The sequence below is a fragment of the Porites lutea genome, chromosome 10, assembly GCF_958299795.1.
Source record: "Porites lutea chromosome 10, jaPorLute2.1, whole genome shotgun sequence".
NCBI classification, from domain to species: Eukaryota; Metazoa; Cnidaria; class Anthozoa; order Scleractinia; family Poritidae; genus Porites; species Porites lutea.
The window spans coordinates 12057813-12126750 of record NC_133210.1 but is presented as its reverse complement, the minus strand read 5'-3'; the positions used below and the strand labels follow the sequence as shown (position 1 = coordinate 12126750).

The 68938-nt window shown below is 40.0% G+C and overlaps 9 protein-coding genes across 11 annotated transcripts in view; 8 read left to right on the top strand and 1 right to left on the bottom strand.

Annotated features, from left to right (window-relative positions):
• Positions 1-6031, top strand: part of LOC140951141 (uncharacterized) — a 6090-nt gene extending 59 nt beyond the window's left edge. Inside the window, exons 1-6 of the mRNA XM_073400357.1 lie at positions 1-289; positions 1963-2315; positions 2992-3039; positions 3214-3355; positions 3888-4345; positions 5200-6031. The exon at positions 1-289 is cut by the window's left edge and continues 59 nt beyond it. Of these exons, the coding sequence (XP_073256458.1) occupies positions 1-289; positions 1963-2315; positions 2992-3039; positions 3214-3355; positions 3888-4243 (1188 nt within the window). The 3' untranslated portion in view covers positions 4244-4345; positions 5200-6031. The remainder of the gene's footprint in view (positions 290-1962; positions 2316-2991; positions 3040-3213; positions 3356-3887; positions 4346-5199) is intronic.
• Positions 6032-10332: 4301 nt separating this feature from the next.
• Positions 10333-18924, top strand: LOC140951147 (uncharacterized). 2 transcript variants are annotated; one of them, XM_073400365.1, is made up of 4 exons: positions 10333-10717; positions 11760-12106; positions 15824-15869; positions 17721-18924. In XM_073400365.1, the coding sequence occupies exons 1-4, from the start codon at positions 10423-10425 to the stop codon at positions 17849-17851; spliced, it is 819 nt and encodes a 272-aa protein (XP_073256466.1). In that variant the 5' UTR covers positions 10333-10422; the 3' UTR covers positions 17852-18924. The 2 variants fall into 2 exon arrangements, with proteins under 2 accessions (XP_073256466.1, XP_073256465.1); XM_073400364.1 differs by having other exon boundaries at positions 15824-15908.
• A 2208-nt stretch (positions 18925-21132) lies between these two features.
• Positions 21133-26319, top strand: LOC140951148 (uncharacterized). The gene is made up of 4 exons (XM_073400366.1): positions 21133-21463; positions 23325-23677; positions 25454-25553; positions 26179-26319. Exons 1-3 carry the CDS (start codon positions 21172-21174, stop codon positions 25502-25504), a joined length of 696 nt encoding a protein of 231 aa, XP_073256467.1. The 5' UTR covers positions 21133-21171; the 3' UTR covers positions 25505-25553; positions 26179-26319.
• Positions 26320-30733: 4414 nt separating this feature from the next.
• On the top strand, positions 30734-36649 carry LOC140951144 (uncharacterized). The gene is made up of 4 exons (XM_073400360.1): positions 30734-31162; positions 32212-32564; positions 33430-33514; positions 35351-36649. The coding sequence occupies exons 1-4, from the start codon at positions 30868-30870 to the stop codon at positions 35656-35658; spliced, it is 1041 nt and encodes a 346-aa protein (XP_073256461.1). The 5' UTR covers positions 30734-30867; the 3' UTR covers positions 35659-36649.
• Positions 36650-37494: 845 nt separating this feature from the next.
• Positions 37495-42740, top strand: LOC140951143 (uncharacterized). The gene is made up of 3 exons (XM_073400359.1): positions 37495-38086; positions 39753-40109; positions 40731-42740. Exons 1-3 carry the CDS (start codon positions 37804-37806, stop codon positions 41264-41266), a joined length of 1176 nt encoding a protein of 391 aa, XP_073256460.1. The 5' UTR covers positions 37495-37803; the 3' UTR covers positions 41267-42740.
• A 4019-nt stretch (positions 42741-46759) lies between these two features.
• LOC140950710 (uncharacterized) lies at positions 46760-50586 on the top strand. Its single transcript, XM_073399952.1, has 4 exons — positions 46760-47147; positions 48502-48845; positions 49330-49393; positions 50078-50586. Exons 1-4 carry the CDS (start codon positions 46760-46762, stop codon positions 50584-50586), a joined length of 1305 nt encoding a protein of 434 aa, XP_073256053.1.
• Positions 50587-54179: 3593 nt separating this feature from the next.
• On the top strand, positions 54180-60456 carry LOC140951142 (uncharacterized). Its single transcript, XM_073400358.1, has 4 exons — positions 54180-54516; positions 55186-55568; positions 56106-56169; positions 57114-60456. The coding sequence occupies exons 1-4, from the start codon at positions 54183-54185 to the stop codon at positions 57512-57514; spliced, it is 1182 nt and encodes a 393-aa protein (XP_073256459.1). The 5' UTR covers positions 54180-54182; the 3' UTR covers positions 57515-60456.
• Positions 60457-60705: 249 nt separating this feature from the next.
• LOC140950744 (uncharacterized) lies at positions 60706-66014 on the bottom strand. The gene is made up of 5 exons (XM_073399981.1): positions 65862-66014; positions 63987-64180; positions 63073-63273; positions 62714-62816; positions 60706-61894 (listed from the first exon to the last, which is right to left on the bottom strand). The coding sequence occupies exons 1-5, from the start codon at positions 65938-65940 to the stop codon at positions 61749-61751; spliced, it is 723 nt and encodes a 240-aa protein (XP_073256082.1). The 5' UTR covers positions 65941-66014; the 3' UTR covers positions 60706-61748.
• Positions 66015-67708: 1694 nt separating this feature from the next.
• Positions 67709-68938, top strand: part of LOC140949845 (uncharacterized) — a 6015-nt gene continuing 4785 nt past the window's right edge. The window contains exons 1-2 of one of the 2 annotated variants that reach the window (XM_073398985.1): positions 67709-68119; positions 68595-68866. In XM_073398985.1, the coding sequence (XP_073255086.1) occupies positions 67801-68119; positions 68595-68866 (591 nt within the window). In that variant the 5' untranslated portion in view covers positions 67709-67800. The remainder of the gene's footprint in view (positions 68120-68594; positions 68867-68938) is intronic. The other variant, XM_073398986.1, reaches the window with a different exon arrangement.

Here is a 68938-nt window from a genome sequence, read left to right as displayed (position 1 = left end):
GCAAATCAGTTAAAATTTTACCTTTTTAACTCTGACAACACTTATAACTTAGAAGTAGTGGAGAAGTTTCTGCTTGACCTTGAGGAGAAATATGGCTTCAGATTCTCGATTGACCGTCTTGCTTTTGGATTGCAACGGATGGGTGAGGTGTGCGAGAAGATTTTACCCTCGCTGGTGATGGACGTCGCTGTTTTTGTGGTTCATGCAAACGAATCTCGTCTCTCCATCAACGAAGACAACGCTGGAATTGGTTACGCGAGAATCTACCGAGCTTTGCTTCAGAAAACAGGTGGGTTTCTGAATGTTGTCCCTTCGTTTGTCTGACTCTGTTAACGCCGTTGTTGTAAACTAACAACACACGTAGTTCGCAAGTTTTATGCTGTGGATCCCAAGTAGTAAAACGTAAGTCATGGCAATGCCCGCATTAAGAAATTTCCCAATAGTTAACGCATAAACATCAGGGGCACCCAGCGACAGTTTCTTCCTAAATGCTTTGAAAACACTTTTTAGGTTATCTAGAGTACTTTTAGATCGCTAGAAATGTATTTTAAGTGGAGCTAAAAAATTTATATCTGTTCGGTCATCCTAGAGCAACTTGAGTACAAGGGCTTCAGTATTATTTTCCCGAAAATTTTAGCTGCAATTTAAAGTTTTACTAAAGTGATAGTTTTTCTGATTCCTCTCTGCATCGCATTTTCGATTCCGAAAATTTTAGGTTTCCCTTTTTCTACGAAAAATGGGCTAACATGGGGAGTGAAATGGGAAAAATTAAACTTCAGAAAATCGTAGGGAATTAATTAATTAAGCCCCGAAAATTGTACATAAATGGAACGGTCATCTAGAAATTTTTAGCTTTCCTCAAGCTATAGAAAATTCTCAGGCAATTTTTGCTTCTCCGAACAGATATTTCACAGAAAACAGTCGTTGGGTGCCCCGGTGAATATCAGATCGTAAATAAAACCTAAACTTACTGAAGCGACATACCAGCTGAATAATTATGCATACACAGGAAAGGCGGAAGTACTATATAGCACCTTGTTTCTCTCAAAATCAATCAGACATTGCAGCCTGTTCTGTGTTCACACAGTTAAGGTTCTTATTGATTAAGTACTGCTTCAATCCGGCTTATGTACAAAAAAATTAGGATGGAAAACGGTGAATCAATGAAGAAGGCGTAAGAACAGAGCATACGTCATCAAGTACTTTCGATTTCGATCGTCACGAGTTCGCGTGTCACGGCATGTCACCGAAAAAGGCGGAAGTATTTCTTAGAAGATTGTCACGCGCGATATCAGTTCTTGGAAGATCTTGTACAGTCAATGAGAAAACCGGAAGCATTTCTTAGAAAGAAGAGACACATTGCTGTGATCACCAAAACCGGGAGCATCTCTAGAAAGAAAAAACTTTGATATGTACGAAGGATCAAGGTACGAAACAAAGCTAAACAAAGGTGCCTGATTCTGATGGATCTTGTCAGCAAAATGTTTCTACTAGTAAACAAAACTAAAGAAGCAATTTATATTTTCTTCCGGGGATGACTATCACCACAAGAAAATTAGTTACATTTTAGAAGGCCAAGAAACAAAAGAATACTTGATTTCCTGGCAATATTTGAACTAAAAGGAAATATGTCCTAATTAATCATCTTTGAAGCAGTCAGTGGGGGACGCTCCACGGTAATGTTGCGTTGAGCTAAAAAACTTAAGAGCTCAAAGTGTTGGTAAGGTCCGTGCGTACTAGCCATGAGTGCAATTTTTGAGGATATGTGGAAATGAAAGTCAGCCAGGCCTACAACTAGTAGAAAAGCTGGCTACGCCCCTGCTCGGCATAGAAATATCAGTATTGTCACTCTTCTTGACAGGAGTGATGAAGTACTAACCACGGAGCAGCTGCGCCTCCCTTACGGTGTATCAAAACGCTGAGAACTGTTTGTATACACTTTTCCGTGCCTATTTTTTTCAGATAGCAAAGTGTTGATCGTGATAGGCGGAGACAATAACTACCGGGATGAAGACGAACAAGGGCGGTCTGTCATCTCGCGCTGGGCAAAAAGGAAGGTGGCTTCGCAGTTCGGTGAAGAGTATCTGGATGGAAGGCAAAGCTTTATCTTCTCTTGGAATGAAAAACACCGACCGATTCACGAGGAAGCAATGCGACATTACCTCGATCCCGGGAAGAGGGGATCCAAGTTTGAATACACACCTCCCAAACTCTTGCAGAAAGCCATAGAACCTGAGGTCCCCCAACCCTCGCCGAAGCCCATACCGCCTGTGAATCCTCGACCAGCCAGTGCAGATACAAATCTGAGCAGAGAGGTAGGCGATAACCTCCTTCTTCCCTTAAATTTTTGGATTATTAATCCCTTCACTCTCCAAAGGCGAATTTGAAATCGAAATTCCATCTTAATTGCTGCCAAGGACATTTCATTTGAATTGTGACACCATAACATTTTCTTTACAGACTCACCACCTAACAGGACTCTATCATCCACTCTGGTAGTAAAAGGGTTTTTAAAAACTCCCTTTCTCTTAACTCCCGGATTATTCGTTGCTATGGTGGGAGATTTAGATAAATGAGGTTAAGTTGGTTACCACCAGGTTCACACCTTATTCACCTCTTTGTGGGTGGCCAGCAAACAGAACGGCGCGGTTTTACTTCTTTATGTGTCTGAACGGTGTGTTCTTACTTCTTTGTGTCTGAACGGCGCTTTCTTACTTCCTCAGTACTTGAGTCAGTTCCATCCATTTTCCAACTTTTGTGCCATGCTACTACCAGTATCTCATCTAAATATAACTTAAGTAAGCCCCCTCTCCACCCTCTATTCAACGTTGTTTTGGTCTAAAAACCAACATGTACAATTATCTTGTCATCCTAAGCAACACTGGAGAAGGGAAGGGGAGAAAACGGGCATCTTAATTCATTTGGCGGCGGTTTCTATTTTTGCTAGGATCACAGGAAAAAAATCGGTGTTTTTGCGATGTGTCTCAACAGGTTTTGCCCGAGGTTGTAGCTCTGGGGTCCTCTGGGGAAATATTCCAGGTATATAGTAGTTGTTGTTATTACATTTATCGGTGACATAGCTGATCCTTTTTAGCCAGAATATCTTACTAAAGTAATTACTAAAGTATGAGTTAGGAAAGGTGTTTGAAGAGAGCCCTCGGTATATAGAATTCATCAAAACATACCTCATAAGTAATCTTTTTCCTCGTATAGTCGTCTTTGTTAAGAAGTGACAAGGAAATCCTTATCCAGAAGGACGGTGAAGAAGATACTGGAATCCGTCGAAGATCCTTTAGCGATCGGGATCAGTCAAAAAGTGAGTTGAGACATGACTTGGACAAGGGCACTTACGGAGGTGAAAGTCTTTCTGTTAGGAAGTTATGTTATATCCGTTAATTCTTTAATTATCAAAAGCCACGTAGTACTACCTAGTCTTCTTCGCAGCCGTCTTTAGGCTCGTCACGCATGCTCCTCCTCTCGCCTTTCACTTCTCCTTTGTGAGGAGGAGCGTTGCGTGACGAGCCTGAAAACGGCTGCCAAGAGACTAATTACTAGTTCATGTCTTGAAAAACTCCGTGACCCCTCAATCAGGTACATGAAAGTTGCTCGTCCCAGGTTATGGGCGTTTGTACTCGCCTATTACTTCCCGCTTGCCCTTGCTATCCGTTTGGCTGTTTCAGATAACACCCCTTTCTAAGGTAACTGGAATCCTGCTAATAAATAGAATCCGGAATTTAAGTTCTACTGACAAGGAATTGGAAATCCAGTCCCTGGAATCCGGAATCCACGATTCACGGGGCAACAAATATCATCATTTATAAATGAAAATGATACTCGTAATGACTAACAAATAGATACTTAAGTTTGTGAACCTTCGACATTGGCAGCTATAGGTACTGGTGAAACACCGCCAGCAACTTACCAAGGGGACGTCATCCTACTGGAGACAATAGTGCGACATGGAAAGATTTCTTATGAAGATGGGGATGTCGTGCAGAGAGAAGCAGGATGGCAACCTACAGTGAGACAGGAAACAGCTGTCGAAAACGACCTTAAGTCCTATCCTGTCCACATGGTGACGTTTTACCGCACTGGTAATGGATCAGTCTCTTATAAGTATGACAACGTCGACCGCGGCTGTTTCAAAGCGTGCTGTTGCATGATTTGGAGATTTATGGCTGCTTGTTGGGGATGTATGGTTGCTTATTGGGGGATCGTTATTCACTGGTTACGGGGACGCTAATTAAAAAACGACGCACGGTGTGTGAGCTCATTTGTGGCCAGTTACAACAATAAGTACCCTGAGCAAAAGTGATAGGAAAAATAATTAGGATTAATAGCTATAAACAGAGAATACTTCATGGAAAGTGCTGGCCTACGGTATTTACGCACGAGTTGTTAACGTATCAGAAATCGAACGAGTGAGCGCAGCGAACGAGTAAGATTTCTGATACAAAAACAACAAGTGCGTAATTACCGTACAAAGCACTTTCCATGTGGTATTGTGTTTATTATATACATACTGAGACATTCATCATTTTGGCGGCCTTTTTATTTTAAATCTTTCAAAAACGCTAAAATTTGCCGCTACACACTTACCGCAAAATGACAACGAAAACGCAGTATCCGCTTTTTAGTAAAAACATTTGTTAAAAACATAAATGACGGTTAGGATATGAGGTAATCCAAGAACTATAAGTAATCTTAAATGTTTGTTCTCAATGCACAATTGAAAATGAGTGAATTTAAGTAAAATGGGCGGTTTCAATATAAGCTTAAGCTTAAATGAAAGGCAAAGTAGCTCCGACAAAAAGCACAACAAAAGCATACGTCTTGTTCTGTTTATCCCTTTCCGCTGTTGTTTCTCCGGCTCTCTACCGTTTTCTTTATCGACAGTGAAACAAACGAAACTATTCCACTCTATTTCCGAAATGTTTTTCACTTTTTTAGCGAGAAAAACTCTTTGAGTAAAACTTTTCTCGTTGAATGTGTGCGAAGCGGCGCTGCAGCAAGCTGCAATACAAGTCGGGAATTTTGGCGCGAAACTCACACACCTCTGTGGCTTCTGATTGGACGTATCACTTTTTTCACGTGTGAAAACCATCGTTCGCTCCTCTGACTGGCTAGAACTAATTTGCGTACGAAAATTTACGACATAGCTTTTTTGGTGAGTATTTCTCAGTATGTATATAATAAATATTTAATTTTCAATGAAAAATGTAGGCACTTCTAACCTTGACTAAAGTTTTCACTTCTTGATCCCCACGGGGTTTACATTGATATTTTTTTGTAATTTAATCATTGTTTATTTCAGTTTATTGCCTTACGATAATAGCGTTAAATTTTACATACATTACCGACATTACAAATTTTAAAGATAATACACAAATAACTCACACTCACGCGCACAGCACACACGACACACAACGACAGTATCAATACTACTAAACCTAACAAGTATTTATCGACAATTGTGTACCACCTTTCAAGAGTGCTTACCATTTCCGTAAATGAAAAGACATTATATTCTTTGATTTGACGATGATAGTTTCTAATTGATAAACGTTATTGCGTCTTGCCAAGAAAACCCGTAAACAAGGGTTTGTTTTCGTGCGTCTACAACTGAATTATACATATACTGCTTACCAACAAGCAAAATATGATTAATGAATAAATTTTCTTGATTTACCTTTTTAGCAAATAATATATCTTTAGTTGAGCGGTGATTAATAACCACTCCCCGATTGCTACACCATTTAATATCTTCCGCCCAAATACTCTGAGTATTCTCTGCCAAGAGACAAAAAGGTGTCCAAGGGATTCATCCGCCCCATCGCACAGAGAACATCGTGGTGATGAAGAAATACCAATTTTGTATCAAAAATCATTGGTGGCCAGACATCTGTGTAACAATTTATATTTATATTATTAATTCGCGTGACTTATAGTGTCAAGGGCAACCTGGTAGGGTAAGCTGTAATTTCTTTCCCAATTCCTTATCCATACAAATTAAACTAGCGCAGCATAAGAACGTGGGGATCATGAATAAATATTTGACAAGTTGAATTCTACCAACGACGGTAAGATCTCTCCATTTCCAAATTCTTAACTTATCCTTAATGGCTTTCGTAATTTCATCGAAATTAACCCCAAGACGGCGATCATACGTGAAATATACCCCTAAAATCTTTAAGGAATTCTTTATCGTTAGGTCTTTAAAAGGAGTATGATTAAGGTTAGGGGGCGCGGGGAAAGAGTTTCCAAGCAGCGGTATTTTCGACTTATCATGGTTTATAACGAGACCAGAACAATTACCAAACAGCAACAATAGTTCGAGGAACTTAATTAGAGATTTGGCGTTCTTCTAAAACCCTGTTAAATCATCAGCAAAAAGCCCTAATTGAATATCTTGTCCATCCGCCTAATACCTCGAATATCATTATTGTCTGACCTTATCGTTGAAGTCAAAGTTTCTAACACGATAATAAACAGATACGGAGGAATAGGATCCCCCTGCCTAACGCCACGCTGGATGTCAAAAGGTGCGGTAGCGAAACCATTGTTTGAAACACAGTTAGAAATGTTATTATAAAAAATGTGAATCCATTGGATAAAAGAAGAGCCAAAACGAGCAGCAGATAGGGTACGAAAAAGAAATTCTCTGCTTACAGAATCAAAAGCCTTTTGGAAATCTATAGCTATTCGATGCTATTTTAACATCGACATGCATTGATCAGAGATGTTGGTCTCCAGTTAGATATGTCTCTTTTATCCTTATTTTTTTTTCCAGTAATATTATAATTGCTTTCTTTTGTGAGTTTGTTAATTCTCCAACGTCATAATAGTAGGTGAGGCTGGCTACCAGTAATTCACCAACTATGTTCCAAAAAATTTGTAAAATTCAACTGTTAACGCAGCGTTACCTGGAAATTTATTGGATTCAAAAGAGTTGAGGCTCTTCACACATTCTTCAATTGTTAACTTCCCTTCACACACTCGAGAATCGTTAACGGTAAGTCTAGGCATGAGCGGATTTTCAAAAAGAGTATTCATCAGATTTTCAGAAGGTTTTATATCGTCCTTCTTATACAGACCAGAATAAAAGCCTTCCATTCACGCCAAAATCTTTTGAGGGTCAGTGACTAACAACTTTTCTTTTTTAAAAACCTTACGAACCGAACTTTTACCCTTCCGATGAAATTCTAGATTGAGGAAATATTTGTAGCTATTTGTTACTTTTCTCTCCCTTTTCATGCCAAGTAGCCTTCGAGCGAATAATTGCTCCCTTTGATAATTCCTCATAAATATTGTCATGCTCCAATTTCAAAATTTCAAGTTGTTCAATATCCTCGGTAGTAGGGTAATTACTACACTTTTCTTCCATGACTTTGAGAGAGTTTTCAATATCAGATATCTTTTTCCTTCTTTCTCGAGCTTTTTCCTTGCTATATTTTATCGTTATATTACCTGTCTTTTCCTATACTTAGTCACATTCCATAATGCTCTTTTGTCGATGACCTCTTTAGACTCATCTAGCCAAAGCGGGACACTTTGGTTGATTAAAAGGACAAAATTTTCATCATTAAATAGACTGGCGTTAAATTTCCAAAATGAAGGGCCGTGTTTTTGCCGGTCTATGTTGTTGAAGTGAAGAATGATCGCAGAAAGATCAGAATTGATTGACGGAATGATATCAGTTCCTTCATTGATAGGTGATAACACGGCGGCCATGACACGCCGGCCTCTACTCATATACCTTTCTTTACTCACCCTCTATCGAGTTACTGACGTGAGGAAGCGATTGCCTCCCTTCAGACTTCCTTATCAGAATCACCTGTTTCTCACGGCTGAACTTAAGTTGAATGTGACAGGTTTTGAAAATTACCTTTTTAGGTCAGTCTCAAACACTTTGAGCAAAAGTTTGTAATTTTAGCAACGGGAGCAAGGTTTCCTATATTGTGAGTGAGAGGGGAAAGGCCTTTGAAAAGAGATAGACCAAGTGTAACTCCCTAATGCGTCCGCTAGAATGTAAGCCTACAATAATCTAGAATAAATACTTTCAAAGATTTTCGATTCCTATACAAGGACGGATAGGTCAGTGTTTAAAGTTATATAGTGCTTAAAAAGTTGCCAATAAAATTACAAATTAAATTAATCTTTGGACTTTCGTGAATTCTCTATTTTCCAATTGCCCATAATACACTCTGTTTGCCCCCCAAATTCTGCATAAACCATTGTTTTTAAATGCTCCTGGGAGTATTGCATTTTCCCAAGAGCGTTTTAAGACAATAAGTTATGCAAAATTTGGGGGGCAAACAGAGTGTATTATGGGCAATTGGAAAATAGTCAATGAACAACGAATTGCATATACGCACGCTCTTCAAGGTATCGCCACGGATGGCTCAATCATGGTCTTGAAAACAAGATCAGACTGCTTGGTTTATCTAGCCTCCCAAGCAGTAGTTCTTAGGGCTTTGTAATGCGTTTGTGGGGCCTGTTTCTCAGAAGGCCCGAAGGCAAATTCTAATATCAATACTTGTTGAGTAGTAGTACACTTCCTTGCTCACAAACCAGCCAACTTTGTTTCGTTAACTGGTAGTTTCATTGTATTATTTTCAAAATTATTGAAACTTTGATCTTGCATGAATGGAAACACGGCAAACATAAAACAGCTTTCCAGGCGAGAAAAGTTACCGGGACTTCCGGGAAAATGGCCCCTGCTTGACTATATTTCAGGTCCAGCTTGTAGAGGCTTGTCAACGGCGGCGGGTAGCAGCTGGTCGTAAGAATCATGCTAAGGAAAAAAGTATGAAAAAGATTCGGAGTTTTTGAATAAAAACTTTTCCTGACCAAAAAGAAATGCACTTCACTTGAGTGACAATGTATTTTAAGACCCTGAATACTGAACCCGAGACCTCCCGCTCTGCTGTCAAGCGCCTACCGTCTTTATGGAAAACGGTAAAAAATTTCCCAGCAGAAGACTTACCTAACTGACTGATAAATATACGAGGCGATGCCTGCACCGTAAGAAGAGAATTGCAGACATCTTTTAACATTTGCTGACGAAAACTGCGTTATTTTGCTCTTTCTAATTTCCATGTTTCGTTTTTTGTTCATTTCCATCTTCTGTTGGCGATTTTGGTCACGTGATAGTCTCGTTTGCTACCCTCACTGCCTCAGCCAAAGATGTGTCGACCGGCCTGAGGACGACCCCGCGATCGTAGGTGACCTCGAAACATCCCGCCCGCCCACGAAAAAAACTCTGGGCGAGTTGTTTAAACGGAGTTTAACCAGTGTTTAACAAAACCGCTTTCTAAGTCATTTTCAGCTTTCCCAACGCTTTTATCTAAACACCCCTTTTGGTGGACAATATTATTAATGCATACAGTGTACTAGAAAACACTTCAACTTAACTCACTAAGAAATTAAAGAGATCTGGAGGTCGAATGATTCCTTATACCTCGGTCTAAGTTAGACTTTGTTTAAATAACAGACCCTCTGTAATAAAAGAGTCTTTAAAGATCTTATTTATCCTCAAGATCGTGGAGATTGGGCGCTTTCTGTAACAGAAAGCCGGAAAAAGACGAAAATATTTACTCTGTTCTAACTGAACCAGCCGTAATTGCAAAATAAACCATTCTCAAACTTTCAGGCAAGGCACTGTAACAAAGTCTTAAATTCTTCTTCATTCCTTCAAAGGAAGTTTGCGCATTTTTTTTTTCTATAATCACCTATTTTTAATAAATTTTCCTTAGGAAGCGTGTTAAGTGACGGGGCACGGGGATTCGCTCTCTTAGCTCATTCTCTCTTGGTGACTTTATATCATCCACTGTTTGTATGTTCAAGTCCTTTTTATGCTTGACACTCCATTAAAACTTAAAATTTTCTAAAACTGCTACCCTAAAAAGCAACGAGCAAACAGACACAACAACTCCCAACATTGCTTGCCCAACAATATTGGGAGTTGCTGTAGCTAAAGGTTTGACCGGTTTCAAGCTTTTCGCAGCAACTCCCAACAGCACACAACAACATGCAACAGGGTTTGCAAACGGACGTAACATGTAACATCCAACGCAGCTTATTAGGAGCCGTGTTGCGTGACCACTGATAAATATTTGCATTGCGTGATTCTGTTAAATGTACGAGTTTTCCATCCTAGTCTCTAGGCGTTCTCGGCTCGGTCAATCCTGGACTCTACCGTAAGGTGTGACGTCACCTAGAGATACTCGCTTCTCGCCTCTCTTTCCCAGACTTCGCCCGGACAACGGGTCAAGAGGGAACGCCTAGGGACTAGGCTGCGAGTTTTCCACTTGTTTAATAGTAGATGAACGAACTACGCGCTTCGTTTTCCGGTAATTCCACGAAATTCGCAAAGAAAAAGCAAAACTCTGCGACATCTGCCGTACATAGCGGTAACACGACATGGCAACTCAGCCCAGCGCTTTTTACCTTTTTAACTGTGATGAAACTTATAATTTAGAGACAGTGGAAAAGTTTTTGGTTGAAGTAGAAGAGAAATATGGCTTCAAAATTGCAGTCGATCGTCGTTATTTTGGTCTACAACAAATGGCTGATTTGTGCGAGAAAACTTTGCCTCAACTGGTAATGGATTTTGCAGTCTTTGTTATTCATGCCGATGAATCTCGTCTCTCCATCAACGAGGACAACGCTGGTATCGGTTACGCGAGAATCTACAGAGCTTTGCTTGAGAAAACAGGTGGGTTTCCGATGAGTACATTCGCCACTGAGCCTTCCACCGATTCAGTCGTAGTCCCGTAATTTAATGTAATACATCTTCCACTTTATAATAAAAAGTGATGCACGACAATGCCCACTACAGTTAAAGCATAAGTATCGAAACCAGAAAACACACTTTTTCACATGCTCAGAAAGCCGGAAGTGGATAGGAAGTGCTGTAGGCATTTACGGCAGTGTGAAATGTACCGACACGGATCATGCAGACAGTGTATTCGCTGTACATATTTTTATCCAGACAGAAAAATTGTTTAAATCCCATGTTCATAATATCGAAGTGGGGGATAATCAATCAGTAAATGAAGCATGAGATAGAAAACCTTTAGAGCACTTTCGATTTCGAACGATTACGCCGAGGTCACCCCCTAATGATGAATGTCACCCGAGAAAGGGAGAAGAATTTCGTGGAAAAATTGTCAGGTGACAGAACCGGAAGTATTTCTTCAGAGCATTTAAGCCATACCGAAATTAAACCGGAAGTGTTTTACAGTACATTCAAAAAATTGATCGACTTATATTTCCCCCGCCCCCACTTCCAATAATATGCTTCTTCGTTTATAATACTCCGAGTTAAAAACCCTTCCCAAATTAATTACTACGAAAAATACAAGACCCGAGAATTTTGGAATTTTACAGATTGTATCAGGTAAGATAAAAGATAAAGTCTGCGTTTTAACCAAGTGGTTCATCAAACCGGGCCAGAGCTTATCTTGATTTCTGTAGCATTAAGCACGTACTCACCTAAACAGGATAACAGCCCATTGCAGGGCTTGTCTTTTCCACAAGAACCCTATCGAAATGTTTACCCCAATATGAAATTGGCCAGCACCTATTTATACACCACGTTGGAGTAAGGCATGAGACTTGTGTGTGTCTTAACTAACACAATACAACTTAACCCTTCACCTTTTGATACCACGTCCAAACCACTTATCGCTGAGCAGCCGGTGTATCAAAACGCTACAAACTGCTCGATAATATAAGGTTTCTGCTGCTTTTTTCAGGTAACAAAGTGTTGATCGTGATAGGCGGAGACAGTTACTACCAAAATGAAGACGAAGAAGCGCGGTCTGTCATCTCGCGCTGGGCAAAAAGGAAGGTGGCTTCGCAATTTCGTGAAGAGTATCTGGACGGAAGGCAAAGCTTTATATTCTCTTGGAATAAAAAACACCGACCGATTCACGAGCAAGCTATGCGGCATTTTCTTGATCCCAGCAAAAGGGGATTCACATTTGAATACACACCTAGGCCCTTGCCAAAGCCCATAGCACCTGTGGTCCCTCAGCCCTCGCGGAAGTCTGAAGCACCTAAGGTCCCGGCTCGACCAGCAATACCTTATTCGAGACTAGAGGTAGGACTTTAAATACATCTCTCCTCCACATACTGCCGCCGAGTCTCTTCTCTTTGTTGAAGAGGCTGTTTGAAGTCCTCACTAGGAATTTCTTCCTCATAACTGCTGACTTGAACGGTGGAGAGGGTTATGACACAATCGATGGCACAAAACGTAGGCAGCTCTACCAAAAGTCAAAAAGTTCTTCTTTAATTTATTTTAGTTCTCCCTTTCGCCTAAGTTGAGGATAGAGGATCGAAACGCACCTATTTCATTACGAGTCTCATAGCCAATAACATCACGGCTTAACTGACAGACCACCAATAACATCGCGACGTAATTGACCAATCAGATCAATAACCAGGGTATAATGATATATAGATTTAGCCAGGGCTAAAAGCGAAGCTCACGTTTATAAATTAATAATTTAAATAAAACAATAAACATTAATTAGTGAACTTCAAGGTATCTTCATGAGACTTTTGAGGGAAAGTGATTCCTTAGAGAAAAAATAATTTGACAGTCCAAGAGTGAATAAATTTTACATCGCGTAAATAGTCCTCGGTTTCAGCCAATTTATACGTTGCATTCCTCTGTCTAAAAAGAAAGCCAAAATAAAAAGAAATCAGGTCGGTCTTTTTGTGTTTCGAAAAAGATTTATGTTCTACAGGTTTACTTTACAAGTAAACCTTGGCGACAAATCTGGTGGTGTGTACACTGAACAACTCTTTTAAAAATACTTTTTAACAGTGTTTTTATACATAAGGTCTAAGGAAAACAGTAGTATGCCTGTGTGCCTGTTTTTTTATCATACAGACCTCCAACAAAAGTTGTTCCTCCTTGCCTTACTTACACCTATAATTCTGCAGTTTTCACAATTTTGCAAGACAAATTGCGCTCATTCAATATCCAAGACGATCAAGCACGCGCTTCCTTTGAGTAAAAATTTACAGAATTGACCACATTATAAAACGTTTTCATGAAGAGAATTTTCCGTAATACCGGGACGGTTTAGTCGGAAAAATCTGTTCCTATGTAATAAGCAGGATAGCAATTATGGGCTTTTAGTGAAAAGGATCAAAAAATTCCCAAAATCACCTATACGGCCAGCCGGACTGGTTGTCACTTTTGTCAAGCACCAAATGTGCAGTCCGAACTGTCGGAGCCGTTTGAATGAACATTAATAGAGTTAGACTTCAACATGATAGAGAACTTATTATGCTTAAGTTTTAATTCCCCTTATTTATCGTTTTGTTATGTGTCATCTTTAAAAGCGTTTGATATTTACGCGCTGCTTTTTGCGTTCTCTTGCATGCGATGTTTTGTTATATGTTCGACTGAAAACAACCTGCGCAGCGATTAAATTGAGAAAGAGACTACTAACAATCAGTAAAATACATATAACTCGGTGAAACATGTACAGAGACAACAATTTTCAATCAGGAAGATAAGTTTAAAGAGTAAAGTGTCTCTGAAAATCATGTGTCAGGTAACCATAAGCTCATAAACTTCAAAAACCTTGCGGATTTCAGCCGGCTTCCAGGTGTTTGCTATACTTCAACTTGAACCGCGAGGCAAGCATATCGCTCAGGGCTTTCTTTTTACAGCCAAAATCATAACTAAATACATTGTACTCTTCGGAACGTTTTCTTTGTATTTGTGGTAAAAAGATGTTAAGACTTTTTAAAAATTTGTAAACTTATGTCAAACCTGATTGTAGGTCAGATCATCGTCTTGTGCATAAACTAGGCGCAAAAACTACGATCGACTTTAGACACATCAAATACGATAATAACTCAGGCTAACCAGTTAAGATGCAACTCCTGAAGGCCATCAGAATCGCTTGAGACTTTGTTGAACCCTCTTTATAATACGCATTAAGCAAGGGGAAATGCGAAAAGCGATCCATCCGAAATCGTATTTCCGATGACTTTGACAAGCGGCGCATTTCTCAACCAAAAAACTAATAGACAAACCAGCCACGAATAACTTAAGAATCTTGCTAGCCGGTCTACTTCATTTTGTACATCCAAAGGAAAAAAACAGTTAAAACTATGACAAGGTTATACAAAACTCTGTCAGTTTCAGCTATCAGTAAACAAGTTGCAAGATGCCGCATAAATTTTTAACGCATGAACTCACCTGTCAAATTTTGACAAACCAGAGCGTAAAAATTGGACGTAGAGCGTGGCCAACGCGTGACCATTGTGACAAAGGTCAAAAGCAACTTTCCTATCTGTAAAAACTGGCTTAATTTTCGCGTCCGAGGTCAGTTGTAATTAAAAGTTTAATAGTGTGGCTCATAAACACATTTTCCTATTTCCCATGCATTAAAAAAATTGAACTTGAGCCTGCAGTCATTTGAAAAGTAGTAACTTGTCAGCGGATAACTTCAAAAAAACTGGAACTCAGTGGGCCGATACCTAAGCCCGCGATACAGTCAGTTGATGATGGTCAGCGGTTGCTCTAGTATAACAGCTTTCAATTGAACTTTTCGAATAAACGGACTGTTGACTGCGAGTGTGAGTAGGACATTTCAGTCTGGGTTGTAATGGAGGATTAATGGGGCGAAAGGTGAGATCGTGTATTTGAGCCCACGTTGTTAGTGGACTTAACATGTCCCATTTTAAGAGCTGTCAATTGACCTTATTTTGGCCAGCGCATATAACTTTAAACTTCTGGTAGCCGACTGACAGCCCTGGCCGGTGAAAGCGAGGTTTCATTTCATTTTCATTTTTATGTTGGTAAGTGTGACATATTATATCAGCTTAGATAATCTTAGATAGATTTTTCCTAAGGGAAAAACGACTGGCCTTTCATCTGAGCCCGCGAGATGGTCATGTGATTTTGACATCTGTTAATTCATCCTCATACGGATGGCTTACAAAGTGTTAATTTCTCCAAGATCTAATGAGACATTTAACATCAGCTTACATAAAGTGTGTGTACGGGTAGGCGTACGCTACGTCATAACCAAATTTTCTCGGATGGATAATTTACCAAATTTTCTTACCCATGGTGCTCTGCTGGCGCGCGCTTCGCGCGCGGGAGCTTCGCTATAATACCATCAACTGACGTGATACAACTCACTTTGACTCTGAAGATGACTACCGCATAGGTTGTCGAAACGTCAGTCACTGCTGTCGACAACAACAGTCCTATTCAGGATAGCCTGCAGTGCAGGCGTATTTTGCGTGGGCGAAACCTTATTCGTGTTCGTAATGTTGTTGTAGTTGCCATCTTTGTCTCCTCCTCTCTTCGGGAAGTTTTAACATGGCGCTTTCGCGAGCAAATTGCGATCTACACGTTCACCCGGACGATCAAATTCAACCTACTTTTGAAATGACGTCTGGGTTCAAACCTTTCACATAAATTTTTTTTCTGACAATATCGGTGCATATGCAAGAGATCTCATGTGAAGTAACAAATGGTCATATACGAGAAAAGCTCTCCACTTATTCTCCAAGGTGAATTTGTGTTGAGATCAATATGGAGAATCTGAATATATCAATTAGAGCTTACAACTGAGCTTAAGTAGTTAAAAGTGCTTGCCCTTCCGTTGTGTTTGATTTCGCGGCACCAGGACTAGATTGAAGCACGGATAGTGCTCTCTGTTTCTTAAGTCGACTTATTTAGCTGATGTAAACTAAGAAGATTTCGTCAGGTTAGTCTATTAATAGCTAACAGCGTATGAAATAAATATTAAAAACATTGCATCGCATTTATTGCTTTCTTCAGGACGATGAGGAAGAATCACGAACCCACACTAGGGAAACACCAACACGTAAGTTGAGGGATGAACCGCCAAAAGGCAATTATGAAGGTAAACGTTCCCTCGATTGAAAAGTTCAGTGTCACATCATCTATGTTTGGAGATCAAGAGGCATTATAAGAATCGACTCCTACGTTTTCTCCACGGGAGTGTCTCGAATGCTTCCGAGAGGGTAGCAAAAGGGGAAGTCATGATCCCGTTTCACGTACAAATTTTTGAGAAAGTTCACGTATCGCGTGGAATCTAAACCAATTTTCAAGAGTCATGAATCTCACCCGTTAATCAAAGGGCATAGGAACCGAAACACAGTCACCATGGATCCTAATTCGCATTATATTTGACGATCGCAATTTCTCCCCACTTCCCCTCTCAGTAGAATGTCGGTTGGGCGATCTTAAAGGGCGTTGACGAGCAGTCGCACATGTGGGAAATTCGTGTTTCCAGCGGTCTTGCGTTCAAAGCAACGCCCCCGATGCGACTTCTTTTTATTCCTCAGCGAAAGAAGCCTGCGTGGCAGGCGCAGGTTAGTTTTAATTTACTCCTTTTCTCTCCACACGTGCGCACACGTGTCCTCGAAATTTCTCCCTTCGCTCTAACAAACCCCCGCCGATGCCTTCTGTGCAGGCTACAGCGACTGTGCCTAGGGCCTTTCGTTGGCGGCAATTAACTCAGTTTAACACGAAAACAAACAAGAATCGCCGAAGTGGACGATAATTATCCCAAAGGTCACTGGTCACGTGCGGTTTTTAGGGTCTGGTCTTTAGGTAGTAATTTTTAACCAAGACAAAAACGTAATGCATGCGCAGAGAATAATACCAATGGCCTTGTTTAATCCCTCTTTCTTATTTCAATGCTTTTCACGAAATGCGACAAAATATTCACGAGTCCCGCACATCACGGATCACGTTCCTATTTTCGGAACTTTGACGCGTCACGCACTAAATTTGGGCCTAATCACGCCTCACACGTAAACCCTATGCTACCCTCTTCCTAAGCGTTTGAATCCCTGACCCTGTGTAGGACAAAGAGAAACCTGAAATTATATCTACTCTGGCTTTAGAACCCCGCTTGTCTAAGGCAAGGAAAACAAAACACAAGCAACCATCTTCTTTGCCGCGATTGCCCACGATTCTGAATGTCTCGGAGGATCAAATTCACAAATCGCTTTCTTTTCATATTGCGTACATGCATATGGCAGATTACAAAAGATGAAATGATTTCTAGAGTACAGTAATGACAACTTGTGATTTATCTTTGCACTCCTCATTTACGGTGGTAGCAATGTGATCCGTGGCCTTCACGACTTAATTTCACATACAAAATGACGGATTAAGTACTAAATATAGCACAAGTATACCCCACAGTGGTGGATTCAGACAGAAATAAACGCTCTTCTCTTTGAACGAGTAACCCAACCCACCCCTCCTTACTGAACATACGGTTATACGCCTTTTGGGCGTAAGTATCTTGAATGGGCCCTTTGCAGCTCCAGTCACAGGAGACACAACCACCCTGCTGGAGGGTATGAGAAGCAGTGGGGCATTAAAAACAAAGAGATAACAACATTTTTAAAGCTTATTTCTTTCCTTTTCAATTTCCTTTTGTGTAGTTTTCCCTGCAGAAAGGAGTTTTTTTTCACTTCGGTGGCTGTTTAGCTACAAAGGGTTAAATGGTGGGGCTAAGCCAGCCTTGTTTCCACATAACCAAGGCTGTACTTACGAATTTTCAGAAGGTCGTTTTGTATTTAGTGGCTAAGATTCTGTTAGAGTGTACCTTTACAACTAAAAATAGGTGCAGTGTAAAACGTAGTAACCTCAGCTACTAAATAGGTCCGGCTGAACTCTGAATCTTTCATTATTGCAGCTATGCGTCCAGCTGCCAGTGGAACAGCACCGGCAGTTCATCCTGCAGGGACCAGGTCACTGCATACACACAATCGTGGAACAATTCAAAGACATCAAGGCTGCTGTCCGTGTCATTGTCCATTACTGTGAGGTCTCAGTTTCCACGCTTAATGGAGGGCCGTGTTGCACTCTCTTCAAAACAATTATAGAAAAAATGCTGTGAAAAGCTATGCCGGTTGCCAGTGGTTGCTAACTACAACCAAAATTTTAGTTCATAGAACCCTACGGAATTTATTCTCATAAATGCCCAATCAGAACAAGCAAAAATACCCCAAATCCCCGGCCATCTGGCTCCGGTTGTTTAAAAGCTGGATAACGCTATCCACCGGATAAATCACTCTCCAGTGGATAAATGTTAGGGAAACCAACTGCTATGTCGAGTGGATAGCTCTATCCGCGTTTTAAACAACTGGAGCCAGGTGGCTAAGTGTAATGACCAGTTAGAAAGGCGAATGTTTAATGACAGAAAGTATTTCAGTCTAGCAAGTCTACTGAGTCTAGCAAGCACAGTGATCTCTCAAAGCTAATCAAACCCATCGCTTGATGATCATGAAGACATCGAACTGACCAGAACTACTTGGTACAAAGTCCACGTCGAAATCAATGACAGAGTGCGACAGACCTATTAGAAAATAGGTCATTTAGCCAGATTTCTTTTGCCAATTTTATACTGCAGCTGAATCTCATGTATGTTATTTGTTAGGCCCCACCAAAATTACCCCTTGTGGGACTTTCAAAGCAATTTTCGTAAAGTGCTTTGCACAACTCATAAATAAAGGGAGTGCAATTAATTTGGGTAGCAATCTTCTCTGTGTTGAAGCGGTGGAGAATATAGCTTAATCAACATTTGGGGCAGCAATTTACTATCAACAGATATGGACGAGAAACCTCTCAGTAATTTATACGGAATATGCGGCGACAACTCCCAAAGAAAAATTATTGCTTTAAGCGCTTTTTTATGTAGTTTTGCGATCAATGACAATGATGTGTCAGCTGGGAAAAGCAACAGAAAGTGCCATTCTATTTATTTATCTCGCTATAGTCTTCGCTTTAGAAAGTTGAGACGTGGAAACGGCTTTTTGAAGTAAAACATAAACGAGACAACCAGTTGCAAAAGTACTTGAGACACTGTACCGTATTTTGGCTTAAATGGCCTGTACATGATCTTGTGCTTGTGACCCCCCCCCGCCCCCCTTTTCAAAGTTGCTAGCAATACAAGACCATGCTCAAAACTTGGAGGAACAACTTTGAATGGGAGGAGGAGGAGGGGGCTCAGTATTTTATCTCACAGACCTGTGACTAGCAGCGATTTGAAGCAAGACAGGTTGTTTTTTCGTGAGAGTGTCTCAAAATTTTTGCAGCTGGTTGTAGCTCTATATATGGGTGGTAGTGGAGTACCATCTTCTTACCTAGTAGGGACCATGTTATTGGAGTCATACGTGCCTTATTGAAGTATTTCATTTAACACTGAGGACATCTCCCAGGAGGAAGGAAGAAGGTGACCAACAGCGAAACAGGTGTCAGACCTTATGAGCGGCTTCAAGTCCATGCCTTTGGCTAATGTGACTTCCGTCAGTATTGGTAACGGAGGAGTTTCTTATTCGGTTGTCAAGGTGACAACTGACGATTGGTTGGGAGCGCTGTTTGTCAACTTCCGGTAAATTTCGAAATTATAAGGTCTGTACTAGCTGAAGTGCGTTTTAAGCCTGATTGTCTTGCTCGGGTATTTGTGGAGTAGTAAGGATTAGTTTAGGCGCGGTTAATTGTACGTTTACCATTTACGAAAAGATTCCGGAAAATCTGGTTGGAAAGTGAATGAACTTGTAAGGTTCGATTACCGACCGCTGTTCGGAATATGAGCCTGCGCTCCTCCCCTGAGCGTGTTCGATAGAACACGCGTAAAATTTTTTGTTATTCACCCGGGGGGGGGGGGTACTCGATATATTCCTGGGTGGGGAGGTGCGGCGCGGCCCCTCATACCCTGACCCTGTTTAAGACAAATATCGCTGATTTTCCTACCCTGTTTAAGACAGAATTCCGATTTTTGATACCCTGTTTAAGACAGAATTCCGATTTTTGATACCCTGTTTAAGACATTTAACCCGAAACCATACCCTGTGCAAGACAATAATAGATATCGAAACTCTTTCTTATTTAATCGATTGGCAATCACAACACTATTTACGGTTCGATCAACAGAGTAACGAGGAGCTCTTTACGGTAAGTATACGTAGTTTACATTAAGCACTGAACGCCTTTTCTAGGGTCTAGTAGATCTAGAGGGCTATCATAACACTAGTAAAATAGCAGAAGCTTACACAAGTTACTCTTAAAATAATTATCCAATAATAAAAAAAAGCAACTTGAACAATTTAGTATACTTTTCAGTTAATTTACAAAAGCGTTATGCATTGCTCCCGTTTCAAAACAACGTTAGTTTTGCAGAAAAAAATATCAGTCTTTTGAGTTTCTCCAGTTGCAAAAAAGTATTACTTTTGTTCTCTAGATACAGCAAACAGGAAACCCTTTATTTTGTAAACTGATAAACAATCGATTACCGGGCTATTGTTATAATAGATTAAAAGTTGCGGTTACAAGTTGTGTGACTTTCTTGTTGTGTAATCAATGGAAATTTAATGTGCCTGGTATCAATGCCAAAATCAACGGAAGTCAATATTAATTAAAATTAGAGCTTGTAAAAATTTTGCTGTTTATCGTCCAAGAAAAGATATCCTGTTTAAGACAAAAATTGATAAATCGATACCCTGATTAGGACAAAAAATGATGAATTCGATACCCTGTTTAAGACAAAAATCTCGAAAAACATACCCTGGCTGGTCGCACGTCCCCATTAAGCCCTTATAAGGGAGTACCCCCCCCCCCCCGGGGTTATTCCAGTGGAAAATTTCGGGGAAAAACGGAACATCTGAAAAGGTAGTCCTGTTTTTCCGGGCCAAATGTTCCAAGTGGAAACTTTGATACCATTTTCAGCTTTTCGCGGCCGTTAACTGATTTGTGCACTAAGGATGGTTAACACCGCCACCGCCGCCACTGAGACTGCAAGTAGATATTACATGTAATACCGTACCAAAATGTTGATGAAAAAGACAACAATATTGTAGTGGATTTAGTTCTGTCCATCATTCAAGATCAAGCTTTCTGGTCGCGTTGATTAAAAGTTTAATAAACAGGTTTGAATCCTTATGGTTTGCTGTCTACAGACGTATTTATTTGTAGAAAGTTTTGTTTTTCTCCCCGACCTTAATAAGTGGCGCCTTTGGAAAAGCATCCAATTTTGTGACCCCTTGCGTGACCACTAACAACTTCGCTGAGTGCGCATTCTCGGATGTCGTCCCAAATTCCGGGAAATTCCCCAACAAAGAGACGACCTCCAAGTATTCGAAAACGATATGGCGAAGCAGTTAAAATTTTTCCTTTTTAACTGTGACAACACTTATAACTTAGAAGTAGTGGAGAAGTTTATGCTTGACCTTGAGGAGAAATATGGCTTCAAATTCTCGATTGATCGTCTCACTTTTCGATTACAGCAATTGGCTGAGGTGTGTGAAAACACTATACCCAAGCTGGTGATGGACGTCGCTGTTTTTGTTGTTCATGCAGACGAGTCTCGTCTCTCCATCAACGAAGACAACGCTGGTATTGGTTACGCGAGAATCTACCGAGCTTTGCTTCAGAAAACAGGTGGTTTCTGAATGTTGTTCCTTAGTTTGTCTGATTCTGTTAAGGCCGCTGTTTTAAAGTAACAACACATGTAATTGGCAAATTTCATGCTGTAGATCTGAAGTAGGAAAACTTAAGACATGGCAATGCCCGTAATAAGAAATTTCCCAATAGCAAACGCATAAGTATCAAACATAAATAACAACTAAACTTACTGAAGCCACAATTATCAGCTGACATATGCATACAGAGGAAAGGCGGAACCTTGCTCTCAATATTAGTCAGACATTGCAGCCTATTCTGCGTTTACACGGTTAAGGATCTTATTGATTAAAAACTGCTGCAATTCGGTTTGTGTAAAAAAACAAAAAAGCAAAAACAAAAACAGGATAAAAAATGGTAAATCAATGAAGAAAGCGTAACAGGAGAGTAAACTCCATGGAGTACTTTCGATTTCGGTCGTCATGAGGTCGCGTGTCACGGCATGTCACCCGAAAAGGGCGGAAGTATTTCTTAGAAGTTTGTCACGCGATACCAGTTCTTGAAAGATCTTGTACAGTTAATGACAAAACCGGAAGCATTTCTTGGAAAGAAGAGACACATTGCAGTGATCACCAAAACCGGAGGCATCTCTAGAAAGAAAAAACTTTGACATGTACGAAGGATCACAGTACGAAACAAAGCTAAACAGAAGGTGCCTGTTTCTAATGGATCTTGGCAGCAAAATGTTTGTACTGGTAAACAAAACTAAAGAAGCAAATTTTATTTTCTTCTGGGAATGAGTATCATTACGAGAAAATTAGTTACATTTAGAAGGCCAAGAAACAAAAGAATACTTTATTTCCTGGCAATATTTGAAGTGTAAGGAAATATGTCGTATTTAATCATTCTCTGAAGCAGTCAGGCCATCGCTGACGAAATACTGTAAAATTCCGAAAATAAGCCCCTCCATGTATAAGCCCTTTCAAATATAAGCCCCCCAAACTCGTAACGCAGAAAACCCTCCGTTAAATTGCCCCTCCAAATGAAAGCCACCCAGGGGCTTGTACTTGGAATTTTGCCCTCAAATACAAAGTAAAACAAAGGGAAACGGTAACTTAGCAATGGGGCCCCGCCTCGCGCGCAAGAGGGCTTATTTTCGGAATTTTACGGTACTTGAAGAACAGAACTATGTTATTACATTCTCACTTGTGGAATCCTTGATCCGGGAAATTTTGCCCGTGGAATCCAGGAATCCTGGGCTTTAGAATCCGGAATCCAGCTAAAGATAGAATACGAAATCCAAGTTCCTCGGACAAAGATTCTGGACTCTAGTACATGGATCCGGAATCCATGGCGTGGAATCCAAAATCCGAGACTGCCTTGGATTTCTTTCATTGGGCGATTTAAATATAAAAAAGCAACCATTAATTTTTCTTTTCATTTGCCCCCTCTCCTATTTCTATGTCTTTTCCTTTCAATACTCCGGTCTAGTGGCTGTAGTTTCAGCAACTGCTTTTCCGAATGTCCGGTCTGAAATATAATGAGTGATGCATTGTGACCGTAATCAAGCAAACAATGACATCTGAGGGAAGACGATGTATTGATCGATGAAGAAACTATTAAACCTTTGATCGATGATGGCTGGTAAGATGAGGACATCGCCATGGATCAACAGATCGATGGAGCAAGTAGATCGATGGAACTGTTATTAAGCTCCTTTTTTTGTTAATCGGCATCGAGATATCGCTCAGTTTACATGAGTGTCCATTGTCACTCCTCTTCACAGGAGTGGTGAAGCACTAACTACGGAGCAGCCTCGCCTCCCTTATGGTGAATAAAAACGCTGAAAACTGCTTTTACACACTGTACATGATGTTTCCGCGTCTTTTTTTTTTTTCAGATCACAAAGTGTTGATCGTGATAGGCAAAGACACATACTACCAAAATAAAGACGAGAAAGCGCGGTCTGTCATCTCGCGCTGGGCAAAAAGGAAGGTGGCTTCGCAGTTCGGTGAAGAGTATCTGGACGGAAGGCAAAGCTTTATCTTCTCTGGGAATGAAAAACACCGACTGATTCACGAGGAAGCAATGCGACATTACCTCGATCCCGAAAAGAGGGGATCCAAGTTTGAATACACACCTCCCAAACCCTTGCCGAAGACCATAGAACCTAAAGTTCGTCAGCCCTTGCCGAAGCCCATACTGCCTGTGGATCCTCGACCAGCCAGTGCAGACACAGATCTAAGCAGAGAGGTAGGCGATAACCTCCTTCTTCCCTTAAATTCTCGGAATAATTAATCCTTTCACTCGCCATTCCATCGTTCACTCGAAATTCCATCAATAGGGCCTGTTTACATGGAGGTGGGGGACCCCACGTAGGTGTGGTAACTCGCTTTGGTGGGTAACCCACCTGCCACATAATCTCTCATTTTAATTTGATCACGTTTACATGATAGGTTGGGTAGCCCGCCGCATGTTACCTCACCTATCTGGGGTCCCCCACCTCCATGTAAACAGCCCCTTAAGTGCTGCCAAGGGCATTTCATTTAAATGATGAGACCATGAGATTCCTTTACGCACTCACCACTTAACAGGACTCAATCATCCACTATGGTAGTAAAAGGGTTGAACTCCCTTCCCCTAACTCCCAGTCAAAAGTCAAGTCAGGTTTATTGTTTAAAATAAGCTTAGCTATTCGTGAGAAAACTTAGTACTAGCTACTTTGCAGGTACTAGTACACATTAAAATAATAAATTAAAAACGAGTAGATAATTAGTATGTGTAATCTAATGGTGACGGAAAGGCTCGAGAAATTATTAGGATTTGGACAAAACGCAAGTGAAATTATTCCCTAATTTCACGAGTATACCATTTGATTACCTATTAACATCATGGGTGACAATTACGTTAGCAATCTTGGATTTTTGACATGTTTATCCTGGATCGCACCGATCGAGAACTTCCCTCTCTCGAACGTTTAGAGCTTAAATTTGGCTTAAGTTCAGAATTTTTCAACAAAATACCTGTTAGAATCCTTCATGATGTGCTCTTTCGAGTGTTCAGGTTTTTTAAGGCGTCTTTTTATGCCCTGGCATCTTCGTTCACGACATTTTGAAACATCGTCGCCATCTTGACACTGAGCCGTACGGGAGGTTGCCATGGCAGTTTTGTAATTTCACATGTGAAATTACAAATTATCGCTGAAATTTCGCGCCAAAATTAACGAGTAATTCGTCACCTATGATATTATTACTGAAATATATACAAAATAACTAATTGAAAAGATAAAATTAATGTAAAAACTTATTTTCATAATACTAGAAAATTTCACAAATAAGATAAAGCTGAAACTATTTACAATGCAATAGACTGGTAGTAGTAGCAGTAGTAGTAGGTTACTTATGGTAAATATGACAAGTCCAGTCTTCTACTGTATTTCTAAAAGCCTTGAAAGATCATATAGTTCTGTATGAATTTGGTATTGAATTTTATATTTTTGGTGCTGTAAACCGCCACGATTTAAGGCCGTATGTTGTGGAGTTGGCCAACTTGATGAGAGCCACAACCTTGGACAACACTACTGAGACATTTCCATCGCCATTTTTTAACTTTTGCGCCATACTACTATCAGTATCTCATCTAAACATAACTAAAGCAAGCCCCCTCCCAACCCCCTATTCAACGCTAACGTTGTTTTGGTCTAAAAACCAACATACTTATCTAGTCATCTTAAACAACATTGGATAATGGAAAACGGAAATTAATTTGGCGACGGTTTCCATTTTTGTTATTTTTGCGATGTCTCAAGGTTGAGGTTGAGGTCCCGAGGTTGTTGCTATTCCAGCTATATATAAAAATGGTTTTAATTACATTTATGGGTGATACAACTCATCCTTTTCAGTCTTTTCAGCCAGAGTATCTTACTACAGGATGAATCAATCACGGTTGTTTAAAGAGAACCTTCGGTATATATAGAATTCATAAAACTGTACCTCGTATTAAAGTAAAGTTTCTTGACTCCTCGTATAGTCGCCGTTGGTAGAGAGTGACAAGGACAACCTTATCCAGGGCAAGAAATAAGATACAGTAACCCACCGTAGATCTTTCAGTGATCAGGATCAGCCAAAAAGTGAGTTGAGTTATGACTTGGGGAAAGGCACTTACGGAGGTGAAAGTCTTTCTGTTTCAATGATATTCGATTTGCATATCATATATTGTAAAAGTGTATAGGATTTTAATTATTCCTTTATTAATATCAAAAGCTATGTGTTACCACCTTAATGCCATACAAAACGCCTTGACACTACGTGTACATGAAAGTCGCTCGTTTTAAGGTTATGGGTTTTTGTACCCGCTTAGACCGTTTATAATACATTATTTTTTACATATTTTTCAGTAAGATCTTCGGAATCGGGCGCTTACCGGCCATCCTAGACTCAAATGTACCGAGGGGGCTGGTCCCGGGCCGGGGCTCTATAGCACTGGGGAAGTCCTTCCAAACGGTCCACCGCGCCGCCCCCAAAGTAGATTCGGTACATTTGAAACCAAGATGGCCGCGAGCCAGTAGGGGTGGGTGCTCGATCGATCCCGACAATGCTACGAAAAAATAGGGGGCTGTGAACAGTCTTATTTCCGCCCACATTCGCACGTTTTGGATGCTCCGGAGAGCCTGATGATAAAATATTGTTTCTTTTTGTGCATCCCTTTATAAGGAATTACTCGATAAATGAACTGAATGAAACTGACATTTGCAGCTATAGGTCCTGGTGAACTGACACCGCCGGCAACTTACCAAGGAGGAGACATCATTCTACTGGAGGCAAAAGTTCGTTATGGAAAGATTTCTTATGAAGATGGGGATGTCTTGCAGAGAGAAAGAGGATGGCGACCTTCACTGAAACTTGAGGCAGATGTGGAGACCGACCTAAAGTCCTACCCTGTCCGTACAGTGACGTACTACCAAACTGGTGATGGATCAATCACTTATAAGTATGACAAGCTGAAACCTTCCCCTCGCACAGGCGACTGGGGGATTTGGGGAGTTATGGTCGCGTGTTGTGAGATCCTTGTTCAGTGCGGTGGGATTCTTGCTCAGTGCTTCAGGGACATTTGGGGGTGGTACTGGGGCCGCTAATTTGTGTGATCTTTGTGTGGCCATTTAGTAGAAAAACGCCACAAGTACAAGCTGGTTTCAATAGCTATATTTAAGTTTTAAGAAATTTAGACACTTCTTACATTGCAGACTAATCCTGGGGGATGTTCCCTTAAAAACCATATAGGTATGTGCCGCCCCAAAGGGAGTGGGTTTTGCGCCGTTTTGGTCTGAAAACGGGTACAGACTTTGGCTATTTGGTCTGGAATTGGGTGTGGTTTCGAAACTATGAGAGTGTATGGACGTATTTGTCATTTCCATTCCAAATGAATTAGAAAGAAAGAAATACGCGAATTCAAAGTGCATTTTAAGAAATCTGTTTTGCTGACGTTCTTATCTTATGATTACGTTATTGCTAAGCGGACAGGTCTGAAAATGCGTATGGATTTTAATTAAAGGCCAGGGGCCTGTTTCTCGAAAGACCAGGAAACGTTTCGGGTCCGAAGGCAAATTTCAAAATCAAAACCTGCTGAAAAAACTTGTCACGGTTTCGGAAACCATCTTGACGAGTATTCAGGACAAGGGCGTGAGAAATTAGGGTGTTTGTAAGAGAATCTAATTTTGAATAAGTTCCGTAAAACGGTTGTTTTGATCTGAAAAAAAAAAAAACTTAACTAAAACAAAACGAACTGTTAACTAATACTGCGCAGCAAAGGATTTTACTAACATATTTTTGGGGCCGTTCCCGTGCTTAGAATTCTCCAGACGCTTGCTTTAGATTTTCCAATTTTGAATGCAATTTCCCGGGAAATTTAAGTCGCCAGGGAGAAAAATTTTTAAAGACAAATGTGTAGAAAATTTTAACTGTTTAAAAACTGGTTCTAGCGAATATAGCTGCATCTAATGGCCCCAAAAGTTTTCAGTAGAATCCTTAGGAGTGAAGCTTTAGTAAAAAATTTGTATTTTTTCTGAACAGGTGTTTTTATGGAAATTATTCGACAATAGATTCTCATACAAAGACTGTAATTGCTTAATACTCGTCAAGATGGTTTCCAAAACTGTGACAAGTTTTTTCAGCGGGTTTTTTGGGCTAACGAACTGTTAACTAATGCTGCACATTATTGTTGTTGTGTTATTTCCTAGCCCACACACCAATTTTTTTACTTCGTTAACTGATAGCTTCGTTGTATTATTTTCAATTTTATTGAACTTTGATCTTGAATGCTAACACAGCAAACACAAAACAGCTTTCCTGGCCCCAAAAGGGACCGAGACTTTCGAGAAACAGGCCCCAGGTCTGACAACGGGTGTGAAAAATGACATTTTTTGGTCTGAAATAGGGTAAGGATTTGGAGAACCGGGGGGCACACCCCCACCAAGAATTCTCAGGAGTACCCCCCTCCCCGGAGACTAACCTATATGTCGTGTTACATGTAAACGGGGAGAATAAGATACACTGAACTGGGGGAAATGACTTCCGGTACTATAACTGACGCTGTTGAAACCCGTACGTATGCGTTTATTCAGGCTATGTTCACACTATTCCGGATTGCTTTTCGTTCCGACACAAAAAGCAATCCGGTAAAGCAATGGCACAGAATTGGAACAAGTCGTTAAACGCCTCGAAAATCATGCCGGAGCAATTGACCGAGAGGGTCTTGGTGAACTAAATTCCCAGTCCTCACTCCTAAATATTTACTTCCGTCTCAGAGGATTCCAGTCCTCACTCTTACTTATTCACTTCCGCTACGGTTCTATTACCTGTTCACACTGCATCAAAGTGTGACACAGAACTTATCCGATATGTGACGCTGCACTTCGACATCGGTGAGGCGCAGCTTCGCTCCGCTTCTATCTGGTTTTCTTGCCGGCGCAAGAGCTAATGTATCCGGTGTGAACTTAACCTTCTCTCATTCACCCCCTAGCGAGTTACCCGACGTGAGGAACTATCACCTTACTTCAGACTTCCATATCACTTCAGAATCACTGGCGGTTTCTTAAGGCTGAAACTTTAGTTGAGTGGGAAAGAAGCTTTAAAAATAAAAAAATCTTTTTTTTTTTTTAGCAAAGTTCTCAACTTCAGTAGCTGGAGTAAGGTCGCCCCTAGAGTGAGTGAGTGGAGAAAGGCCTTTGATAGAGCAAGGCCTTTAGTGTAATTCCCTAAAACGTCCTCTAGACTAAGAGCTTAGAATGAAGAATAAATAATTTCAAAGATATAGATTTTTTATTCTAGGATGGATAGGTCAGCGTTTATAGTTATATAGTAATTAAAAAGTTGCCAATAAAAATTAATCTTTGGACTTCTGTGAATGAAAAACGTATTGCACACAAGCACGCTCTTGAAGGCGTCGCCACAAATGGCTAAACCGGGGTCTAGAAAACAGAACTGCTTGTTTAATAGTTTGTCTAGCCTCTCACGCAGACGCTCTTAGGGCCCCGGGTTTTGGCTTCGTAACGCTTTCCCGCCTCGCTATACTTTGTCAAGCTTATGCTCGTCAACGGCGGTGGGTCGCAGCTGTTCGTAAGGATGAAGCTAAAGAAAAAATAAAAACCGCAGGGGACTTATATTGACCGCCAGCGCAAGAGGATAGGGTAGAGGAAGAGTGACGCGCTCGCCAATTATCGAAAAGAACGAAAATAAAAATAAAACAACGTCTTTGCACAGACTAGAAGAAGATTTAGCTAGACTGATAAATATACTTGGGCGATGCCTGCACCATCAGAAGAGATAATATTTCTTAACATTTGCTGACGAACACTGATTTCTTTTACTCTTTCTAATTTACTTTTGTTCATTTCCATTGTTTATTTGCGATTTTGGTCACGTGATACTCTCGTTTACTACCCTGTGTGCCTCGGCCAAAGATGTGTCGATCGGCCTGCGGTCGACCCCGCGGTCGACGGTGACTTTGAAACATCCCGCCTGCACGCGAGTTATTTGAACGGAGTTTAACCAGTGTTTAACAAAACCACGTTCTAAGTCATTTTCAGTTTGCCCAACGTTTTGATCTAAACACCATTTGTCGTGAACAATTTCATTAAAACATATAGTGTCAGCCTGTTCGTAGACCCTCTATTTTCTCTTCAAAGTCCGTCGAGCGCGCGTGATAAAAGAGATAAAAACGCTCGCCGATTATCGAAAAGAACGAAAAGAAAAATAAAACAAAGTCTGTGTACAGGCTAATATAGTGTTAACTAGGAGAGCAATTATCTTCTGTACACGGTCCAAAGGTTTCTTAAACCGCGTTCTAAGTTAGACTTCGTTTAAATAACCGACCCTCTGTGTTCAAAGAGTCTTTAAAGATCCCTATTTTATCCTTTATACTACTACATGGTAAATTTCTTCAATTTGATTGGCTAAGAGCAGTGGTATTTCAGCTTAATTTGACACCTACATGTGAAAATTACAAAACCTTTGCGGGTAGTAGTATAAACAAATAATAGCATGATTTGTACATGATATTTGGCATAAATACCAGTAGTGATATTTCAAAATTGTCTCAAATTTCACTCGCCTACCGGCTCGTGAAATTACGTATAACAATTTTGAAATATCACTCGCGGTATTTATGGCAAATATCACTACAAATCATGCCATTACCTATACTAATATCGTGGAGATTGGGCGCTTACTGTAACAGCAAGCCGAAAAAAGCCGATTTTACTCTGTCCTAACCATTCTCAAACTTTCAGGCAGGGCTGCATCACAAAGTCTTAAATTCTTCTCCATTGGAATCTCCATCTCCATCTCAATCTATTCATGTCAAAAAGGAAGTTGACGTATTTTGTTGCTATAATCACCTTTTTTAATTATGCGGAAAAGCGAAAAGGCTTGTTAAGTGACTTAATATCATCTACTGTTTGCATGCATGTTTAAGTCATTTTCATGCTAGAAAAATTTGCATGTTCAAGTCATTTTTTTTCTTGATACTCCATTGGAACTTTGACGTCTCTAAAACTGCTACCCTTAAGCTATGTCCAAACGGACCCAACAATCTCAACATTGTAGGCCCAACAATGTTGGGAGTTGTTGTAGCTAAACGTTTGACCGGTTTCAAGTTAAACTTTTCGCAACAACACCTAAGAACACACAACAAACAACAGGGTGTGCAAACGGACGCAACATGTAACATCCAACTATGTTGAGAGTTGTGACACGGGGCTTGGGCAGCTTATTAGGCGTGACCAGATAATTTCAATTTGCATTGCGTGATTCTGTGAAATGTGCGAGTTTTCCACTTCCTTGCCACTACAGAAACGAACTGCACGTCTCGTTTTCCGGTAATTCCACGAAATTCTCAAACACGAAGCAAAACTCTGCGACATCTGCCGTACATAGAGGTGACACGGCATGGCGTATCAGTCTAGCGCTTTTTACCTTTTCAACTGTGATAAAACTTATAATTTAGAGATAGTGGAAACGTTTTTGCTTAAATTGGAGGAGAAATATGACTTCAAAATTACCGTCGATCGTCGATATTTTGGTCTGCAAGAAATGGCTGATTTGTGCGAGAAAACCTTGCCTCAACTGGTGATGGATTTTGCCGTCTTTGTTATTCATGCAGATGAATCTCGTCTCTCCATCAACGAGGATAACGCTGGTATCGGTTACGCGAGAATCTACAGAGCTTTGCTTGAGAAAACAGGTGGGTTTGACTAATGAGTACACTCGCCGCTGAGCCTTCCACCGATTCAGTCGTAGTTCCTTAATTTAATGTAATACATCTTCCACTTTATAATAAAAAGTGATGCACGACAATGCCCACTATAGTCAAGGCATACTATCGAAACCAGAAAACACACTTTTAGAACTTCACATTCTCAGAAAGCCGGAAGTGGATAGGAAGTGCTGTAGGTATTTACGGCAGTGTGAAATGTACCGACACGGATCATGTAGGCAGTGTATTCGCTGTACATATTTCTATCCAGACAGAAAAATTGTTTAAATCCCATGTTCATAATATCGAAGTGGGGGATAATCAATCAGTAAATGAAGCATGAGAGAGAAAACCTTTAGAGCACTTTCGATTTCGAACGATTAGGCAGAGGTCACCCCCTAATGCTGAATGTCACGTGAAAAAGAGGGAAGAATTTCGTGGAAAACTTGTCAGGTGACAGAACCGGAAGTATTTCTTCAGAGTATTTAACCCATACCGAAATTAAAGATGAAGTGTTTTACAGAACATTCAAAAAAATTGATCGACTTAAATTCCCCCGCCCCCACTTCCAATAATATGCTTCTTCGTTTATGATACTCCGAGTTCAAAACCCCTCCCAAATTAATTACTGCGAAAAATACAAGACTCGAGAATTTTGGACTTTTACAGATTGTATCAGGTAAGATAAAAGATAAAGTCTGCGTTTTAACCAAGTGGTTCATCAAACCGGGCAAGAGCTTTTCTTGATTTCTGTAGCATTAAGCACGTACTCACCTAAACAGGATAACGGCCCATTGCAGGGCTTGCCTTTTCCACAAGAAACCTATCGAAAGGTTTACTCCAACATGAAATTGGCCGGTACCTATTTATACACCACGTTGGAGTAAGGCATGAGACTTGTGGGTGTCTTAACTAACACAATACAACTTAACCCTTCACCTTTTGATACCACGTCCAAACCACTTATCGCTGAGCAGCCGGTGTATCAAAACGCTACAAACTGCTCGATAATATAAGGTTTCTGCTGCTTTTTTCAGGTAACAAAGTGTTGATCGTGATAGGCGGAGACAGTTACTACCAAAATGAAGACGAAGAAGCGCGGTCTGTCATCTCGCGCTGGGCAAAAAGGAAGGTGGCTTCGCAATTTCGTGAAGAGTATCTGGACGGAAGGCAAAGCTTTATATTCTCTTGGAATAAAAAACACCGACCGATTCACGAGCAAGCTATGCGGCATTTTCTTGATCCCAGCAAACGGGGATTCAAATTTAAATACACACCTCCAGCTCCCAGGCCCTTGCCAAAGCCTATAGCACCTGTGGTCCCTCAGCCCTCGCGGAAGCCAGAAGCACCTGAGGTCCCTCGACCAGCTAAACCTTATCCGACACGAGAGGTAGGACTTAAATCTCTCCTTCACATACCGCCCCCGAGTCTCTTCTCTGTGTTGAAGAAGCTGTCCAAAGTCCTCACTAGGAATTTCTTTCTCATAACTGCTGACTTGAACGGGAGAGGGGGTCATGACACAATCGATGACACAAACCTTAGGCAGCCCTACCAAAACTCAGAAAGTTCTTCTTTAATTTATTTTAGTTCTCCCTTACATGTAAGTTAAGGATAGATGATCGAAACGCACCGATTACATTACGAGCAATAACATCACTGCTTAACTGAGTGACGACCAATAACATCACGACGTAATTGACCAATCAGATCAATAACCAGAGTATAATACCATCAACTGACGTGATACAACTCACTTTGACTCTGAAGATGACTACCGCATAGGTTGTCGAGACGTCAGTCACTGTCAACGACAACAGTCCTATTCAGGACTAAGTTCACCCGAACGATCAAACTCAACCTACTTTTGAAATGACTTCTTGGTTCAAAGCTTTCACATAGTTTTTTTTCTTACAATATCAGTACATATGCAAGAGATCTCATGTTAAGTAAGAAATGATCATATAAGAGAAAAGCTCTCCACTCATTTTCTAAGGTGAATTTGTGTTGAGATCAATCTGGAGAACTTGAATAAATCAGTTACAGCTTAAGTGGTTAAAAGTGCTTGCCCTTCAGTTGTGTTTGATTTCGCGGCACGAAGACTAGATTGAATCACGGATAGTGCTCTCTGTTTCTTAAGTCGCCTTATTTAGCTGATGAAAACTTCGAAGAAGATTTCGTCAGGTTAGTCTATTAATAGCTAACAGCGTTTGAAATAAATATTAAAAACACTGCATCGCATTAATTTCTTTCTTCAGGATGATGAGGAAGAATCCCGAACCCACAATAGGGAAGCGCCAACACGTAAGTTGAGGGATGAACCGCCAATCGGCAGTTACGGAGGTAAACTCGTTCTCTCGATGATTTGAAAAGTTCAGTGTTACATCACCTATGTTAAGAGATCAAGAAGCATTATAAGAAATTGACTCCTACGTTTTCCCCACGGGAGTGTCTCGAATGCTTCCCAGAGGGTAGCAAAAGGGGAAGTCATGATCCCGTTTCACGTACAAATTTAGACAAATTACACGTATCGCGTGGAATCTAAACCAATTTTCAAGAGTCAAGAGTCTCACCTGTTAATGAAAGGGACTAGGAACCGAAACACAGTCACCATGGATCCTAACTCGCATTATATTTGATGATCGCAATTTCTCCTCACTTCTCCTCTCAGTAGAAGGTCGGTGGGGCGATCTTAAAGGGCGTTAACGAACAGTCGCGCATGTGGGAAATTCGTGTTTCCAGCGGTCTTGCGTTCAAATCAACGCCCCCGATGCGACTTCTTTTTATCCCTCAGCGAAAGAAGCCTGCGTGGCAGGCGCAGGTTTTTTTTTTTGGTTAGTTTTAATTTACTCCTTTTCTCTCCACACGTGCGCAATCGTGTCCTCTAAATTTCTCCTTTCGCTCTAACAAACCCCCGCCGGTGCCTTCTGTGCAGGCTACAGCGACTGTGCCTAGGGCCTTTCGTTGGCGGCAATTCACTCAGTTTAACACGAAAACAAACGAGAATTGCCGAAGTGGACGATAATTATTCCAAAGGTCACTGGTCACGTGAGGTTTTTAGGGTCTGGTCTTTAGGTAGTAGTTTTTAACCAAGACAAAAACGTAACGCATGCGCAGAAAATAATACCAATGGCCTTGTTTAATCCCTCTTTCTTATTTTAATGCTTTACACGAAATGCGACAAAGTATTCACGAGTCCCGCACATCACGGATCACGTTCCTATTTTGGGAACCTTGACGCGTCACACACTAAATTTGGGCCTAATCACGCCTCACGCGTAAACCCTATGCTACCCTCTTCCCAAGCGTTTGAATCCCTGACCCTGTGTAGGGCAAAGAGAAACCTGAAATTATATCTACTCTGGCTTTAGAACCCTACTTGGCTAAGGCAAGGAAAACAATACACAAGCAACCATCTTCTTTGCCGCGATTGCCCACGATTCTGAATGTCTCGGAGGATCAAATTCACAAATCGCTTTCTTTTCATATTGATACATGCATATGGTAGATGGCAAAAGATGAAATGTTTTGTAGAGTAAAGTAATGAAAACTTGTGATTAATCTTTGCACTCCTCATTTACGGTGGTGGCAATGTGATCCATGGCCTTCACGACTTAATTTCACATAAAAAAGACGGATTAAGTACTAAATATAGCACAAGTATACCCCACAGTGGTGGATTCAGACAGAAATAAGCGCTCCTCTCTTTGAACGAGTAACCCAACTCACCCCTCTTTACTGAACTTACAGTATACGCCTTTTGGGCGTAAGTGTCTTAAATGGGCCCTTTGCAGCTAAACAATACTAGTCAGATGAGACACAACCACCCTGCTGGAGGTATGAGAAGCAGTAGGGCATTAAAAACAAGGAGACAACAACATTTTAAATGTTATTTCTTTCCTTTTCAATTTCCCTTTATGTTGTTTTCCTCTAGAAAGTTTTTTTTTTATGTTACGTGTGGCTTTTCAGCTCCAAAGGGTTAAATGGTGGGGCTAAGCCAACCTTGTTTCAACAGAATGACCAAGACTGTACATTACGAATTTTTAGAAGGTGTTGTCGTTGTTAGTAGCTAAGATTCTGGTTATGGTGTACCTTTACAACTAAAGATAGGTGCAGTGTAAAGAGTAGCAAACTCTACTAAATAGGTCCGACTTAACTGTGAATCTTTCAATATTGCAGCTATACGTCCAGCTGCCAGTGGAACAGCACCAGCTGTTTATCCAGCAGGGACCACGTTATTGCAGACACACATATATCATGGAATAATTTCATACAAAAATGAGGACATCACGCAAAGACATCAAGGATGGCGACCTACAGCGAAACAGGAGTCAGAACTAATGGAAATCTACAAATTCACACCAGACACCATAGTGACGTTCGTCAGTACAGGCTATGGAGGCGTTAGCTATACAGTTGACAGGCGCCCTTCGACGTGCTGTCCGTGGGGTCCGTGCGGTTCGTGCGGTCCATGTTCATTACTGTAATTTTTTTTTCCACGCTTAATGGAGGGCCGTGTTGCACTCTCTTTGCTACAATTATAGAAAAAAATGCTGTGAAAAGCTATGTTGCCAGTGGTTGCTAACTTACAACTAACATTTTAGTTCACAGAACCCTACGGAATTTATTTCTTATAAATGCCCTATCAGAACAAGCAGCCATCTGGCTAAACGCAATGACCAGTGAGAAAGGCGAATGTTAAATAACAGAAAGTTTTTTAGTCTAGCAAGCACAGTGATCTCTCAAAGCTAATCAAACCCATCGCTTGATGAAGACATCGAACTGACCAGAACTACTTGGTAGAAACGTCGAAATCAATCATAGAGTGCGAGAGACCTATTAGAAAATATTTTACTTAGCCAGATTTCTTTTGCCAATTTCATACCGCAGCTGAATCTTATGTTTATGTCGTTTTGTTAGGCCCCACCAAAATTACCCCTTGTGGGACTTCCAAAGCAATTTTCTTAAAGTGTACAGCACAACTCATAAATAAAGGGAGTGCAAAAATATTAATTTGGGTAGCAATCTTCTCTGCGTTGAAGCGGTGGAGAATATAGCTTATCGACATTTGGGGCAGCAATTTACTATTAAAAGATGTGCACGAGAAACCTCTCAGTAATTTATGCGGAAAATGCGGCAACAACTCCCAAAGAAAAATAATTGCTTTCATTGCGGTGTGCTAATAATGCGTTGATATAGGTACGCTAATTTGAATGTTTAGCCAAGTGCAGGTTTACGCGGGTTCAGATAATTGTGTATAATTGTTCTTCCACACATAGAGCTCACAAGATCCCTTTGGCGATTATTGACTGTTCGTTTAGTAGACTTGAAAGAATTTTGAAAATACAAGACTGAGAGTACATGAGAATGTTTTTTTTTTTTCAGTAGTCCGTCATTCTCTGAATGAGTCTGCAAAGTCAAGCCGTGCCTAAGAATATATTGGATAGGAAAAACAATAAAGGAATTCTCACAGCTATACAGTCTGATTTGCTCTATTACTCTTTTCTGTTCGCCCTGTTGACTCATTTTGCATCCCAGCCTCGTCCTAAGGGGCCACTCGGTTATCAATGGTGGCCTTCTAAATTAGAAAACGAAAAGACCCTCTGATCCGACCACGGCCAAGTGAGGCCATTAGCTATTTGTGATTTAACTGGGGACGAGTTTGGTTTATATATACAGTTATATATAGCTGTATTCCGCGAAAAAGCGGAAGAAACTCGACATATGTATTTAACAAGTCTGTCTAACAAGTCTGTTTGAATGTATGAAAAAGAAATATTTCTCAGAAAGGGTATTGTTTGTGTCGGACAATTCCAAAAGAGCCTAGGCTTTCTTGATGAATTTGTCGCTTTAGTATTTCATTTCTGGACAGCAAATTCACAACAAAACCGTGGGACGATATACTTCTGGGGTTATTGAAGATGAGGGTCAGCTTATTGACAGAATATTAAATTAAAAATACAAAGTCGGGAAGTACGAGAAATTTAACGATGCCCTTCCCGGGGGAAATGGATGGCTTTCGACTGAATATATGAATATAATACTCTTTGGAATGGCGGGGTCGAGAAAATCATCTCTGATTAATACGATCTTCAAATGCTTGGCTCTTGCTCAACCTACAGTGATCAACCATACTAGAGGTAGAGAGAGTCCTACCTCAAGACCTGAAACAGGAGGGATTTTTACCTTCACGAAGTAGAGCTAGGTGTAAAATTCACTTTAAACGGTCTAGTATTTCCTTGATATTTCTCGGAATAATTATAGTAAACACACGAACACACCGGTCTAGTTTACGGGGCGGTTATATCTGAATTCGGCTGTGGTCGCGAATTTTCTTAATAAAAGTAAGAGAAACCTGTTTTCAGGCAGTTAGCAGCTTTAGACTTACGAATCACAATTTGCACGGATTGATCTTAGATGGAACCGAACGTTCCATTGTTGGAGACTTTAAATTACTCATATGTATCCACCCCATTCCCCTGGAGTTCAGTATCCCCCCTCAAAGCTTTCATGCGCGATAACATCTAAACCATTCCGGCACAGTCCCCCAGTTTTCTTGGAAAAGTGACGCAGTCTCTTTGTGGTTGAATTGACTGTTTTTATTGAGTCCACAGTTTCTCAAGCTAGAAAAGATGCTAAGACAGAGAAAGATCCATCTTTTTAACTGTGATCAGCTCTACGAGCTCAGTATCATCGAGAATTTACTCAACTCCTCGAAACCGAAACTGGCCTTCGATCTCACAGTGGAGTGTCACTACTTCTCCCTTTCTGAAATGGCTGAATTGAGCGAGAAAGTTATTCCCGCACTGCAGATCGATTTTGCTTTTTTCGTCGTTCACGCTCACGAGTCACGTCTGTCGATAAACGATGGCCGTGGTTACACCAAGGTATACAGAGCTCTATTGCAGAAAACAGGTAAGAATTTCAAACGCGACCTGCATACAGTATAATGTCATTGTAACTGATCTTTCACGGATCTTTGTGCCCGGCTATGTGCAAAAAGGTATGAAGGACCAACAAAAACTTTCGACTAATGTTTTTGTAGTCAATATTAATCGATTAATGTGACGCTCAGTAATATAAATGAGCGCTCCCTAAAGGATTCTTGACGATGGCTATTATATTTGTGACTAAAAAATATAAATAACAATTATCCACCGAAGTGGAGGTGGCTAGTATTGGATATTTTACCGAGGCCTCGAAGCGGCGAGGTAAATATCCAATACTAGCCACCGACACTGTTTTAGTATATACTAAAAGAGTGAGATAATTGAGCACAAAATGATGATTTTTAACTCATTTACTGTTGCCAACGATTACAATTTTGGCGCGCGATGACCGAACGGCCGCGGTCGTCGCTTTTTCTTTAGCGACAAATAAAACTTTTGAAGGCGTTTGTTTAGCTCTTGCGGGGAAGTTTCTTCAAAAGGAGTTGTGAATTCTGTTTGTATTTAAAATAATTCTGTAAAAAAGATTATTAAATTTAGTTTAAGCTTATTTATGAACAAGTCAACTAAATAAAGTAACGCAAGACTTTAGCTTGATTTGCATTTGAAAACAAAAAACTTTTTCACCGGTTTTATCGATAACTATTCAAGTCAAAAAGACAAAGCTTTACCTGTTAAAACTTCCAAACCGAACTACGTCACCTTCTTCATGTATTTCGGAAATAGCTTGCTTGATTAGTTGTGAAATTTCTTAGTTTGTTACGGCAGCAAACCGGGAAAGCATTTTGCTCGCAACCTACGCGAGTTTGGCGTCGCTCGCTCGGAGGAACTGGAGGTGAAGCAGTGAATATTGCAGGATATTCACTGATTGAGTAGCCAATCAGAGCGCCCGAAAAACACTATCCAGTGCTTTAGTATATACTAAACAACATTATTTGCGATGCAAAACTAGAACCTTGTAAACTTTGCACTCTATGAAAAAGCGAGCAATACACCAGTCAATTCCAGCTGCGCCCAGCTCACCCTCCCTCGGGTGCTGACCCCCATGCATTTATGCATTAGCATTTTTTTGCCTTGGTAAATTCCTGGGGGTGGAGACCGTTGAGCTGTCAAATCCTTCAGGGTGGGGACGAAAGTAGAGGGCCGCCCCCGTCCTCCATCAACACTGCAACATTTTTCATTGATCGCACAGTCGGGTAGTGCCATTTTAAGCATTTTAATGTGCGATGTTTTGTTTCAGTTAACGTCTGCCTTTGTAATGGCGCTATTCTAATAAAGACTTCACGCCGCGACGTTACCAGTTTATGGTTTTAGTATTGTTATAAAATTATTGATGTTAAAATTAATATTGTGCTGAAAAGTTTAAAAGCTTAAATCGGGCATAGTACGTTTTTTTTAATAAAAGGGCTAACTTCTCAGGAAACAACTTAACTCGGCGATAAGAAAGGAATAAGCTTGACTTAACGTGCAAGTTCTCGCTGAAGTTGGAGAGTTTATCAGCAATCAACCGAGCTAGGATGACAGAATTCAACGATAGTTAATAAGATTTAGCTTCTGTAGAATTCTACACGGAATACAGCAATCAGTTTCAAAAAAGAGATAATTTTACTTTTAATATATTTTTTGCTTCTCAGGAGGTAATCTTATTACAGTCATTGGAGGAGATGACAACTACAAAAGTGAAGACGAGGAAGAGCGATCAGTTATCTCTCTCTGGGCCCGAAGAATTGTTTCTGTACAATTCAGCGAAGAATATTTGGATGGAAGGAAAAGCTTTGTATTTTCCTGGAACAAGAAACACAGGCCAATTCACGAGGAAGCTCTGAAACATATTTTTGATCCAAGCAAAAATGGTGAAAAGTTTGAATATAAACTGTCAGCAAACCCAGACCCTCCATCGCAGGCCAGACGAGTTACACCGGCTGAAACCATTCCCACCAAAGCGGAAGAGAACAAAAGCTCATCAGGATCATTACCTCATCAAGAAAAGGGTACTTTTTTTGTTATTTTACGCTGTTCTATTGTATTTTTCCCAGACAAGATGGTATATCGAGATCAGTACGTTTTCTTCCGGTGGAAACTTCCTTGCCAATGCATCTATGGATTTCTTTTGAATATATGTTTGTTGTGGTTCAATTTTATTCTTGGTTTAAATTTTATTACCCTTTTTTGAGGGATAGCAATGTATGATAATGAGTTTAAAACAAAGGGAAATTAGATTTAAACCGCGGATAAAATTTAACCACAACAATACATCCACCTTCATTTTCGCCTCCCGACGCCTCTTCCTACTTTATCCTCACCACTTTCTCTTAACTCTGTTAACTTCCTTCACTCTTGCTCCTGATTGCCTGCGTCGCAGACGCTCTAGACCAATATTTACGAGTGCGTGGGCCGGCTGCAACGCAGGCTAGCTCCTCACTCTTGCATTCATGTGTTAAGTTGGTATTGACGGAAGAAAGGGAAAAAAAAGAGAGCGGACAAAACAAACAGTCTAAACTTTATCAATAGTACTCCAGATAAGGGAAAGAAGTGAGGAAACTAGAAGGTTTCCTAATTCGCCACATTTTTTTGTCCATCTGACATGTACCTTCTCTTTTTGCTTTCTACAGCTAAAACTCCCACCTATACCGCGCATGGACCTGGACCTTTGGCCGGCAAATTATTGTTTAAGAGCAAACTACGTCATGGTAGAATCTCATTTGCACCGGAAGATGTTGAGTTTTCAAGCCCTCACTTTTTGGGACTCCCTGATGATAAAAAGCAAAGATATCTGGATAACTACAGCCACATCGATGAGATTCAACTAAAAATCGTTTCCGGCCGGCCAGGGAATAGTTTGTTAGTTTTCGTTGGCGACCAAGGAATAGAGATGGGGAACAATGACTTACTCCGATTGAAAACTCGTGTAATCAAGGGTTTGGTATCTTTCCGTGAAGATGACGTCGAGTTTCAATATCCGGGCTGGAAAGTCCCTTTGAACATTCTTGAAGACTTAAAAAGAAATTCTTCTACTGGCAGACTCTTCATTATATCTGACGAGAGAGGGAATTTAAGATGCAAGGTAAAGAGGGAAGTAGTGGATAAGTTAGTTGATAGTGTAGCTAAGTTTTCAGCCATTTTAAGGAGTTCGAACGCTTTCAAATGAACCTCTTTAAAATTGTAAATTGCTGGTTGGCACGTGACGTCACGGCGGCCATGTTGGATGACAAGGACAAAAGCATTTCTTCCTCTGGGAACTAAACTCTATTTTCATTTAAATTCTTCAAGAAAACGTTCTATTGTATTGCCATCCAACATGGCCGCCTTGTTACGTGGTTGTAAACCTAGAATAAAGAAACCTTGGCTTACAGGAAAAAGAATGTTGTAAGCCAAGCTAAAAAGTTGAAGCTTGATCAAAACTGTCAAGATTGACACATTTGCTATTGTATTTACTGTAGTTAAAGACAGAGCCGTCATTTTTTTGTCATGTTTTTTAACCCTATGCAATTAAGTAAAAACAAGAGCCATAATGGCTCTTGGTAAAAACAAGGGCCTGTTTCATCGTAAAACCTAGTACGTTATACTGGTCGTTAATCCTTACCTTGCCTTAAGCGGACCTGTAAAATGTAACGACGGGACGGGCTACTTGATTTTTGTTTTGTTTTGTATTTGATTGTTTTTTTTGCTTCCTTTTTCTTTTTTCGAATTTCTTTGTTCATTTTTTTGAACAGTTCATTTATTAGTAAAAGCTGAGCGTCATATCCATGGACTCATGTTGCTTTACAAAGGAATATTATAAATTCAAATAATGTTAAGAAATTTACATTCAGTGTTCAAAAACATGAATATGTAAAAATACTAAACTAAAATCTTTATAAACTAACTACTAATATTTGCATCATTATAGTACTTTAACTGAAATACTCACGAAATAAGTAGGTCACTCTTAATTCAGTCTTAAAGTTTGCAATGTTTGCAAGATCCGGGATCGTTGCGTGTCGGTCGTTCTCGTTTGCCGCACCAAAACTATGAAACTCGTTGCCAGAACGTGCCCGCTATACATACATATTTTACTAGTTCAGGGGCCTATTACCGTCTCCTGACTAGTTACGGCTATCGCTAAGTGCCAACGAGCAAGTTAAAGATTTTACGCTAAAGACACACGTTTGATGCAAATGATGCAAATGAATCCAACCGACGATTGGTTGAAGACGGGATGAGCACGGGACTCACATTTTTTGTTCTGCAATTGTAACAGAATTGAAGATGAAACCCACTTTTTATTGGATTTTCCAAGTTTTTTTTTTCGATAAGAGAGATGTTCTTCTCTAAACTAGAACTTAAAATACCGTTTCTACGACTACAGTCACATAAGATGAATTCTACTGAGTATTTTATTAACATCCAATTAATTTCATTTATATCATCTTGCTTTGAATTGAGAGATAAACCTGTCTCCGGAATAATTAATCCTACTGATAGTTAAAAATAAGCTAAGTAATAAAATGATTAATATATTTCAAATTATTTCAAATATTTAATGTAAAATTAAAGGAATCAATAATTAAATTCAAGTAACTATTGCAATACTGTAATACTTTGTTATAGTCATGCAAATAAAGCTTATTGTTTTTGCTGTACCACGTGTTCGCTCGAAAACAATGCATTAGTTAGGCGCTCTAAGTTGAGGGATTAGCTGATCGCGCCTCTGCGACCCAAGGAAATTTGAGATGTGAAAATAGCCATAAGGTATGCGCGAGGTACTGGAAAAGATGGGGCACGCAAGTTGGTGACCTTTCGACTTGTTTTGGGTTTTTGACTTAGTGACAGAAATGAGTTCAAGATTTGCGAGATCACTCCGAGTTCTTTCGGCTACAATAAATATTTGAGGCGGAGCGCAAAGTATTAAAGGATTTGAGACGCTCAGGAATGTCGTTAACTTAGGGTGCCTTCCCATTTTGCCAAACCAACCAGTTAGAAACCAGTGGAAATATCAACAGAAAATGGAACGACATTTTTCAGTTGAAACAAAGTTTCCAACCGAAATTTTTACTACTGCTTAGCAAAGTAGGGCTGGAAACGAGAATTTTTGGAAATGAAACGGCAAGTTTCGGTCGGAGCGGACCGACCGGTCAAAGACATATGACATGTAAAAGCTCCCAACTGGAATGTCCAGAGATGAGATTATGGGAAGAAGATCGAAATGCACCAATCAGAGATATAAAATTTGAAGCGCATGTGTCCTGAGAGGTCATCTGATTTGTTGATTCTTTGATTTTATTTAGTGATTGGTTTATTGTGTAGGGCGGAATGGATGAGCCAATTAATATTAGGGACGAGTTGGATGTTTTTGATCCGAGTGAATTGCAAAATTGGGATAGCGACTGTTGAACTTGTATTACGTGTTTATGTTTTCCATGAAATAATTTATTTTGCGATGTTGTACATGAATTATCTTCGGTGTGGAGATTGCGCATTTTCAGCAAGTTTTATAAGCGAGTGTACTCTGATGTTAGTTCCTTTGCTGGAGAAGGTGCTACATAAGGAAAGTGTTGTTGTAGAGGAAATAAGGGAAGTGGAACTGAGATCTCGTCGTGCGCAATTTGTTTATGACAGAAATTATAATCGAATTGGGTTACAGCCACAGGGTCATGCACCTAGCAGACTTCCGGTAAAGAAGTTAAGACGCCTGTTACTCAAAACAAGAAAAGTAAGGGCATTTCGTGGAAGGGTATATCCGGAAAAATATCATTTCTTACTATTCCTCCGCATTCACAATTAGTAGCCGTGTTACGTAGATGGTAATTCGTCTGATCGACATTTCTTCTCACAAAGGAGTTCCTTTCACTGTCCACGAGGAACGTTTTCGTATTGTTCTTCTTGTTCCTGTTCTTGTTTTTCTTCTTCTTCTGCCCTCCTTTCCTCCTCCATCTTCTGCTTCTTCTTTTTCCGCTGCTGCTCCTCTTCTTGTTCTTCTTCTTTTTCTTCTGTTCCTCCTCCTCCATCTTCTTCTTCTTGATCTTCTTCTGCTGCTGCTGCTCCTTCTTCTTCTTGTTTTTTTCCTTCTGCTCGTCTTCCTCCTTCTTCTTCTAGTTCAAGGTCAAGTTCAATATTATTCATTATATATAAAAAGCTGTTACAATCAATTTGAAATGTGACTGATCTGCAGGTAGCTAAAACTAATCGAGGCAGCTCACAGTTCCTCCTCCTCCTTCTTCTTTTGTCGACATGCTTCAGGTGATGCTTCTAATAGACATTAGGCAGTAGCGTAGCTCGGTCATCTCTTTTTTTTTTGCAGTATTTTTGATTGCTTTTAAATGTAAAACAATTAAAGTTACTATTTTTTCCATTAACGAAGGCAGGGCCTCCTTTTGTCTTTTTGATCGAGGAGCAGAACACGCAGGGGCACCCAAAGATGGTTTCCCCCAAAATACATTGAAAACACTGTTAAGGTTATCCATAGTACTTTCAGATGCATAGAAATGCATTCTTACCGATGTTTTAAAATTTGTATTTGTTCGGTCATACTAGGGGAATTTTAGTCTTTTCGAAATTACAAGGGTTTCAGTATTATTTCACCCCGAAATTTTAGCTGCAATTTAACGTTTTACGCATCATATTTTTGAATCCGAAAATTTCAGGTTTCTTTTTTCTACGACAATTAGCCGAAAAGGGGAAGTAAAATGTGAGAAATTAAACTTCAGAAAATCGTAGAGGATACGCTTCGAAAATTGTACCTGAATGGAACGTTCATCTAGAAACTTCTAGCCGTCCTTAAGCAATAGAAAATTCCAGGCAATATTTGCTTCTCCGAGCAGATAATTCACAGAAAACAGTCGTTGGGTAACCCTCAACACGAGGCTCTGCCTATCGCGTCAAACTTTTGAGGTCGCGACGGCCCAATTTTCTGGACTAGTCAGATCAGTCTTTTTTTCTTCCAGCTGAGATTGAATTTGAAATAATGTTGTTACCAGATAATAATAGTTATGGGTTGCTTGTCCATCTTTTATTCTAAAATGCGCCAGACTGGTTATGAGTAGTCCGCTGGCAGAAATATTGAATTTTCCCATTCATTTGGGAAAACTGAAATTTGCGAAAGTGGTCCCTGTTTTCAAGGAGGGCGATGATACTCATCAAAATAATTATACACCTATTTCCCTCCTATTCCATTTTAATAGAATCTTTGAAAAATTGATGTACAAACGACTTGAATCTTATTTTAGTAAATTTGACACCTTAAAACCTTGCCTGAATGTGATTCTCGTCGCTACTCATAATGCTACTTTGGATATTATCAGCAGCATCCAAAATAACATAATCATGGATAACAAATTATTTTCATGTGGCATTTTTATTGATCTTAAAAAAAGCTTTTGACACTGTAAACAATAATATACTTTTAAACAAGCTGGAACGCTATGGTCAGTATAAGAGGTGTTATCAACAGTCGGTTTTCGTCCTTTATTTCTAATAAAGGCTCAGTGCTTGGTCCACTGCTTTTCGTAATGGAAGTTTTACCTTTTCACTGACGATACTAGTATACTTTATGCACATAGGGACTTTAAATCGGTCTAAGGGACCGGTCATTATTTATCGCCTGGTGGGTGGGGTTGGGAGGAAAGGAGGATTTGGGGCTAAACAATGTAAAATTTAGCCGATTCCCCCTTTGAATGTTACTTCACTGAAGTTATCCCCCCTAATAACATTTGATGACTTTCGCGGTCCCCCCCCCCCCAAGTCTTCATTTTCCAAGCGAATTTAAGTGGTGCCCCCTTTGAATCCTTCCAAAGTTTCAATGATCCCCCCTTTTGGGTTCTCGGTTACGACTGATCCCCCCTTTTGTTCCCCTAAAAACCTGGTGATCCACCCCAAAATCCTCCGCCCCTGGGCAATAAATAATGACCGGTCCCTAAATAATTAGAGAGGACTGTTAATGCAGAATTATTTAAACGTTCAGAATGGCTTACTACAAATAGGCTAACCTTAAGGCGGCCCGAACCTATTTATATGCGTGTTGGTTATGCTTTTGATTTGCGTTTTTCAGAATGAACGATTCAACCGCTTTCTATGATTTTTGGCATCCATAATAAATAGTACTGGAACTTCAGGAAAATGTTATTTATTTTCTTGTGGGTATAAAAACCTTTGAGATATCGGCATATATTTAAAACCGCATTTTTACGAAAAATGTAAAAAAATTCGAAATCCCACGACAGATTTTTCCATAACCTCAGCACTAAAGTCCCTAACTTTCCTTCACGAAAAGAACTCAGGAGAAACTGTTCGCCGATTTCGCACAATAATACAAAGCATTTTTTGTACCCAATCAGGAGCTGGCATCAGCTTAAATTTTTGGAAATAGTTCGATGAGAGTCGGTACCCAGGGGCTCTTTCGCCCGTATTTGAAAGCTTTCGTCCCACCTTTTCTCCCGACCCGACTGACTGCCCCTGGGTCTCCGAGGATGGAACATTTCCAGCTTGAAATATCATCTAAGTGTGATATACAGGCAGAAAACATTTCTACGTCGTGTAAATATGGGATCTAATGCTGACAGTCTCGAAATTTCCAGAAGAGACTTGGGCACAAAGAAAATCAAACCAAATAAAGAAATATGCCCAGAAGGCTTCGGAGTCATGTTAGAATTTTAAAATATCGAGAATGGGGAGTGACCATTTCCCGGAAAATCCCAAACATAAAACATTACAAAAATTGACTACAGACAAGCGTGGAGAACAGCGTTGGTGCGACAAGATGTCATATCCGCAGAAAAGGTTTTTCCTTTTTAATTGTGACAATACTTACAATTTAGAAATAGTAGAGAGGTTTTTGCTTGAAGTAGAGGAGAAATATGGCTTCAAATTCTCAGTTGATCGTCTTTATTTTGGTCTGCAACGAATGGCTGAGGTGTGCGACAGGATTATACCTACACTGGATATGGACGTCGCTGTCTTTGTTGTCCACGCAAACGAATCTCGTCTCTCTATCAACGAAGACAACGCTGGGATTGGTTACGCGAGAATCTATCGAACTTTGCTTAAAAAAACAGGTGGGCTTCAGCTATCTCTTAATGGCTCGCTTTCCATTGCATGATTTGGTTTAAGGCAGTTTTAGATACGCACACTGGAGATTGGTGATATACTTAGCTTGCCTTCCACTGACTCGGTACATAAGTTTTAAAAACGCACGCACATGGTTGGTAATTTTACTAATACATATCCAGTTTAAAACGTAAGACACGGCAATATAAAACTTGTTCGACGGATGCTTTGATAGTTCACGCACAGAATGAGATGTTGATACAACTGCAGAAGAAACCGTTCTCAACCGTAAGTCCCGTGACCCCTTCTTTTTATTCCAATAATCTATACTATGAAGGCTTAATTAGTTAATAAAACGCTTTCAAAGTCCTTTTTATAATATAAGATATGGTCAGGATGGAAAATAGTTAATCGATTAGGAAGGTAAAGACGTAAACACTCCTGAAGCACTTTCGATTTTAAGGGCATCAATTCATATGACACGCAGCTTCTAAACTAATGAAGAAAAGTGTCCTGGAGAGCTCCATACAATTCCTCGTAATTTTATTATAAGGAATTGTATGGAGCCTTCCAGGAGACTTTTCTTCATTAGTTTAGGCTCGGCGGATTTTGTCACGTATGATCAACGCGAGGAGTTTTTCCCTACCCTCTTCTGTCAGGCAAATGGAATCAACAACAAGTTTATTCAGTATTACCATTTTGTACAGGTGTTACCACAGGCGGCCCAAGTTCGGTGCATAAATTACCGCGAGTTTCGATACTGTTTTGCATATTACGAACGATTTGAAGAATTTGTATGAGAAATTCATTATAGCTGTAGAAATACAGGCATGAATATAGCAATAAATTGTACTTTCGTAAACTTGAGCCTGTTGTTGCCTTTTCGGTGTAACCTGGGCTCAATTCATGGCCGTTTTATACGGTTTTACGGCACGTTGTTTATTCGGTGTTGTTTTCCTATTTAAATTGGAGCAAGGCAGGTGAGTGCGTGCAGTCTTGACTCACAAATCTCTCCCACACCGATGAACGGCGCACTGATTCGCCATTGAAGCGTCAGTTCTTTAAGGCCGCTTAAGTCTATCATCTATTCGCCTCTTCAAGGGTATCGTGATGCGTTATTTGAAGAAATAATTTTGGAAAGCTTTCGGTTCTGGGCAATCTGGCGTTCGCTCAGGTAACTCGATGACTACGTGTTGCGCGGTGAACGTGAACATGGACTCAGGGGATTCGGGTAATCAATACTGCATGACAAAACATGGATCTTCCTACCCTCAGATAGTCTACTGATTGCGCGTGAGCGGTGTTTGGAATTATCCAATTACATGAGCGTATATAAAATGTTCACCTTCCTTTTTTTTTTAGATGATAACGTGCTAATCGTGATAGGCGGAGACAGTTACTACAGAGATGAAAACGAAGAAGTACGGTTTGTCATCTCGCGCTGGGCGAGAAGGAAGGTGGCTTCTCATTTCAGTGAAGAGTATCTGGATGGAAGGCAAAGCTTTATCTTCTCTTGGGATAAAAAACACCGAATGATTCACGAGGAAGCAATGCGGCATTTCCTTGATCCTGGCAAAAGGGGATCCAAGTTTGACTACACACTTCCCAGGCCCTTGCCAAAGCCCATACCGCCTGTGATCCCTCAGCACCTGTCGAAGCCGAAAACAACTGTGGCCACCTTTGCAGGCAGGAATGTGAGGCAAGAGGTAAGAGCTATAGTCTTCACTCTTTATGCCCGGGAACTTACTGGAATTAAGATCCCGGTTTTAAGCCCTGGGCTTTTACAATTTGGAAAAGAGTATTGGATGGGCTTATGACAAGAGGAGGCTTAATAGGGGAATAATTCCAAGCCACACCCTCTTCCGACACCAACCGCCCCTAACCGCATCATTGCATCGAGATACTCTTTCAATAGCCAATCAGCTTGAAACGAAAAATGGAGTAAGCATGACCTTTAAAAATAGTAGTGGCTAAGCGAGTATTCTCCAAAAAGACACACTGATAATGATAACGCTGGCCTTTCCGGCCTTCTTCATGTCTAGTCCTTCTTTTCTGGCCGCACCCTTCCCCGATCCGGCTTAAGTGTAAGAAGATCGAATTTAGTTTGTAAAGTTTTCACCAAAAAACTTTAACTAAAATGAATTTATTTTATTACTTTTAACTTATGTTGTTTTTCCATCCTTCGCATAGTCGTCTTTGGTGGAAAGTAACACAGAAATCCTTATCCAAGACAACGAACAAGATACTTACCGAGGTGAAAGTCTTTCGCTTGTTATAATTAATGATTTAGGGAAATAAGTTTGGCTAAGGACCTTTGAACCTCGTTTCATGTGCCCGTGTCGATGTATGCAGTTATTTTATGATTATATGTACAGTACTGAGTAAGTAGTAAAAAGCCTCACACTTTTAATTCTGTGTCTTACTTTCTCGGTTCAAGGAAACATAAAAAACATATTAAGTTTATTTGTAGTAGTGAAAACCAACAAGGCTATTCAAAATCGGTCCTTAAATAAATGGACTGAAGCTTGAAAAATAAAAGATGCTAAGTAATTTTAATCTATCTGCACAAAGCGGAAGGGTCTGTCCTCGTGAGAGAATGACGTCAATGACTGGGACAATCGCGATCGCAGATATCGATGATCAGCGTAAGCAGGCTATCAGTTACGCTGTTTCATTAGCAGATTATTCATAAATGGAACGACAAAATCAGGGCTCGAAAAAAACTTTAATTCAAGCTAGTACTTCGGCAAGCTGATTTCACACTTTGTTGCCCAGGGTTACTTCTTGCTCCTCTGAGTTATTGATTTTGTCACGGGATGACTTGCCTGGACCCTTCCTTATTGGACAAGGAAGCTTTTAATGTTACTTGCCCAGCAAGTCCTGATAATTTAGTGATTAAAAGATAAATCCTTAAATGTGCGTGTTTTTTATATTGTAGTGATAAGTTCGGTTATTAGTGGGAGATCAGCTGGTGTCGAGGTAGAAACCGTTTTTCTGGAAACAAAAGTACGTTATGGAGAGATTTCGTACAACGCCAAGGACGTCCTACAGCGTAAAGGTGGGTGGCGACCTTCAGAGAGACAGGTGTCGATCGTGATGGAAGATCTGAAGCCCTATGCGGTCCGCACAGTGAAGTTCTTCCGTACTGGTGATAATCTCGCAGTTAAGTTTTCGTATGACAAGCTGGGACCCCAGGATCCCCTGCGGGAGTGCTGCGTGGTGTGTGTTCGTGGTGTTTTGGAGGACTACAGTGAAAGATCCATTAAAGAGTTCAATAAAAAGTCCAGATGCCAGAAATATATGCTCACCTGTTGCTGCTGCTTCTGCGTGCACCTCTTCCTTTGCTGTGGCATGTTTAACGAATGCATGGTCATGTGTTATTTAGCCCTGGTTTGCTGCCTTGGTTCCTTATGGGGTTGGTGTACTGATAGGTTCAGAGGCCGTTAAAATAATTTTCCTTTATCATTAACCATTTTTGGGTAAAGCTGAAATCCGAGTCATATATTTCTTTTATTATTCATTGAAAATATTTCATACTTTAAAAATATGCTTACCTCGATTGACGTCAACTTCTCGTCTTCGGCAAATTCAAGAATAAAGAAAGCTGTTTAGTCTTGCAGATATTCTTCAAATAGCGTCTAGTTTTTTGCTGTTCTTGATATGCTTTTAGTTTAGGAAACAGTTTGGAAACCGTTACAATTTTTTGCATCAATTTCGGTTGCTGGGAAACTGTCCACCAACTCCTCCCCTAAGCCATCATTTTGCCCTAAGTGAGAAGTGTTAATGTTAGCTTAGGGGAGGGGTAGGTAGGCAGTTTCCCAGAAACCTAAAGCGATCCAAATTTTCGGCCCTTTCAAGCTCTTTCAATTTCAAAAAACAGCTGATCTGCCGCGCCCAACCTCGTCGACGTCCTAAGGGGACTCACGGCTTACCTTACCCTTTCGTGTCTATATTCTGTATGTTAACATTTCAAACAAATTCACTCTTGCATAGGTATTTGTTTCTCATGCATGTACATATACACAAATAACTGTGAACACTTTCATGAATAATTTGGTACTTTTCTTTCTGTGCTAATGAGGGTACCACATATTCAATACCGGGGTTAATCACGAGTCATGATCACTTTCACAATTCTCCTCAACTGCATTCTTAATGACATTGCTACATGTAATTTCTATTTTAGAGTAAGTCATTTTGTTTGCACCTAACTATTAAAAACAATTAAGTTGTCAAAGTGTGATTACCATACTTGCCACCTCTCCCGGATACGACCACAAATCTCCCGGTCTCTTGTACGGGTCACCAAATCTCCCGGATAAAATCGAGTTATGAACTTTTCTGTGCTTTAATTTGGAATGTATCCCATTTTCTCTCAAAATTCGAATTTTCTTTGATTCAAAGGTGGGTTTCTGGGGTATTTTCGGTCGTCTTTCATCACTGACTAAGATTATTTCGCCATTACAACCATAAAAGCTACTTGTGATGGTCTGTACCTCATGTAACACTTCAAATAATGTCCCCTGAAGCCGATCGGTGACTGGATCGAATTTTGCTTATAGGCTGGGGGGTTAATCGTTGACATTCGAAGGGAGAGGGGGAACTGCAAAAGAAAGAGTCTCCAGATTTTAGAATTCCAGAGATTTGCATCTCTGGATTATGTACTACAACAAATGCAAATAATCTTGATCATTGCTGTAGTTCACGTAACAATAAATATTTTTCGCAGATTACCAGCATTTACTTGTTCTTTTCACTGCAGCATTACCTCCTGCCATTTCAACCACTCACTAATAATGACACAATTTACAAGTAATTTTTATTACACTTATTGAGATGGCATGGGTTAGCTGCATATTGACCTGCAGTTATTCACTATCACACCCATGTTTTTCTTTCTTTACTATAGTTACACATGTAGGAGCGTCAATTGGGGTGAACAGAGGACCTATTAGACATTGGCCATCCTTCCTTAACAACACCAACCCCAATTTAATCCCAGAAAACCCAACAGCGCACTGGGTTCAAATTTACTCCAACCAAAAGGAGATTAACTACATATCACATTCCAATATTAGAGCCAGTGTTGCGACCCGCCCTCCCAAGCTACACAATCTACTCCAATTCTCTCCCCCTTCCATCTCTGACATTTAATGGACCTCCCCCCGAGCTTCGCGAGTTTCTACGATACACGCATTTATTTTTTCTTTCTGATCCTGTCTTTTTTGTAAATGATCTCCGAATAGCCCTTTCGGGAGAGATAATAACGTTATTGTTCCAGTGTACGGCCAAACCGTGCATGGTTTAGAAACCAGAAACTGCCAGTTCATTTTCCAGCTTTTTCAGGGCTCGTCAACGTCGGGCATGACGTAGCTAAATTGAACGAAAGGTGCAACGGCAAGGAAATAATCAATGCAAAAATATTCTAATTCTGAGCTCTTGAAAGATAATTTGATTCCATTCCACATCCACCAAGGGAGGATCCAGACCAGGTGTACTCATTTCATGGGAATTGATCAAATCTGAAATGGAAGATGAAACGGGAGGAGACAAGCTACAAAAATCTTTCGTCCGATGCAAGGGAATCCAAGAAAGTCTTGGATTCTGGATTCCACACCGTGGATTCTGGATTCAAGGTACTGGATTCCGGATTTTTTGTCACTGGAACGTGGATTCCGGATTCCAATCTGTAGTGGGTTTCAGGATTCTTGAGCTGAATTCAGCATTTCAATTGTCAAAGTCCAGGATTCCGGATTGCGCAAGCAAAAAATCCTGGATTCCGAATTCCTCAAGTAAAAAAATTCACGAATTACGGAATCCGGAATTCTTTTCTTGGGGTGAAATTGTAAGGAAAAACCATCGCTTGAAATCATTTAGGCTCAAGGAATTTGTTGTCGTTTTAAAGCATTTAAGAGGAGCTGAGGGACTAGCAAAATTTGTTCGCTGTATCGAGGTTTCGTTATATCAGGTTCTTTTTTATATATTTTACTATTACTGGGTTGAAGAAAGCGTTTGTTATACCGAGGACATCGTTATGTAGAGATTAGTTACATCAAGGTTCCACCGATCAAAAACAGAGGTTTAAGTTTTCTGCACAAATCCTTTAAATCCCAATGGGTATGGCAAATTGTAGCCTCGTATCTATATCTATATATGTTTGCGTTCTTTCCTCTTGCATGTGACGTAATCCTACCCAAATAATTTTTGGGGAATATCTTCTGTGTATATGAGTGTATGTGTATGTATAAGTCAAATAGAAATTGCCGTTTTCTTGCATTGCAAAAATTGACTCCAGACTATTTATCTTGAAAATTGACCTCTCAGAATGTCTCTGACGGATCTTTGGAAGGTCAGAGGGTCCTTAAGGAGACCTTCGGAATGAAATAAAAGCAAATTCACAAGAACAGCGGCGTGAAAATAATACCAAAATTCAATGCTCTCTATAACACTTGGATGTATTTGACTACTTATTCTGAGGCTAAATGACTTTTTCACCGAAACGAGGCTCGGCCTCGTACAACAAATAACAACCTCCCAAACGGGAGGGAAACAAGTCTTTGGCTCATATATATATATGTGCATTATACATATGAGGCGGCGGATTGTCTGGTCTTTTACCTATTTTAAAGACTGCAAACTGATTATTCACTTCAAATTTTAATTTTCAACTATACCCTTAAATCCAATAGTTTCTCATTTTCCCATAACTTTTAAAATTTGCCCTTCAAACTTTTGTTGATTACAAATATTCTAATAATCACCAAAAAATTCTCAAAAACTCTTCGTTCTGAGAACTTTATTTTTAAAATCGAATGACATTTTGACGAGATTTTCAAGAAAAAAGTGCTCACGTATAATACAAGCAAGGCGGGCTTCTTCGGGCTCCATACAAAATATCGGAACAATTGTTAGGTCACACGTTTTCTATACTATAGATGATTTTTATGCTACTGCTGTGTGTTTTTATGGTTCAAGCTTGAATATTCGCGGGGCTAGCGTGACAATTTCCGGGAAATTCCCAAACAAACAGAAAAAAAAAAACGATGACAGACACGCGTGGAGCACAGCGGCGGTGCGACAAAATGTCGCATCAGTTGAAAAGGTTTTACATTTTTAACTGCGACAACACTTATAAGTTAGAAATAGTGGAAAATTTTTTGCTTCAAGTAGAGGAAAAATATGGTTTCAAAATCTCAATTGATCGTCTTAATTTTGGACTACAACGAATGGTTGAAGTTTGCGAGAATACGTTACCCAAGCTGGTGATGGACGTCGCTGTCTTTGTTGTGCATGCAAACGAATCTCGTCTCTCCATCAACGAAGACAACGCTGGCATTGGTTACGCGAGATTCTACCGAGCTTTGCTTCAAAAAACGGGTGGGTTTCAATATAAAGTACTTCCACTTCCACTGATTCTGCTGTTAAATACGCACACTGGTGATTGGCAATTTTTTCTTTCAGCTGATTCAGTTAAAGCTTCTCGCATGAAGAAAATAGTTCGTAATTTTACTAAATCATATCTAGCCTAATGAAACGTACGGCACGGTAATACTTGCATGAGGGAACGGTTTAATTAGTTAACGCACTATGCGTTACATGCCGCTAAGCGTTAAACATGCAAACCTCACATACCGAAAGGCGGAAGTCCCAGTGCTTAATTGTCTCTATTTCAATAACCGATACCGTCAGTGTGAAAGCTAAATTAGTAACAAAACGCCTTTTAAGTTCGTTTTTTAATGAAAGATATGGCGGATCGAAAATAGTTTCGATGGATAAGGTATATAAAGATGTAAACAACCTTGAAGCACTTTCGATTTGAATCACACGAAGTCATGTGACACACGCGGCAATGCCTCGCGAAAGAAAGGACTCGTTTCTTGGAAAGACTTGTTTGTACGACAGTCACAAAATACTTCCGGGAGCAGTCTTAAGATGGAAATTTCTCTGAAAAGTGTATTTTGGGCCAGTGTGCCTATCGAAATCGAAAGTGTTTCCGCGATTTCGTAGGACTGACGATTCTTCATTTTCATTCTGTTTTTGCTTAAGATGATAACGTGCTGATCGTGATAGGCGGAGACAGTTATTACAGAGATGAAAACGAAGAAGCGCGGTCTGTTATCTCGCGCTGGGCGAGAAGGAAGGTGGCTTCACAGTTCAGTGAGGAGTATACGGATGGAAGGCAAAGCTTTATCTTCTCTTGGGATGAAAAACACCGAATGATCCACGAGGAAGCGATGCGGCATTTTCTCGATCCTGGCAAAAGAGGATCCAAGTTTGAATACACACCTCCCAGGCCCTTGCCGAAGCCTATAGAACCTAAAGCTACCCAGCCCTTGCCAAAGCCCATACCACCAGTGATACCTCAGCAGCGCCTGTCGAAGCCCAAAACACCTGTGATCACCTTTGCAGGCAGGAATGTGAGGCAAGAGGTACGACCTATGGGTACTTACTTAAAGATTCCAGTTTTAAGCCCTGGGTTTATACAATTTGGTAAGGAGTATTGGGTGCATGGGCTTATAACAAGAGGAGGCTTACAAGCGGAATAAAAAAAATATTTGTTGAAGGAAGCGGGGATATTCATGAGGGAATACCTTTTTGGTCACCTTTTAACTTCAGAAGCCCAATGAATAAAGACGCCTAGGATATATTCAGTTTGATCACATGAGATAATTCAAAGCCAAATCCTCCTCCAACACCAACAGCCTCCATTGAGGTTCTCTGGAAGTTATCATGTCCCTTGAACGAGAAGTAACGGGTTTACTTAGTGAGTATTCTCTAAAAAGACGCAATGACACTCGCTGCCTTCCCAGCGTTTTTCTTCTCTGACTGCACCCTTCCAGGGTGCGCCCAGAGTGTAATTTTATCTGATTCTAGCGCCTCTAATTAGTTTGTAAACTTTTTCACCGAAAAAACTTTAAAGTGAAGTCTTACTTTTCACTTTTGCTGTTTTTCGATTCTTTGCATAGTCGTCTTTAGTTGAAAGTGATACAGAAATCCTTATTCAAAACGACGAAGAAGTCATTTACGGAGGTAAAAGCCTTTCGCTTGTTGTAATTAATGAATGTAAATTATTTAAGGGGAAATAGGTTTAAACTTTGTCGGTTAAAGGGACACGGAAAAAGATGCTAAATAATTTTAATGTATCTACACAAAGCGGAAGGCCCGGTCCTTGTGAGAGAATGACGTAAATGACTGGGTTAATCGCAGATATCGATTGTTGTTCAGTGCTAGCACGATATCAGTAGAGCTGTTTTTATTAGCAGATCTATTTCATTAGATTGACCAATTCTTGGCAGGGTCACCGCAATAGCATGACGCTAATTGCTTCTCTTTAGATAGATAGATAGATAGATAGATAGATAGATAGATAGATAGATAGATAGATAGATAGCTAGATAGATAGATAGATAGATAGATAGATAGATAGATAGACAGATAGATTGATAGATAGATAGACAGATAGACAGATAGATAGATAAATAGATAGATAGATAGATAGATAGATAGATAGATAGATAGATAGATTGATTGATTGATAGATAGATAGATAGATAGATAGATAGATAGATAGATAGATAGATAGATAGATAGATAGATAGATAGATAGATAGACAGATAGATAGATAGATCGATAAATAGATAATGTAAGTAAATTAAGCTCTTCAGCGTCCCAAAGAACTGTTACATGCAGGTTGTGAGACAGGGCCTACAGTTTATTGTCCTTATCAGAGAAAACTAGAGAGTCTTCACGAAGGCAGCACTTTCCCCTCAGTTATTTTAAGACCCTGAGTGTTAATCCGGCCGGAGCTTGAACCAGCGGCCTCCTGTTCGGCAGAACGGTGCTTAATATCCAACTGACTGAGCTAACCGGGGCACGGTTAAATGGCACCACAAAACTCTTAATAAATGGCGCCACAAAATATAGTGACCAAAACATGGATCCTAAAGTGTGTGTTTTTTTTTTTATATTGTAGCAACTAGTTCGGTTTCTAGTGGGAGATCAGCTGGTGTTGAGACAGAGACCGTGTTACTGGAGACAAAAGTACGTTATGGAGAGATTTCTTACAACGATGAGGACGTCTTGCAGCGAAAAGATGGGTGGCGACCTTCAGAGAGACAGAGGTCAATCGTGATGGAAGATCTGAAGCCCTATGCTGTCCGCACAGTGAAGTTCTTCCGTACTGGTGGCGATCCCGCAGTTAAGTTTTCGTATGACAAGCGCACACTCCCGAGACTAGCAATCAGAGGCTACAACTGCTGCCTCATTTTTTGCTGGTGCATGTTCAAAGAATGCATGATCCCCTGTTTTTTATATCTGGTTCGCTGCCTTGGTTTCTTATGGGGTTGGTGCAGTGATAGGTTCAGAGGCAGCTAACTTAATTTATTACTAGCTATTTTGGATGAACTTAAAAGGCGAATCTAATAATGCTTTCCATATTTATTCAAAATATTTCGCACTTATGCTTTCCTCGATGGACATGAACTTTCCTTATATGCATATATATATTATAAGTCTTTTAGATATTCTTCAAATAGCAGTTGTCAGAGCGTCGAGTTATATTTTTGCTGTTCTTGGTATGCTTTAGGCAGTAGTTCGCAAAACGTCTAAATTTTTCTCCATTTTCGCCATTTTCTCCATCTCTTTCAAACAGTAGAGCTACCGCGCTCAACCTCGTCCCAAGGGGCTTTACGGGTTCCCTTGCCCTTTTCTGTCCATCTTCTGTATAGGTGACGTCATTGGTCCAATATCGCCAGCGGATTATGAGAATTATCCCAGGGATTACCAATCGGAAACGGGGAAGTATTTTGAATGAATAAGAAAAGGACGGTATTAGTTCGTAAAATAGATACCTCTCAGGTAGGCCAATTGTAACACACTATGAGCTATTGAACTAAAAGTGATGTAAACGAATTGATAAAAGCAAGAAATGTTGTTGCAAGAGGTGATATGCAAAATTTCCAATAGTTTTAGGCACTTCCTACCCTACGGGCTTAGGCTGTAACGTTTAAGTCGTTGTTAATTAAAGAGAATAGAATTTGCTGATGGAAAAGACTTTCACTGTAATAACCAATGTTAATGACGCCAACGCCTCCATCGAAAGATCTTTCTTAACGCATTCTTAACTAGGTGGACTTCATCAAGATGCCAAGAGCTCAATTCTCAGACTGAATCTTTACTTGAAAGTACAAACAAAGAGATGTGTTTTAAAAAAGCAAACATTGCTACATTCAATTTACCACCGAAAAGGATCGATGAGCGGATGTTTTAAGCGCTTAAGTACGGTACGATTTCCTTGAGGTGAACCCCGCCCCCTTGCAAGCTTAGTAAGCAGGCTCACAATCTTTGAAGATAAACAGTTGCGTTATTGGGAATTATACTATAAGACAGTTCTACCATGCTTTACTTATTGGGTATGAGTTGAAAAAGGTCTTTAAATTGACTGGTGTTAGTCCCTTATGGGTAGATTTTGAGAAATTGTCTTCGGTGTACCATTGCTTTTTCGCCGCGATGTTTGTTTGTTTAATTTAAAACTCGTGCTGTCACGCGAGGTACTGCTGACCACCCCCAAAACTGTGTTCAGTTAGCTTCATTGGGGTTCTTTAACGTCTGGAACGACCTAGCAGAGCGAAGCGAAAGAGCCACGCCAACGAAATACTGTGTCAATGCAAATGATTCTGATTCTGAACTCTTGAAAGAGAATTTGATTTCCCTAAAGTGGCGTAGCCAGCTTTTTGACTAGTTGCAGGTCTGGTTGACTTTCATATCCACATATCCTGAAAATTTCACGCATGACTAGTACGCACTGACCTCACCGACACTTTAATCTCCTAAGCTTGTTTAGCACACCCCAACAATGCATAACTTTTCACAAGCGGTAGACTGATCAAACCAAAAATTGTGTAGGCCCTGGCCTACAGGTCTGTGGGGTGGCTACACCCCTGCCCTATGTAGAGGTGATGATTGCGCTATGTAGAGGTGATGTTATACGAGACGATTGGCGACAACGATTCTTAGCGCAACACAGCATTGCAACATTGCTGCGACATTGTTTTGAATAGGTACAACATTTTTCCAACATTGCAACGCTGTGTTGCTCTAAAGATCGTCGTTGCGAATCGTGCAGTGCAACATCATCTAAGGGAATGGGGATTCCAGAGTCCTGGAAATTTTTGCTTGTGGAATCCAGGATCCTGGTCTTTGAAATCTAGAATCCAGCTCAATCCAGCTCAATCCAGAATCCCACTAAGTTCCACTCACGACTAGAATATTGTACCTGGAATCCGGAATCCAGGGCGTGGAATCCAGGATCCAAGACTGTCTCGGATTACCTTACATGACTCAAATTTGATTATTGTATCGTCAGCCACGGATTCAGGGCTAGTTTATCCATATCACCATTGGGGAGGAGCGGCTTACATACAGATCCCTTACAATTATCATAATGAAAACTCAAAGACTAGGAGAAATAGAGGGAGGTGTTACGGTATAGTGGAACCTCGATTATTAACGAAATTTTCTCCAGCCCGGCCAAAATTTCAATAAAATGTATCGAACATAACTTCGGTGATAACGAACCTCGATTTAACGAAATCCTCGTTATAACGAACGGAAACGTAAAATATGTCTCGATATAACGAATAACTCAGTGATAACTGTCAACATGTGACCGAAAGATCGCTAAAAATTCGTTAAATTGAGGTTTTCGATATAACGAACCCTCGATATAACGAACAAATTTCCCTAGCCCTTGGCACTTCGTTAAATTGATGTTCCATAGTTGCCTCGGCTTAGGACAGCGTTGCACCTAAAGATCTAAACCAAAGATATGTTTGGCGATCTTAAACTTTTCTATTATAGTCTGCCCGATTTATACAACATTTCTTGCTCTTTCTTGAAACTGTTCACAGAAAACAATGGTTAGTTATTAAATTGGTCAAAATGGTTTAGTACGTAATTTAACATTTAACTCTGTTTTACTAATTTAAGTCAGATATAATAAGGCCACCGCTCCATCAGCTTTTCTTAATCCTTTTAATTTTTTTAATCCACTCTCATTAGTACGTCGGTTTTCCATGAAGAGCACGTTATTGTTATCAACAAACAGGAAGTTGGTGCTTTTCTACATTAGATCTTCCAAGGTTTTTTCAACTTTTGATATGGCAAGTGAGGGAAAATCTGTCAATTTCGCTGGAAGAGCGCCTATAGATTAGTACGATTGTCAAGTTTGCATACGATTTGTTCAAAAGTAACGAAGATATAGCTCCTCAAAGCCGCCACATTTAACACACAATTGTACGGTGGTGGTGGTGGTGGTTGTTGGGGGGAGGGGGGGGGGGGGACAAACGATACAAACGTCTGTAAATTTTTCGCAACTTTGCGAAGGAATACCTTATCTTCGCTCGTATAAAGCTTTAGATTTTAGTAAAATACCATCATAAATTGTGATTTCGAGTTTTTATTGTCATTTTTGCTTTTATAAATTGGAAATAGTTTGTAAATAGTTCCTGAAAAACCTCACGAGGATGTTACTATTAAAGTTATTTATTTATTTATTTATTTAAAACGTATCACTTGTAATTTCAACGCGCTCTTTCCAGTGGTGTCGACTAATTTCCGTAATTGGTCCATATGTCAAAAGTTGAAAAAACCACGGAAGGGTCTATTTTCTCTCTGCTTAAGAAAACTTGAAAAAGTGAAAAAGCGTGTTTTTTTTTATTTACCATCTTCTTTTTACATGTTTATATCATTTTTGTACTTATATCTTTAATTTAAACTTTGGCATTTCTTAAACTTTTGCCGTTTTCCTATGACGAGGAGGTTTGTGTCGCGTGATCAGAGAAATCTTGCAAGATTCCTGGAAATGTGCCTCTTCCCTGTATCCAGAACTTAAATTGAAGACGAAAGCAACAACTACGTAAACATGGCAAGCTATTCAAGGCTCACCAAACAGTCCACAAAAGCATTTCTACCTCTTTAACTGCGATGCAACCTGTAATTTAGGTAAGGTGACTGCTAGACCAGAATCCGTACAGAAGAGAATTTTATGGATAGTGTTTCCGCATCTTAGTTACTAAGGAGCAGTCTAAATCGGGCCTTGAGTTATTCAGATCTCACCAGATCTCACCGACAAATTTGTGTCATTCATTCGCTGTCTTATTATGCCCTAAGCCTCCGCCAGTTAGGTTGCACAGCAGGCGTTATTGGGGGCACTCTGGCTGGATTTGGGGAGTAGACGCGAGAAACGAGAAACTCGCGCCTGGTGCTAGCGCCCCGAAATCGGCCCCAATATGCCCTCAGATGCGATAAGCGGGAACGAAATAACCTTAATAAAGAGACAAAGAAAACTGAGGGCGTCATTACGTTTAGATATATTATTATGCAGATAAATGTATATAGATTATTGTAAACGAATACACAATTATCTATTAAGATCAGTGTAGATGATAATTTAAATTGTTAGTGCACTATTACCACTTGACAATTCAGTTTTCTACAAACTTAATGGAATAAACGGTATTATTATCATTACTAGGATAGTTTAGGATTGACGTAAAGCCTCGCGTCGTTTACCAGCAGTCGCAATAACACACAGTGCATGCTGTTAATGCTAACGACAGCGGCATTTTGTAACAGCAAAGACTTTGCAACGGCAGCAGTAACAGCATATGATTAGTGAAATGAAGACCAACAACGGCACAACAACCACCGCTACCTTTCCACCAACGGACAAGTCGTACCACCACTCGAAGATCCCTATTAAAAGGAACATAGTCTTTATGATGAAAGATATAATAACTATTCAGCTTGATTTCTTTGCAATCAAGTTCGTTTTTCGTTATGTTTTCTCAATGGTGGTCACTCTGCTATCGGTCGCGACCGCTTTTCGACCACCTTCGCTTCTGCAGGTCTACGTTCAGATTGTGAGTAGACCGCCTACATAGCCATTCGACACCATCACCCGCTAGGATCTAGAGTAAGCAGTCGACTAGTAAGTTGGCTTCAAGTTTTGAGAATCGGTGGGTCGGGGAGTCGGGATTCTACTGCATTACCTATCACCGTGGAGTGTAATCCCGGGGGATGACACCCATATGAAAGGGACGGGATTAGCCGTCGGCCAAAGAAGACTAATCTGGGCGTGACTTTTTTTGACCCCTAATAGAGGCCATTTGAAGAAGGCAACCGACCTATAATGATTGAAATTGCGCGAAAGATTTTGAAATTGAATGCTGTTTTCAATATAATATGATTGAGTTTAATTTTCTTTCTAGATACTTCGAATTCTATACAAGCAATCCTAAGGGATATTTGTACAGGTGATAATATTAGCTTTCCGTCCCAAAAATCCTAAATGAGGCCAAAAATAAAATAAAATTCACCCCCCCCCCCCCCAAACCAAGACGATGAGTATCATGATAATGATGAGTATCATCCTCATTCCGCTCCCCCCCCCCCCCCCCTAGTGCAATCACTCTCTCATTCAAGAACAACATCAACAGGATAACAGTAAGAGTGAAGCACTTTTCCATTTGAATTGCTGTGGAATCAATATCATAATATGATAAATTAACTTACCACAATGGTCATTTGAAATGGGCAAGTCTCCCTCGATGACAGTGACATTTACGGGATAATCCTGATGTTTATCTAAAAATGGTTTACCGGCCAGAAGGTTTACCTGTTAAAATAAAGAATATAATGCAATATCATGTCATAAAACGTCAAGTCGTGGTTGAAAGGGAAGAAACATATGCCCATTTTCCTTTATTTACTGGCAGCAAGCTCAGACGTCAGTTTACAAGCTAGGCGCCACTGGCTGAAGCGCACTGTTACTCCACTTTTGGGCTTACCGCAGTGACCCATCCGATGAAGTGTGTAGTTCACACTGCCACTGCTAAAGATTAAACGCATTTCAATTTACAGGAAGTATTTACCTCAAGATACAGTCTGTCCTCATTACTTTTGAGTTTAACTTGTACATACACGTCAGCAAACAAGATAGAAGGCAAAAATGTAATAAATCCGGGCACTTTAACGATATCGTCACTGTTGTACGTATGAGACCACTTGACATTCTGGAGATCCGGGACATCTAGCAAGGCAGTTACCGAGACGGGGTCATCACATTTATTCACCTGGTGAAAAGAGAGAAATATATACCCTTTATTGCTCTTCCGCGGCGAAAAATTAAGATCCTGCTCAATTCGACTGTAATACACTCGTTGTTTAGTTTGACTGTAAAAGAGACCTAAGTTAGATTCTAGAATGAGATCGATTACGAGTACAAGATTTTTTCAATACTTTTAAACTATGTAGTGCGCGCTTACACAGTGAGTCAGCTTAAACGTGATAGCCGTCGTCATTCTATTACGAGAGTTAGCAGCAAGAATGTCGTATTGGAGGAAACAAGTTGTCAAATGTTAGAAGTTTTATCATTTTGCGATTGGGACCGGTGAGGAATTAACCTCCTTCAATAAAGACATCACTGCATGCCACCTATTCTGGTGACAAGAAGTATAACCTTATGAAGCTTTTCGGGGTGTCTATTTATCAAAAACTACGCGAAAAATTTTTAAGTAAAATCTCGCACTCGTAATCTTTCTCGTTCTGGAATCTAAAGGTCTCTCAGTAACACAAATGTTAGTGTGAAATCAAGACGTTTTATGGCGCTTGAATTATTCTGCCGTGATGACTATATTCAGCGATAAAGATTTAAAATAGTAATAATAATTAGCCCGAAAAAGGTATCTACTTTCTCTGGACTCTTATTTTTTGAAGTTCTTTCATATAGGACTCAGATGAATTACTGCTGTCGTTTATTACTATTCCATAGCATGACAATTGTTACCTTTAGCTTGAATGTGATTGGCGTCTCAACGAAATTCATATCGCACGTAATCGTGCTACAGTCGTCACCGATTGAACAGCCTTCACTCAGAGTTTGGGACATACCGGAACATGAACTACTTTGTGAAACGCCAAGTTGTAACAGATTTCTTTTGTGAAAATCATCGTCAGATCCGTCAGCTTCCCTACCGCTTACTGAAAGAAAAGAGAGTTACAATGTTTACTTTATGATGGATTCCGGGGCTACCTCCTATAATTTTTAAACGGGTCGGGGGTTCGCGAATTTAAGTATATGAAAGGTCAGGTCTGCGATTGGGTATTTAAAAGGACCCTTTTCTTTCAGAAAGAACTGTTGAACTTTTTCGTGGCAAATTACTTTCCCCCCACACCTCCTCCCCCCAGTCACGGTTGCACCTTATAAATACTCCTTGGGCCCTCTCCGAGTACTTGAATTCTACTCGTGAAGAATGTATAATCGTCGACCAGCTGAGAAAGCATAGATGACCAGTTGTTTCTCAATCTGTGAACGCCGGTCGCAGTTGGCGCGGGAAATACTGCTTTGCAAGCAGAGGCGAACTTTGTGGTAATAAGGTACCCCAAAACAATTACATTTTTTAACATTCCTGGAATTTAGTTTAGTGGCAAAAATCATACATACTATATACTCTGGAGAAGAGAACATATCACGAGAAAGGCCTTCTCACATGTTAGAAGAAGTAATTATCTAAATCACTCTGAAAATGATATCTATACAAGGAAGTAAGTTAATACACCAAGATTGAGTACCATCAGAGAAAAGAGGTACCTCAACACATAACGATCATGTGTCACGAAACATTAAGGGCGATCCCTAACCGTGATACACACGTGAAATCTAACAACTGAAGGAAATTTCCATGAATCACACGTGTACCTAGAATATCAAGGTTATACAAGTTTAATCAAATAATTTGCTGTATGTAGGGGATTTGAGAAAGGAACGACAGTTGGGATACCTTATTATAGGAAATTAACAATGAACGTTGACAACGCTAACAAAATTTACGTTACACAAAATTAACGCGAATTTTCCAGAAGTTAGGTTTACATACATCAAATCAACGCGAAATTTTCGAAAACAATGTGCAATACAAACTTCTCAACATACATATCTACAGGAAAAAACCGAGGAAATAACAGTAAATGGATATTTTAAGAAGAAAGACTGAAGAACTATCCTCTCGGGGAAACGGATCAGTACGAAGACAAGTCGAAAGACATTTTGAACTCAATTCTTATGTCGGATAGTGACTCCTAGGTGTTGAAAGAGAATACGAGCAGACGAGGATTCGTTATTGAAATAGGGGTACTGTAAAACAACAATAATCGCGTTAATAAAGTGCATCGTTAACTTCCTATAATAAGGTAAACATAAGGCGATATATAAGGGTCGATTCCGGGAATGCTTGTAAAAGATTCCGAGAAAGGACATCTCGAATCCGGTAGGACTTCACATCCCTGATTGAAATTTGCAGAAGTGACTTGAAAGCAACACTGAAAATATTAAATTTATGGATTTGAAGGGTTTACAAGGCGTTAGAAAAAAGAAGTGTAATAATAGTAGAACATTTGTGTTTCCAAAAAACTAAACGGATTACAAACAAAGCTACCATATGAATTTTAATTTGGGACAGCTCCAGACAACACAAAATGGTCTCCTCATATTCGGCTTGTTTTACTGCGAAATAAAGTCAAATAAAATATTTCATTCTCATTCGTACATTGGTTTTTTAAGAATTTCTGAGGACGTACAGTTAAAACGTAAAGCTATATAGCTTGGTCAAAATGTATTTTTATCTGAAAATCAGCAGACGGTTTTAATTTTTTTAAAACTGACCTGCAGATGAAGAGAATCCGTGAGTAAAGCAAAGAAAGAAAAAGCCAGTTCTCCAGAAGAAGATGCCATCCAAAGCCATTTTTAGAAAGCAGCAAAATGGCAATTAAGGATTTGCGACGTGGTGAATAAATTAATATGAGGCGAGCAAGGCCTTTTAAAATGTCCGTGTTGGAAAGTGATACCTCGACACATTTCGATCATGTGTAACGAAACAGTAAGGGATGATCCACACCCGTGATACACAATTATTTAACAACTGAGGGGAGTGTCCATGAATCATACAATCAATCATTTATGAATCATACAATCATACTGCAATCACATGCACAATGCGAAGAATATAAATTCTTCGCATTCTTCGTAAATTCACAAGTTTAATCATCCAGACAGATAGTTTACTGTTTACAGGAAACGACATGGTCTATATATAAACGCGAGGCGGTAATGATCGATCAGTCTAAAAATGCTTGTAAAAGATTGCGAGTCGATCGGAAAACAGCTGATGGAAAGAAACCTCATTCAGGGGACGTCAAACAGACCTCACTTCTGTTATCCCGGCTTGAACTTGCGGAAGTGACTTCAAAGCAACATTAAGGACATTGAGTTTCATGGAATTTTAGGGTTTCAGGCATTAAGGCTGACATGGCGCTAGGATTAGAAAGCATTTGTGCTGAGTTAATTCGTCAATGCCAATCTCATTGGGGTTAGCCTTTAGCTCTAAATTTTTTGTTATTCGGCGTTAAAAAATAGAAAATTTTTAAAAAATTTCAAGGCACGGTTTGCCATTTAAAGAATGACAAGTTCGTTAGGATTTTATGCGCATCTTCTCTAGCTTCTTCAGCTTTTTTTAGAGGTTTTGTGCTTCTGCTCGTAAAGACTGGTTTTCAATAGTCGGAATCCCAGTAAGTCAAGGACTGCATGTTAACGTGTGTGTCTTAGTACCTGGTTCGCAGCTTGGTCTCTTACAAGATTGGTGCACTAATAGGTTCAGAGGCCGTTATTAAAAGTTCATTTATCACTAGCCATTTTTGGATAAGGCTAAAAGCCGAGTCTAATAATTTCTTTCATTATCCAAGATATTCAAGATATTCAATACTATATATATATGCTTACCTCGATTGACTTAACTTTGTCTTCGTCTTTATTTGTGTCTCTTCCACGGCAAATTCAGGATTTAGAGGGGCGTTACACAGTTGTCAGCATGTCGAGTTGTTTTTTACTGTTCTTGGTATGTTTTAAGCAAAAGTTCTCAATACGTGTAAAATTTTCCGCCATTTTCTCCAGCTGACCAAAACAGCTGAGCTACCGCGCCCGACCTCGTTCCAAGGGGCTTCATGGTTTGCCGTACCCTTTTCTGCCCATTTTCTGTGTAATTGACGTCATTCGTACAAATACTGCTTATGGTTAGGGAGATTTATCCCGGCGAATCGGAGCCAATCCGAAACGGAGGAATATTTAGTTTGGAATGAATAAGAAAAGGCATTTATTCATAAAATCGTAGTGCATACATCCCTTATATTAGCCAATTGCATTTTAACACATACTTCTGAAAAGCGACAACTATGAACTGTTGACGTAAAAGTGATGTAAACGAATTGATATCAGAAATGTTGTTGCAAGTGATAAAGCACATTAGTGCATGTCAACAACATAAAGGACGTTGGTGCATTTCTTTTGTTAAACTGTGCATCTCTCTACGTCGAAGAGCGGAACTAAAAAGCTTGTAGATTGATTTACCATCTTGTCTTTACATAATCGATACATATCATTTTTATACATGAAACTTCACTTAAACTTTGGCATTTCCTAAACTCCAGCCGCTTACCAATAAGGCTTGTGTCGCGTGACCAGCGAAAGAAATCTCGCGTGATTCCGGGAAATTTACCACTTCCGTGTATCCGGGACTTAAATTGAAAACGAAAGTAACAATTTCATAAACATGGCGAGCTGTTCAAGGCGCACCAAACAATCTATAAAGTATTTTTACCTTTTTAACTGCGATAAAACCTGTAATTTAGGTCAGGTGACGACGCTTCTGCGTTCAGTGGAGGGAAGAGTTGATTTCAAGATTAAAGTTGGAGAGCAACCGTTTAGAACTGGAAGCGAAACGACTGCCTTTAGTACAGTGGCGGAAGAAACAATTCCTAACTTGAGAATGGACTACGCTGTGTTTATGGTGCATGCAAATGATCAGCTTTCGTTCAATGAAGACTGCTACGGAAAGATATATAAAGCATTAACGGAAAAAATCGGTTCAGGTATGTGATTTTAGAGAATGAAAAGAATTTTTCAAAAATTGTAATTACTAATTGCTTTGAACCAACTAAATTGTAATGGCTCTGGTGCATTGTGTTGTGCGATCTTTGAAATTCCTAGTTTAAAGCCGTTTACAGCGACGTTTATGCTGTCAGTCATCAATATTGCTGTCTGTTCGATGCGAAACTAAAACTTATTACAAAGCAGTCTGTTTGAAAGTGATTTCAAAGAATTGAAAGTGACCTTTAGAGTGTGTTTTCCAAGAAATGTTAAGGAAACCATCCTGTGTTTATTTAATTCCCCGGGTATAAGCTGAGCTATTGGCCTCGAACATTGTTGCAGCAAAATCAGGTGGTATTTTACTCGAACTATCACCCAGATTACATACGAGCTGCATCAATGAATTGTTTGACTTGCTAGTTTGTTTATTTTAAAGAAATTCTAGCAAATTAAAGAGTGAAGTATTCTGTTTTGCAGCCGACAATGTGTTAGTTGTGATTGGTGGGGACAAGAAGTACGCGACCAGAGACGAAAAACAAAATAAGTTCATTTCACAATCCGCGTTCAACGCCATCAAAACCCAGTTTCCACTAAAATTCATCGATGGAAGGCAGAGTTTCATCTTCTCTTGGGACGATGCTCACAGACAAATTCACGAAGAAGCACTGTTACATTACTTTGATCGAAGCAAAAGAGGACAAAAGTTTGAGTACCAACAGAGAAGCCAACCTACAGAAAACGTCGCAGGAGTAAGTTAAAAAATTATTTGTGCATCATTCCTTAGACGCCACTACCGCGTGATAAACAGAGACACAAGTCGC

Bases quoted from the DNA above. Each gene is read 5' to 3' on its own strand.
- LOC140951147 (XM_073400364.1), top strand. From the start codon at position 10,423: ATGGCAACTCAGCCCAGCGCTTTTTACCTTTTTAACTGTGATGAAACT. The intron at 12,107-15,823 runs GTAGGACTTTAA...TGCTTTCTTCAG, and splicing joins TACCTTATTCGAGACTAGAG to GACGATGAGGAAGAATCACG. The intron at 15,909-17,720 runs GTAAACGTTCCC...TCATTATTGCAG, and splicing joins GCCAAAAGGCAATTATGAAG to CTATGCGTCCAGCTGCCAGT.
- LOC140951148 (XM_073400366.1), top strand. From the start codon at position 21,172: ATGGCGAAGCAGTTAAAATTTTTCCTTTTTAACTGTGACAACACTTAT. The intron at 21,464-23,324 runs GTGGTTTCTGAA...TTTTTTTTTCAG, and splicing joins AGCTTTGCTTCAGAAAACAG to ATCACAAAGTGTTGATCGTG. The intron at 23,678-25,453 runs GTAGGCGATAAC...CTCCTCGTATAG, and splicing joins ACACAGATCTAAGCAGAGAG to TCGCCGTTGGTAGAGAGTGA.
- LOC140951144 (XM_073400360.1), top strand. From the start codon at position 30,868: ATGGCGTATCAGTCTAGCGCTTTTTACCTTTTCAACTGTGATAAAACT. The intron at 32,565-33,429 runs GTAGGACTTAAA...TTCTTTCTTCAG, and splicing joins AACCTTATCCGACACGAGAG to GATGATGAGGAAGAATCCCG. The intron at 33,515-35,350 runs GTAAACTCGTTC...TCAATATTGCAG, and splicing joins GCCAATCGGCAGTTACGGAG to CTATACGTCCAGCTGCCAGT.
- LOC140951143 (XM_073400359.1), top strand. From the start codon at position 37,804: ATGCTAAGACAGAGAAAGATCCATCTTTTTAACTGTGATCAGCTCTAC. The intron at 38,087-39,752 runs GTAAGAATTTCA...TTTGCTTCTCAG, and splicing joins AGCTCTATTGCAGAAAACAG to GAGGTAATCTTATTACAGTC. The intron at 40,110-40,730 runs GTACTTTTTTTG...TGCTTTCTACAG, and splicing joins ATTACCTCATCAAGAAAAGG to CTAAAACTCCCACCTATACC.
- LOC140950710 (XM_073399952.1), top strand. From the start codon at position 46,760: ATGGGGAGTGACCATTTCCCGGAAAATCCCAAACATAAAACATTACAA. The intron at 48,846-49,329 runs GTAAGAGCTATA...TCCTTCGCATAG, and splicing joins GCAGGAATGTGAGGCAAGAG to TCGTCTTTGGTGGAAAGTAA. The intron at 49,394-50,077 runs GTGAAAGTCTTT...TTTATATTGTAG, and splicing joins CGAACAAGATACTTACCGAG to TGATAAGTTCGGTTATTAGT.
- LOC140951142 (XM_073400358.1), top strand. From the start codon at position 54,183: ATGACAGACACGCGTGGAGCACAGCGGCGGTGCGACAAAATGTCGCAT. The intron at 54,517-55,185 runs GTGGGTTTCAAT...TTTTTGCTTAAG, and splicing joins AGCTTTGCTTCAAAAAACGG to ATGATAACGTGCTGATCGTG. The intron at 55,569-56,105 runs GTACGACCTATG...TTCTTTGCATAG, and splicing joins GCAGGAATGTGAGGCAAGAG to TCGTCTTTAGTTGAAAGTGA.
- LOC140950744 (XM_073399981.1), bottom strand. From the start codon at position 65,940: ATGGCTTTGGATGGCATCTTCTTCTGGAGAACTGGCTTTTTCTTTCTT. The intron at 64,181-65,861 runs GTCAGTTTTAAA...CTTTTCTTTCAG, and splicing joins CGGATTCTCTTCATCTGCAG to TAAGCGGTAGGGAAGCTGAC. The intron at 63,274-63,986 runs GTAACAATTGTC...TCTTTTCACCAG, and splicing joins CAATCACATTCAAGCTAAAG to GTGAATAAATGTGATGACCC.